Here is a 72,089-nt window from a genome sequence, read left to right on the forward strand (position 1 = left end):
ATGTTCTTGCTGCTTTGAGATGAATCCCTTCTATTTTCTTCTCAGTCAATTCTCTTCCTGATAGTCACACTTCTAGGATTTACTCAGGTTCCTTTTAATTAGCTGTGTTATGAGGACAGATAACTAAAAGGGAGCAAGCCATGCCAGAACTGAGCTGTCAATAAAGAAGCAGATCCAGATGAAGGTCAGACACACAGGAGCTGGAAAAGTATTGACAGAGGTGAGAGGTAGCACTGGTTTCCCAGCCTCTAAAGTACCTTTTCCACTAAACTGGTTTAGATCTCCTCTTTTATATTCCATGTATTTTGAGGAAGATTCCTGTTTTCCTTTTTTTTTTTTTTTTTTTTTTTTTTCCTGAAGTCAAACAAACTCTTCATACACTTAGAAATAACCCTAGGGATCAGAGTTACCAAAAAAAAAAAAAAAAAAAGAAAAAAAAAAAAAAGATTGAAACAAGATTGGTCATCCAGGGAACTGTGAAACTAGTCATGTGATTTCAACGCACAATAAATCCTGGTCTAAGCCTCCTGATATAAACTTGAGCTGAAACTTTTTAGTATCTAACTGGGGGGAAAAAAAATCTTATGTTGAGCTTTAGCAGTGAATAGGGGCTCAGAGACTAAGTTTTGCAAAACTGAGTAGTGGTTCTGTGAGTCTTTTCTTCTTAGGAACACTGTGATCATAATTTTAGGAATGTCAGGTATTCTGGAGATTCACAAACAAATCTGATTATCAAAAGGTAGGCATAAAGCTTGTAAGTTTTTACAAATTAGTGGTTTTTTTTTTTTTTTCAGGTAGCCAAATCAAATCATTAAAAGATGGTCATTTCAAAATTGAGGAGAAAAAAAGTTACCGTTTTCATTTTTAGTCCCCTCTTTTTGATACTAAAGAATGAAATCTTTAATTTCAGCACTGTTAAAATGATTCATTTACATTTGCTCATTCCTAAGCCTTTTAGGCAGGAAACATTGATTTTTATTGTACTTGTTAACTCATAATAATGAAAGTGAAGATACACAATTACATTAGGATAACAACTGCAAATAGCTGGTTTATATTAACATTAATATATTCTAGTACTAGAATGAATATTGCATGGAAGGCAGTGAGGATGTTATTAATCTAATTTAGACAATTAGCTTGTGCCTTAATTTTAAGGCTATATCTATACCATGAGTCCAACTGGCACAAAATAGCTGGCTTCATGTTATTAAACTCAACCTCTGAAATAGAGTGTCCATATCCAAACTGCTTATTGGGAATAGTCCCTGTTCTTGCTTACTCCCAAACCATGCTTGGGAGGTGTCTAGAAGAGCTGACTTGGGCCAAAACCATACCAAGGATCCTGCTAACAATTAGCAATTGGATAATGAAGTTACCATAAAGCCAATCAACATTCCTTGGCCTCATTCAGTTTGTTAGCACAGATGCAGCCAAAGTACCCAGACGTGCAGGAAAACAAAGGGAAGCAAAGAAAAGCAAAGGCCCCTGAAATCAAGAAACTGAGCTGCCTTAAAAATTGAACAAGTAGAAGTTGAATCTTCTAATTTTCTGTCATATTGAACATTCAGTAAAATACAAAGCTTCGTTTAATGGCTGCAGTTTGCTCTTCCTTGATTATGCTGTCTCATTACTTTGCAGATTTGGTTTTGATTTTGGTTTATTGCAGGGGGGATCAGAACAATAAAGAAATAAAAATTCTATACTTTATTCAGAGGGACAAGCCGATTCTTAATTTCAGTCTTAAAACAGAGGAAAATGAATAAATGTTTAGTTTAAAATTTTTAAGGAAACAAATTTAGCAACTTTACTGTTTGTTTTGTTTGGCTTCTAAGACAGCAGTTTTAGAAAGCATTAATTGTTTTCCACAAGGTGGATATGGAGAGGACATGCAGGGTAACCTTGCAGTTGAGACAGCAGCTCTTGGGACTCCCCAGACTTTTGTGTTACAAGGGATACATCACTCAGTAGCAGATCACAGGAGAGCAAAGTCTTTGGTTTAATATGTCAACATCTAACTGCTACTTTTTCCATTAGCCACAGAAATCCCTCAAGTTATCATTCATGTTCCCTATCCAAAGAGTAAAGAGACTTGTGAGTCTTAAGACGTGGAGGTACAGAAGGCAGCAAGAAAAAGCAATCCAAGCTTGTAGGACTTCAGGAACACTGAAGCAATGAGCAAAGTTTGTTGCTCTGTGTTTTAGGGAATTAAGCACTTATTTGAAGTTCACTAATCTTTTTTCTAGCTGAGTGCCTGAGTCAGGTCAAAATAAAGAGGAGATGGTCATGGTATGAGAAGAAAGGCATGAAAAACTCTTACCTCTTTATTTGGAAGGTCTGATTGTCATTTCTGCACCAAAGAGTTTTGAAGTATGTAGAACAGCTTGCAAGAAGGGACATCAAGGCTGAATCTAGAGGTTTGGTGAGATATCCCCATCATATTGTCCTGAGGTCCAGGTCCCTGTTGACATGATGCACACAGGATTATCATGGAAAAAAATATATATTAAAAAAATAAAACATTTTGCAGAGAGGAATATAACCTCAAGATACAAGTAGAGCACATAATTCAACTTGGGTACCAGAATCCTCCTTAGTCTAGTAATACAGACATCACTTGATGGGGTTCCCTTTTCAAGAGAGCCCACTGCAAGACTTGGTCAGGGAGAATAAGGTCGAAATTCCTCCTCTAAGGCAAGTAAAGGGTGAAACGAGTCTTCAGCTCCCACATCAGTACTATGATGGCTGAGCCATAGTAAGTATGAATATAGCCTTAAAATTTAGGCAAAAGTTAATTATCTAAATTAAATTAACTGCACCCTCACAGCATTTCATGCAATATTTATTCTAGCAATAGAATATTTTATTAATTTTAATATAAACATGCCATTTGCAATTGTAATCCTAATGTAATTACAAAAGAAGAGTTGTTGTTGTTGTTGTTGTTGTTGTTGCTTGCACTCTAGCATGAACAAAGTAATTCCTACTGGAGCAGAGTCATATAGGGGGAACACCTCTGCCAGATTTAGACAGTAGCTTGCTTCATGATACCAGAATATGTTCCAAGTACAAAATGTTGATGCTAGGGGTGCAGAAATGCCTGAAAGTCAGAAGACAGTTGGGGAGAAGAAAGGAATAGTATGGCACAGGAGAGCTAAATGTTGGATTTAGTGGCATTAAGATCTCTGAATGCTGTTGTGAATCTAGACTTTTGTTCCGTGTAGTTCATTTTCCATTTATAAAGGACTTTACTTCACAGGCTGTATTAAAGATTGGAGGGCAGGTATGTACTGCAGATAGATAGGATGAGTGACATGTGAATCCAAACTCTTTTTTATTATTATTATTTTACTTAGATAACTTCAAAATTTTATCTCTATTCCTTAAAACACAGCATAGGGGTATCCTTAATGTCGCTGTCTTTCAGTTTGTATCAGTGTGTGCTTACTAGCTATGAATGGATATTTGATACAGCTAGCTCAAAAAAAAGGAGAGTTTTAAGATTTTGAATCCTGCTGTTTAATTTGTATCTATCTGCTACTTCATATCTAAAAACACTCCCATTCTAAAAAAGAAAAAAAAATGCTGAGATGTTATCTTGTTTTAAAAACTTTTCTCTTATCCACCTACTCAGTCCTTTTACTCCTTTTAAGCTGCTCCTCTGTCTAATTTTCCAAATATTTGACAATTTTACGATTGCTTCCAAAAGCAAATAAAAGTCTCCTCTTTCTCCCTCTGATGGAAATATTTACCGAGGGTATCTTCAGTGTCTCCTAGTGGTGAGGACTGGGATTTCCCTAGTTTCCAAACATCCTAAACTCTTTGCTGTTACTCCTTGCAACTCTTCATCATCCCAAAATACCCAGATGCAGAGGGGAAGGCAGAGACCCAGAAGCAAAGACATCAGAAATGCCCTCCCCTACAATGTCTCTATATCTTCAGACATACTAGGAATGATTCAGTAACAAGGTCGTACTGCCAAAAAGGGACCCAAAGCATTTCTTGAGTTTGCCAAACACATTGTTATACTCATGCCCATAAAATAGGAGCAAGACAGAGACAACTAACCAAATGGTGGGTTCCTGATTAGTGTTTTTTTTTGATTGATAGTTCACTACTGCCTCTCTCTAGTGGAGGAGTTTTGCCTTTCTTCCTCTCAGGTAAAAGGAATCACAGAGAAATCCCTTCTAGTCTTCGGAAAGATATTTCCAGGCCTCATTTTCAAAAGCACATAAAGCTGAAGATTGAAATGGTCACATCAGCCCTTTTCAAAGCACGGCTCTTGATGCTTTGGAGCCCTTCTTGGAGAAGACATTTCAGACCAGGTTACTGTCCTGGCCACGTCCTTCCTGGCTGCAGACAGCAGTATCAGGGCAGATGGCAGCCCCAGGGCAGCGTGAGATGACTCCCAGTGCCAAGGGATGACCCTTTTGCCCTGAGCCAACAGCTTTGGCACATGTTACTGCTCTCTCCTGGTTTGTTACCAGAGAGCAGCAAGAGGGTATGGAGAGGGCCTGCAGGAAGATGGATGCTGGGAAAAAAAAATCTGATTATGTCTGCAGATGTAATAGAGAGACTGAATTTATCAGCAAATAAGATGAAAAGTTAGGAGGGTTTTTTCTGCTCTTGTTTTGATCTGTGGTATGTGTTTTCCTTTCCTTTCCTTTCCTTTCCTTTCCTTTCCTTTCCTTTCCTTTCCTTTCCTTTCCTTTCCTTTCCTTTCCTTTCCTTCTCTTTCTCCCTTCCACCCCTCCTCACTTTTTATCTTTCCTTCTCTCTTTCTTTCTTTATCTCTTTCTCTCTTACTCTCCTTTTTGAAGAGATGAGTCCGGGGAATATTCACAAAGAAGAGGGCTGGACTGCATACCGGTTAAATAATTTTTGTAACCCGTGAACAAGCTGGCAGTGAAATTTTAGCTACATTCTTACATATCTGCATTATTACAGTATTTTTTTTTCTCCAGCATGGTAAATTGTGAAGAACTTGAGGTTTTGTTTGTTTGTTTTTAAGACTAAATTAGGAAATACACATGGGAGCATATGGGAAATAAAAGGCAAAGGAGAAAAATGTTAGTTTTCAAGAAAAGGTGCCAAACACATCTGAAAGGAATGAATTTTCACTTTGAAATATCATAAACCTGCCTTTACATAAAAGTCGCCAGCAAGCAGCAGAGGGCGCTGAGCTAAACTGATTTATTTTAAACTCCAGCCAATAACGTATACTTGCTAAGGGGCAGGATACGGAAAAGGATATATTTTATGATAAAGACTCATGCTTGCTTTAAAAGACAGAAAATGACTGAAAGTCCATTAATGAAAAATGATCTTTACTAGGTAAATGACTATTTAAAAGGAGGGGGGGGCAGAAATATCATGCGAAATGAGAGTGGCATACTTATTGAGTTAAAGTCGATTTTTCCTCTGACTTTTCACCAGTGTGGCCGTCATGGTGTTGAAGCTCCTTTCCCTCCTGTGCCGGGGGATAAGCTATTGATAGACAGCTAAGTGACATCATTTGAATATTTGATTTAAGTTCTACATTCTGTTTAAAAGCGGCAGCTAAAAGATATTCTTGCTCAATTCTGTAATTGAACCGCAAACGTTGAGCAGCTTAATGAGAAGCTGCAGCTCTCTGCGTCTGTACAAATCATTTCTAAGAATGGAAAACGCTTCGCTGCTTGTATCCACCCAAGTCGTGGCCGGGAAATGTGCAGAAATCCCGGGGACCGAGCAGCTTTCGGCGGGAGCTGCTGCATTTCGCGAAGCCCCATCAGAGGGCGCCGCTGCCCCGCTCAAGACCCGCGCGCGGCCGCTGCCCCGCGGTGCCCGGCGGCAGCGGGGCGACTGCCCGGGACCCCGCGGCCGCAAACGGGGCGGAGGGGCTGGGGGGGGACATCCTGATAGAGCAACAATGCTATACAGAAAAACATCTTTAATAAAATAAAATAAAATAAAATAAAATAAAATAAAATAAAATAAAATAAAATAAAATAAAATAAAATAAATCCTGTGAAATGGCAACCGTAGTGCTGAGTTGCAACGTCTCTGCTCACTGCAAAGATCCGGGCTGTGCACTGCAAAAGACCGTCATTTCATTCCCCAAACCTACCGAGAAAAGTCTTTTTCCCCTCCGCTTTCAGTCTGAAGGTGTACAGCTTCTAAGGGTCAATTTTGAAGACGTGTCCAGCATTTTGAACTCAAGAGAGGAGGAGGGACATAAAAAAGAGAGAGAGAGAGAGAGAAGAACCTTTGTTTAATTTAATTTTTAAAAAAGCTAATTTGAGAAATGCACCTCATATTTTGCAAGTGCGACTGATTCTAACAGTTATGGGGCTAGAAAATAAGAATTTACAGCCTATATCGTTTTGCGAGCAGGAAAACAGTGGTCGTCAGATCTACTTTAGCATTTTATTTTTCTCCCCTCCTCCCCTCTCCCCCTACGCGTAGAGCACATCTAATTCAGGGTGCCACGCAATGGTAAAGCATTAGCTGTCAGGAAGCGCATTCACTCTGCCCTGTGCCAGCCTCGCAGAACATGACTCAAAGACTTTAACAAAAGTGATGGCAAAGTGGCCCTTTATGAGTCTGGTATTTTTCTAAGAGGGCCATTCAGATCTGCAGGCGCATGGGAGCGCGTGTGGTGTGTCTGCATGGCTATCTCCGTACATCCACATGCAAACTGCATACATCCGTTTTCCTTTTCAGCATTTTTTACACTATTGCTTCGGCTGAAAAGGTCTGACCAACCCACTCAAAGATGTGCTCTTTTCTCCTCCTCCTCTGTGCAGCGGTGGCTGCAAAGACAGGCTCTGCTGAGAGAGGAAAAAAAAATCAACTCGTATCTGCTTTAATAACTTCCAACAAAACCGTTGCCCGGCTCCTCTTGTAATAACTAGCTATTGTTTGTCTCATTCCTTTTGCGGGTTGAGTTTTTTAGAAGAGATAAGCGCTTTGAAACGGAGGGAAGGGGGAGTGTCTGCAGAGGCTGCAAGAAAGAAGGGTGAATTTGTAGTTTCTAATCTAATTAGGGGACAAAGCAAATAAGAAGGAAAAGTCCATCCTTCCCACCAGCCAACCGAACAGCACCAGAAGTGTCTTCTTATGAAGTTTTCCTCGTTTTAGAGATTATATATATATATATATATATGTGTGTGTGTATGTATACACACATACATATGTATATAAAAGCATCTTTACCTGTAGGACCTTTGAAAGTACAAAGGACATTATGCACTTTCCCATAGGGTCTCATGCAGAATAGCAAAGATTTGTAGGAACCTTATAGACAGAGCTTGAAATTTCCAGAGATAAGACCCTGAATTTAGAAACACCTTCTTTCCCTCTGTCTTTCTGTATCTCTTCTCTCTCTCTCTTTTTTTTTTTTCTTTTTTTTTCTTTTTTTTTTTTTTTTCCCTCCTGGTGCACCAGCCCACTGCAAAGCTCAGTTGTTTCCTTTCAGAGGCAGAGATGGGCTCTGCTCGCCTTCAGAATAGGTCGCCTCTTTGCCGTACAACGTGTTAAAAACGGACAATGCAAACGAAGGTTTGCCTCGGGGAGGGGTGAAGAAAAATAAAGGTTGAAAATGGTCCTACTCCTCCTCTCCCCTTCAAGGGCTAAGCGGGAAAGGCACAAATCCAATTCTATTTTTAATCATTTTAAGAAAGTAGCTAATCGCTTTTCAAATGTGTCCGGAGGAGAGTTTGCTACAGTCTTCTTTTTCTTTTCTTTTTCCATAGAAAGTGTTCCCAAGTTATAAAATATACACTCTAAGTCCAAAGTATAAAGCTTTCATATGAAAATCATTAATTTTAGATTTACTCCTTTTAGATTCTCTTTAATGTTCTTGATGAGACGTTGTTTTGATGTTTTTACTGCATGTGAGAAGATAATTTCTGGACATGTAAATAAAAGCATAATGTATGGGGCAAAAACCCCATAATATCTCATTGTAAATGACGAATCGCTTAGTATAGAGTCAATCTACTCTTTATTTTAATATAAAAAGGATTCAAAAAATCCAATAATCTATCCTGTCTTTCTTTCTTTCTTTCTTTCTTTCTGTCTATCTATCAAAACAGTAGATATATAGACTATATAACATGTATGTACGATCACCACGTATATGTGTGTAGATATATAACAATATACACATATGTGCATTTATATAAACTGCTATAAAAATTGAACAGGTTTGTAAGTATATATGCATATGTAATTATACTATATATGTGCCTATATATGCATGAAGATATATACCTTTTACTTGCATATATGTATCAATTTAAATGTGTCTGTTTTTAGGAAAAGTTCTATAGAGATACATATGTGTACATGTGTCTGTATATGTACATGTGTGGGTGTGCAACTGTGCATATATGTGTGTCTTTATAAGCCTGCCTATAAGTCTAAGTCTATATATGTGTGTGTATGTATATATGTAGTCATATATATGTCTGTAGATATATGTAAGTATGTAACAGATAATGTTTTTTACTATCTGATTGAGGTTTACTTCTGCAGCCTATTGTTTCAGACAACAGATATAAGTTGCGATGGAAGAGGAACGTCGGATTTGGTGTCTGTCCCCCATTTCCAATTATAGATGGATCATTACAGACAGAGAAGTACTGAGAATCCAGACATCTGCTCTTCACATGAATGCACTCACCTCCTAGAGAACAGCCTGCCATCATGCTCTGGAAACTGGTTGAAAATGTCAAGTATGAAGATATCTATGAGGTGAGTATATAATATGCATATGAGTAAGAGAGTATATGTATATTTAAATATACTTCTAGATGTATATAGGCATGACTATGTAATATATATCTTTATCTACTTATACATATAGACAGCTATATAAACGCACACACCAACACACACAAATACATAGATAGGAAACCAAGTGTAAATGCTTAAATGCTTATTTATTTGCATATTTGTATTCAGCATGCCAAATCCTAAACTTTTTTTTTCGTGGAAAAGCTGTTTGATGCGATTTAAAACATCAAAGAAAAGATCTGGGGGTTGGAATGAGGCAACTTAAAGGCAAGAGTTCGATTGTTTAGACCTCGAATTAAATATAATTCGATTAAATATGGACAAATGTCGAGAAAAAAAGCTGAAAATAGAAGAGAAACACAATCTGATATTCATAGACCGGATACATTTCTTTTTTTCTTCCCTCCTTTTTTTTTTTTTTTTTTTTTTTTCCTTTTATTTCCAGTTCTAATCTATGCTCATCCTGAGCCTGGATTTTTTTGTCTTCTTCTCGCTTTCACAATCGGATACATTTTTACGGTTTACTGTACCTATATAACAACAGATACGATATGCAAGTATATATATATTAATCAAAGGGTAAATACATTCTTGCACGTATATGAGCACACGCACCCGGATTCATATACTCAAAGCGCAGCTTTGCATAGTCCGTCGACGAGAAAAGTTGCGTGCTTTATTCAGATCTCTGCTATTTTCGAACAGACCGAGAAAAAAAAATAATAATACAGCTAAAGCACTGCGAAAGGTGTCCTAATTTTGCACGATGTCATGAACGGCATCTTTTCAAAATGGGCTCGGCGAACGCAAGCCGCGCAATTTAAACGCGTTTTGCTCCGAATCGGGGGCAGACGCGTAAGGAAAGGTGTCGGGATGGTGGATTTTCCATTTATTTTTCATTTATATTTCTTTTCGGGGCACACGCGAGCGGCGGGAGCGGGGGTGCCTGTGGCGGGGGCGCGGCGGGGGGCGGCTGCCGGAGGGCAGGGCGGGCCGCGCTGGCGCTGCCACTCCGGGGGCACCGGGACGGGCAGCGCCGTCGGGGCCCCCGCGGTCCCTTGCGCGCCGCCCCGGCAACGCGTTTAGGGCGTAAAACGGCAAACTGCGGGGCAAAGCAACGACAGGACTGGAAGGAAGGGAGTGTATAGAGGGGTGTGTGGGGGGGGGGGAGCACCGCACAGAAGCACCGACGACCCGAAGGCACGGTGAGGGGCGCCGGGAGGGCGACCGAGCGCTGCTGCCGCCCAGGGCGGCGTGCGCGGCGGGTCGCCCTCTTCCGCACGGCTCGGCTCTCCGGAGCTCCCGCCGGGCTGATTATCGACGGGAGGCTGGAAAGAGCCAGCAGATGCGGCGTGAGGAGCAGGCACAGCCCGGCCGCCCCCCCTACCCCGGCCCACTCGTCCCTCCCCGCCGCCCGCCCGGCTTTGTCCCGCGGCCGCGGCGGCGGGCGCCGGACGCTGCCTCCGCGGCCGCGGAGCTCGGAGACCCCCCCCTCTTCTTCCCTTTTTTTCTTTTATTCCCCCCCCCCTCCTTTTTTTAGAGGATATTTTTAATCTTGTTTGGCTGCTGTGCGCTTGGTGAACACTCGCGTTTTTAAATTGCCGTGGGAGAGAGGCAGACTGGGGGAGCGGCTGGATGGGCTGCGGGCACGGTATGCCCTACCTTGGTGGAGCTTGTAATGTACAGAAGTTTTTTTTATGCAGTTTATTTTTATTTTATTTTATTTTATTAAGCAGCTAAAGTCTTCTAGGTTTATCTCGGGGGAAAAAAATGTTTCTCTCTCTTCCTCTTTCCGATTTACAATTAACAATACGGTGTGTGGGGGGAGGTCTTAGCCACTTTAACTGACTGCTCTTAAAACAAAAGTGTGTGTGTGTGTGTGTGTGTGTGTGTGTGTGTAGCGCGGGGGGGGGGGGGGGGGCTGCTTTGGGAAGTGTGAGTCTATTTAGGAAGGAACGTAAGTTGAACTTTAACAGAAATGGCAGACAGTCCAGTTGAACGGGTTCCTGCAACATCAAAAAGGTTTTATATCGCCCCTGGCTTTGCCTCAAAACTATAAATTTACTATCCTTTAAAATTCACTGCATGCATTTTACATTTGGGTGAAAATTAGGATATGTGTGTATACATTGTTTTTTAATTTTTATTTATTTTCATATCGGGTAGAAGGAACAGGATTCGGAATTAAATAGAGTCCAATTTAACCTCGATCCAAGTATTTATTTTGCCATTGCGAATAAGCACGATCTGTAGCATTCAGCAAAAGAGCTTAATCTCCGCTGTAAATAGTTATATTATAATGGTAGCAAATTTCTTCTTCTTCCTTCTTTTTTAAAAAAGAAAGGATTAGAAAAGCCTATTTTTTCTCATTATTTGTTCTAAGAAAAAAAAAAGTGGAAGAACAAAAGCACCAAAGGCAATCAATTTCTCGTATTTGGAATGTATAATTAAATGTAAAAGAAAGAAATACGTTTTCCTTCTTCTTCTTCTTCTTCTTAGCCTCCAGCATTACTCCATTTCACTTCCTTGCTCCCGACCAGCAGTGTCTAGTTTACACATCTTCCTCCGCTTGAGTTAATTGAAGTTATGCCTCTTCCTTGCTAAACTTTCCCCCCCCTCCCCAAACTCTGCCTCTGCCAGCCCCCCTCGTCTGATTACATCTAGTAATTCTCCACTGAATGAACGTCATTTACAATAGTAGGGGAGCTCTCGAGCTGGCTGCCAGCTTCACGCTCCATTTGGTCCTGCATTCTCCCTTTAAAGTAGTCGTGTAATATTAATAGTCATGAATATCAATTATTATGAGGCGGTGTAGAGAAGGAAAGGGAGAAAGGGGTATCGGAGCAGTCTGAGCCTAGCCTTGGGTTGAAGAGGATTGTATCTGGGAGCTCAAAGGAAAAAAAAAAAGGAAAAAAAAAAAAAAGAAAAAAAATCAGAGAGGGAGGGGTAAATCATATATGTAGATATAGCTTTCCAGGCTCGGTTTTGGGGGCACTGGTCTTTCTTTTTTCTTTTTTTTTTTTCTTTTTTTTCTTTTTTTTTTTGATGGATAGACTTCGAAATATCTCAAGCTGTTCTCCTGTGTCCAACACGTCCCTTTGCAGATCTCCTTGATATTTTTCCCTCCAATTATTAGCATTATCGCCACTATTTTATTTTTAGCTATTACAAGACTTTTTTTATTTCCAGATGTTAGTCCACACCTATTCCGCCATGGTGAGTTTGGATCCATGTTGTACTAGAATTGCATGTTCTCTCTCTCTCTCGATCTGTTGTGTCTCTCTCCCTCTCTCTCTCTTTTTAAACGCCTTTGGCTTGGTAATTTAGCACAATAATTGGAGGAGGCTTGCAGCTGCTTCTCCCTTTTTGCATTGTGTGTTCTCGATTTGAGCTAGGGGAGTTTTGGGGGGGGGAGAGCAGGAAAAAAACTTTTTTTTTTTTTTTTTTTTTTTTTTTTTTTTTTTTTTTTTAACCATGTGTGCCATTGCTTGTGGGGATTTGAACTACACTTTGTGGAATAGATATTTTCTTGTTTACTTTAGCCTCGCAGCTTCAGCTCGATGGAGTTGGACAAAACTCCTCTCTCACCTTTTCACACACACTTTTCCCCCCCCCCCGCACCCCTGCACATCCCCCAAAGAGTTTTCATTACAATGACCCCCCCCCCCTCACGCTCCCACCCAAGCTCCGGAATATAATATTGGAAAAGGAGACAAAAGACATTGGAAGTTGCTGCAGAAAACAGCGGCTGGATTTGTTCAATACCGATATTTATTTGGGTTTTGTTTGAGGGGTTTTTTTTTGGTTTTGGTGTTTTTTTTTTTTTTTTGTTTTTTGTTTTTTGTTTTTTTTCCTCCTAGGGGTATACTCTCCTTATACAAAGAGCACTCATGTTTTGATTTTTTTTTTTTAAGTCCTTTCCAGGACTGCTTCTTTCCTCGGAGTCCTCCGAGAAGTGCAACTTTCCTTCTGGTCTTTTTTTCCACGTGAAGATGGGTTGGTGATTTTGCGTTTCAGGATTTCAGTAGAGAAATAAACAGATGTTTGGAAACTTTAGGCAGGACAAGCAATGCGTTGTTTAGAAGACTGGGTTCTTTGGGGGGGTCATTTTTATCTTAAAAAAATTGGATTTATTTTGGGGGTTGGTGGAGGGGGAATCGTATTACTGAACTGAATTCACACATCTTACCTGCATATGAAACACCAGTCCTACATTTTTAATTATGACATTTAGCTTTCCCCCCATACCCCATTCCTGCTAGTTATTGGGAATAACCACGTTTTTCACCCACGATCTGGGTGAGAAATACTGGAATATTTCTAATTTGCGGCGGGGGAGGGGGGATACATTTGAACACTGATTTCCTTTTTTATTATTATTATTTTTATTTAGTTTTTAAGTTTTATTTTGGAGTGGGCGACTTGCTGCTGGGTGTGGGGGTTTTTTGTTTTGTTTTGTTTTAAAGGTCGTCCTTTTTTTTTTTTTTTTTTTTTTTTTTTTTTTTAATTTAATTTACTTTTAGGACCGGCATGATGGAGTGCCCAGCCACAGTTCCCGGCTGTCCCAGCTGGGATCCGTCTCGCAGGGACCCTATTCCAGCGCTCCTCCGCTGTCTCACACCCCGTCCTCGGATTTCCAGCCGCCTTACTTCCCACCCCCTTACCAGCCTCTTCCTTACCACCAAAGCCAGGACCCTTACTCCCATGTCAATGACCCTTACTCCCTAAACCCCCTGCACCAGCCCCAGCAGCACCCCTGGGGACAGAGGCAGAGGCAAGAGGTGGGATCGGAGACCGGGTCGCTGCTGCCACAGCCTCGGGCCGCCCTGCCGCAGCTCTCGGGACTGGACCCCAGGCGGGACTATCACTCGGTCAGGAGGCCAGACGTCCTCCTGCACTCAGCTCACCATGGCCTGGACTCCGGCATGGGCGACAGCCTTTCCCTGCACGGCATCGGACACCCGGGCATGGAGGAGGTCCAGGTAAGGCACCGCTCTCCTTTCTCCTCCCTGGGCAAGGCACAAGCCTCCCCCAGCCTGCGGCCTCGCTCAGAAGTCATCTAGGGGGGCTTCTAGCAATTGTATGCTGCCTCGCCATCCTTCTCTCGCGTGGAGATTATAATTTTAATACTCCCCCCTTTTTTTTTTCTTTTTTTTAAAGGAGAATGTCATCACGCACAGGCTCTCTTTGGTAAACCCTCCCCTAAATGGAGAGCTAGCAGAACCCAGTAGGAAGACAGGCAGGCAGACACACTGCTCGAAATATTCCACGTGTTTCGAGAGCTGGCAGAGTTCAAGCCGGCCTTTCAAATTCCAGGTATTTCCCAGGAAATAGCAGCTCTCGCTAACCAATTTCCTGCAGCTTAGGGATTTTGATGAAACTGTCAAGCTACTCTATTTTTCATCCGAGAGGGAGGGGGGAATAATAATAATAACGATAATAATTAAAATAATAACAATAATAATAATAAATTAGCAACAATAATAATGATAACAGTAATAATAGTAATAGCAAAACTTCGCCGCTAGGAATTAGGCAGCCCTCCCTTTTTACAGTTCTCAGGGGTAGCACTGATTTTAAATTTGATCTATTAGCTCCTCTGGGTAACAAAGGACTTTCACGGGGCTCACTGTACAGCATTTCCCAGCTTGCTCCCATCCCATGTGAAACTCATCATCACGTGTTATTTCCTTAAAACAGAAAGGCCCTTAGCAGCTTTGGTGCTGGTCCTTCCACCCTTCGGTGCCTTGGTTTCCACCTTGCTGGAGGTGGGTAAGACCGGCCAGTTGGGGACCCCGACCTGGAGACAGGAGCCTTCCGGGGCAGATCTTGCATTAGGCTTTAGAAGTCGGGATTTGGGTCCGTTTTTATTCCTTTTTTTCCGAATATATATATATATGCTATGAAGTTATATGTGTATATATGCATATTTATATGTATGTACATATATGTGTGTGTGTGTATATATATTCAGAGTTGGAATAAATAAAGATCTGGATTACTGGATAATATATGGAAGTCACTCTGCAGGAAGGGGGGAAAGGAAAGAGAAAAGAGGAGGCTGAGAAGGGAAAAAAAATAGCCGTGAAATGGGATCCTACTAAACATCATAATAAAAGAATCAGTGGAAGAGAAGCAGAGGGACGATGTTGCACTGACTTGCGGGTTCTTTTAGCGTTTCATAGGAAAATCTCAGAGCTTTGCTGATGATGAGGACTGGCGTGAGTGCTTTAGAGATCGGAAGTTTTTTGTTTGTTTGTTTGTTTGTTTTTTGGATTTTTTTTTCTTTTTTCCCCGCACAGATTTCCTTCTGCCTCAGCTCAGTGGCCATGGGGTCGCTGGTTTCACAGAGCTGATTTGTGAGACCTGGGGTTAGTCCCCGGCTCCCCCAAGCGCAGCCCGCGGGGGCCGCCCGAGCCCCGCGGCCGCCCCGGCGGCGCCGTCGGGGGCCTCGGCCGCCCGCCCGGGCCGGGCTGAGCAGGCAGCGCCGGGCCCTGCCAGACCAGCCCGAGCCCCGGTTTGTAAAAGTTTGGTCTCAGGACGGGGGAGGAGGGAAAGAGAGCGGGTGACCCAAGGAGAAACAGGTGAAGGGAGAGATGTCCAACCGCAGGGTAGCACATATAGAGATTTCCCTCTCTCTTCTAGCCCAAAACTCACTCCTCTCGCTGACCCCCCCCCCCCATTAGTGACAGATTAAGTTGGGCGGTTTCCACCCTGATTTTCAATATGGATTTATTGTAGGCGCACTACTCCAAAGAGCGTATATACCTGTTATCCGTAAACACCAGAGAGAAATTCCAGGAATGGTCCCAGATGGCTTTTTTTTTTTTTTTTTTTTTTTTTTTTTTTTTGGTAGTCTTCTAAAAAGTTGAACCGACGTCTAGGTAGATAGATACAGAGGTATATCTCTTCTTTAGCTTAGGCGTCTCTGGTTAAACAGACGCCAACAGAATGGGCTGAGCTGACAAGGGAGAAAGAGGGAGAGGGAAGGAAAAAAAAAAAAAAAAAGAAAGAGTGCGTGACAGAAAGAAGCAGTGGTTATTATATAAACACCAAATCCAGGCCATGTGTAACCCATTGTCCAGGGATATAATTAAGTGATTGTAATACGATAGCGCTCTGTTATTGTAAACAGAACGGATTGTATTGTCCTTGCTGCCCCTTTCGAGAGGAATTTTCAATCTGCAATTTGCAACCGTACAGACAGGGAACGGGGAAGAAAAGACCTCCTTATTGAAAACCAATTTGCATCATCTAATAGAGACTCTGAAGAACACCACTGCAACCAAGATTTTTTTTTTCTTACTGACCAGGCAAAGTGTGATTTTGTGGGTCTTATTAAGACAAAGCTATGATAAAGAAAAATCTGCAGGGGAAGATCCAGGTGCTTTAGAGTCTTTGCAAAGAGACGGGGGAAAAAAGAGAGAATAGAGTTTTTTCCCCCTTCTCAGATATTTTTCTAGCTGTTGAATGAGGTGTGTATGATATATAGGTAGCTCTCTACTACTTGATTGCTGGAGGAGAGGAGGGAGGGGAATCTTCCTCCCTAGATTTTCTAAGTATATCTAGAAACTCATCACCTTTCCCCTCCCCGCACACACACCTCCACTCCTCCTCTCGCCCCCCCACACGGCAGTCACCGCCTCTGCGTGCTAGGTAGCGAGCTGGAAAGTTAAGCTGCACCAAAACACCCAAGTCTCTTCGAAAGTAACCCCTGGTATCACTTTTAACTAAAGAAGTCTAGTAATTAAAAGTCTGAGTTGTTTTTCCACGTTTCCGCATGCAGTCCTAATTAAATCTTTACGATCCTCTCTGTGACTATTAACTGCCAGCATGCTGAGCGAATATCCTGTACAAAAACCCAGCAGGAGGGCGTAATTAGATAGAAAATCAGACAGGAGTCTTCTCATTAACTACAACAACTAACCCACGTTGCTGCCGGAGCGAGCGGAGGGCACGCACATAAAGCGTGTGCAGCACCGTGCGCCAGGGAGATGAGGGTGCAGAAGGGAGAGGGAAGATGGCGTTTCAGATTTACCTCCAGTTCTGGGCCACCGAGTGGCGAGCAGGCTGCAGGATTTGCTCACCACCCCTCTTTGGTGGCTGCTATACGGGAAGGAGGGAAGCCTCCGTAATTTTATTTTGTGCCCTTTAGGTGTGTAGCCTGTTGGTTATGGGAGAGAGGCGCAGGCATGCACAGACCACGACATGAGGAGACACTCCGTGTGTGTGTGTGTATGAGTGTGCTCAAGGAAAATGAAACGAGAGGAAAGATCTCAGAAAAACATTGGTCCATCTTTTCTTTTTCTTTTTTTTTTTTTTTTTTTTTTTTTTTTTTTCGCCTTTTGGAGACGTAATTTTATCCTAACTCATATTCCATCTTGAACGTCTCTGCTGAGCGTAGGAAGAACGGGAGATAAGAGCTGGATCAGGATAAACTCAGCCACTGAGTGTAGCAAAGATAAAATAATAGGGAGGAAAAGCATTGCTTTGCTGTAAAGAGTTTTTCTTTATCAGGGAAAAGGTAGAAAACTCTCTGGATGGGTAATAACCAGGAAAAAACAAAACTTCAGCTAATGATCAAAACAGAGAAAAAATATCTACCCTCAGATCCTCATTCTAGCTGGAATCCAGAAACTATCCTAAAACGGAACCTGTCGTAATTCTGCTATGAAATGTTCCTACAGCACCTCTGCTTTTTAGGAGAGGTCTGTGCTGACCGCAGATTTAGCGGCAAATTTTTGCAAATTCGTAGTCATTATATATATATATATATATATATATATATATATATATATATATAGCAACTTCATGAAGAGAAACGAAACATTTGCTCTGTCCTCCACGTCCGTCTTTGTTCTCCTCCTTCCTAAAGAAGTTAATGCCATAATAACAGGTGTGCGCCTCGCCGGGCTGGAAATAAAATAAGAATAATAAAAAGGTTGAAAGGGAAAGCAGGAGAGTTTTTCTAGGCAGTCAATTTAATAGTTTAGACTTTTGATAATGTGCAATCCCTTTCCCCCTCCCACACACGCAAACTCCCGCCCCCACAAATTCAGGACATTTAAGCAACCTTGGGAGCTGTAAATCTCTTTCTGCTTGTACCCTATACGATGTGGGCGTTGCGCTGCACTTCGAATTGCTCAGGCTTTAATTAAAAGTCCATAATGTAAACTATTATATATAAAAAGTAAATGGCCCTTGAATTATTAAGATGTGGCAGGGTTAAGCAAACAAACAAAACAAAACAAAAAAAAAAAAAAAAAGCGGGGAGGGGTGGGGGAGGAAAGGGTGGGAAAAGGGAAGGGAGAATTTAAGTTGTCCTTAATCGTGTTCATTTATGTCATGCAATAGATCTTACAGATGTTGTCAAATTGCTAGGTTTTCAAAGAAAGAAATATAAAGCTTTATCGAATGCAAAGAAGTCTATGCAACATCTATGTTTTATAAGATAACAAAACCAGTATTGCACCCCATATGCTTCACACCTCCCTTTTTTATTAGAAAACTATATAATTTGTAAGAGTTTCATTTCCTTGTCGATTTGGGGGAATAATAATAATAATAAATCCCTCCTCCCCTAGTGAATTAATATAAATGGAAATAACAGAAACTCCGCTTGGAATGACATGATTTATGTACGCAATTCTTTAATATCCAGTCAATTTGAATAGTGATGTTTTTATATCCACAGTCAGTTGAAGATGCCAATAACAGCGGTATGAACTTATTGGACCAGTCTGTCATTAAAAAAGGTATGGATTATTCCAACAAGCTAGACAAACTTTTACTGTGTAGCAATATCTTCATGATATATTTTTACTTTGGGGCAATTATTTTATCCGGGAAGCAGACATGCATGGCAGCAAGATGAATAGCTGATTGAGTCGGTAGATAGAGTGAAGGGAAGAGGAAAAACATATGAAAGGAGAAGTGTTTATTTATTTTTTATTTATTTTTTCCTGTCTTGCACTCGGATTAATCACACGTAATTGTAAATATTTCTTTGCACTATTGCAATAGCTGTTCGAGTGGGAAAACACTCTCCCCTCTGTGGATTTGCCCCCTCCCCCCATGCCCAAACTCGGTTTTCACGGCCCCCTTCCTTCCCGCCTGCTTTTAACGGGGGAAGGGGACTGATCCTCTTTGGGGTTTTAATGCATTTCCCAAGCGATTCATCCATGCGGGGGAGAGAAACGCATGCTGGTGGAAAAGTAGCCTCGGCTCCTTCCCCCCTTCCTCCAAGAATCCCCCCTTTCCACATACCCCCTCCTTTTTATTTTTTATCTTTCTACATATGCGTGCATGATTTAGTGCAACTGCAGCCTCACCCCATACTGTTAAAGGGAATGTGATATTAACAAATGTTTGCAGTCTCTTGTACAGCTGTAAGCAAAATAATTAACTAATTAAACTAATTAAATGTAATTACAATAACTCATTTTGGGCGTATTGCAGCTGCTTAATTTTTTTACATTTCTCTGACAGTCACTTGAAGATGCTTGGCGATTAGTGTTGTGTTATGCTGATAGACATTAAACAGATCACACGCTGCAAATGTAGGGAAAGCTATCTTTAATTATCTAAGGAGTTTCTATTTCTAGATTCAATTTTAAGTACCAGAGATGAGAGTTAGGAATGCTGTCCCTTATGTTTACTATCAACAGCACTTATCGCCAGAGCCTTATTATTTGTCAAATGCAGAACTATTAAACTACGAATAGTTTAATAGAGATGATCTTCTGGAAGACAAAGAAAAATAGCAGTGAGGGTGTTTATTTAAAATGTATTGAAGACAACATGAGGTCCTTCCGTTTATTTATTGTTTCTATTTAAATCCTCATGCTCAGTCACACACACACACATAAACACACAATAAAGTTCTGTTCATTTGGGGAAGGATAGATGAAAACTCGAAGATCATTTGACAGCATCGTTTATGACCACCGGTTGAAAAGACCAAAGATTTTTCGAGAGAAAAAAAAAAAAAAGAATATTTAAAAAGTTGTCTCAATGCAATTTTTTTTGAATTAGTTTTTAATGGAATTAGTTCAATTTGCCTGTGATAGGTAGGTCTTGTGCTTAGGCTCTGTAACACGACGGCTTCTGGTTGTATTCCCCCCCCCTTTTTTTTTTCTCTCCCTCCCACCTCCTTCTCCGCCCTCTCCCTCCCCCGTTTCCCCCCTCCCCCTTGATCTCTCATACACGATATTTCCTCTTGGGTGTATTTGATTAATTGGTGGTTGATTTGTGGTAGAGAGACTTCTTTTTAACGCTGGTCCATGTTCGCATTATCGTTTTGCAATTTATTATTCGCAGGACGCTCTTCTGCATTGTATGTCAAAAATTCAGTCAAAAATAGCCTCTTTTCTCTCTCTCTGCCTGTGTCTTTTCCTCCTTCAAAACCCGAGGATAGCAGAGACGTATAATGTGCATGCTGGCTGGTACAGTTAGCTAGCGGTTAAATTCGCAAAATTAAAATTTGAATTATAATATTTTTAGGGAAGCTATTAGGTGTAGATTGAGATGTGCTCACCGTGCCCGGGCATCGGAATCGCTGTGGTTAGAGCAGCTGCCACACACGGAGACCCAGGACCACAGAGGTGGGATTACGTGGGGGGATTTGCAGCTATCGGAAGAGTTTTAGCAATGATGAATAGGATACCTATACACTTGGAAAAATAAAAAGGTACTGGTGTTCGCTTGTAGCTGTTTTAAAATCACTGTAGCGGTTATTTTCTTCCTTAGATGTAATGCTGAGCTCTAAAGAACTTTTCAACACAAAGGCACATTGTGAGCTCGGTTTTTGAACAGCGAGTTTCTTGGGTGGAAACGAAGAGAAACGTGCAATAAGTAGTACGGCATATTTATAGCAGACAATAATTAATCAGAACGAGAGAAGCAGGAACATAGAAAGGGTTTAGCAGAACTTTCTCTTTGTTTTCTACACTTTCCAACTGTCAGGATGTACTTGGAAGTAAGGATAAGTTATTCAAACTCTGTAAGTCACTATTGCAGGCAAATGACACAGATAAATAGTCAGATAGGTATTGACTGATTTTTGTGCAATGCGATACCTTCCGTGACAAATACTTCTAGACAAAGGTTGAAGGGGATCTATTTCAGCAAAACCTAGTTTAGTGTTTCAAATGCTGTAATAAAAATGCAGTGGAAAAAAAAATATGATAGAGACCTAAAGCATAAACTTAATTATGTCATCTAGCCTATAAATGTTACTTTTTTAATGATCTTTGAGGCCTGCAGAGGGAATTATCTATCTATCTATCCATCCATCCATCCATCCATCCATCTATCTATCTACGTAGAAATGCTCCAAAAATATTAAGGGGATTACGTAGGATTCATATATAGCTATCAGTTTATCTTGCGCATCGATCCCATACAATAGATTATAGACACACAGTGTCCTGTTATGTTTGCTATCTGAGCTTACTTGACATTTCTGAAGTAATTTAGTTAAGAGGAAATGAGTTGTTCCCAGTAGAGAGAGCAAACGAGTGGAGTGAAGGTAGCCAGCGTGATAAATGGCTCTTTCATTTGGAGATCTCCAGAGCTCGTTTAAGGCTAATTTTCTGTATTAGCCCCCTTTGAGCTATTAATGCAATAGGCAGGGACCGTGGCCCCTCGTCTCTTAGCTGCCCCATTAGAGCTAGCATTAAGCTACGAAGCCTGAACTCTACTGTGGTGCTGGCGGTGGCGGTGAAATAATGAAAGGTGCTTTTAAAATCCTCCTAATCTAAACTGGCAGAGGGTGGTTAATACGATTTGAAGGGGGCTGGTCAATGAACAATCAATAAGCTAATAATGAGAAAGATGCGGTACATTAGCAGTCTAAAAATCCAACGAGACATTAAAAAATCATCGTTAACTCCTAGTCCCATTAAGATTTGGGTGGTGGAAGTGGGAGGGAGGGAGCCAGATAAATCATCGTGATGATAATAATCATCAAGAGCATTAATACAAGATTTAACTCGGCCTTAAGAGCTTACTGGCTACATGTTTTGAGGCCTTTCCTTGATTTCTACCGAAATGAAGGGAGGGTTTTTCGTATGTCCAGAATAAAAGATCGGGTCCCCTTGTCAACTGTTCATCTGAAATTTGTTTGGCACGGTGTATGGCGAAATAAGTTGTCGTCTTTCAAAATCCTGCGTGGCCCGAGTCCAAAGTTAATTTTTTGTGACTCTGGGGCACAGTCAGTGACCTTAAAATTATCCTGATGTATTTATTTACTTTCAGCTCTTTCTGTAGCTTGTCGGTACGCTCACATCCGATTTAGCACGAAAGGCCATTTTAACCCCAGCAACTTAATTCATTCTTTCCTCGCTCACGCACGCGTTATTATCAGCGTTATTTTAAAAGAATCATGTGAAAAGAGAGTCTTAACATTTGCCTTTTAAAGGGACTCTTAATCGTGCAGCATGAGATTCCTTCCCACCCCCTTCCTGAAGTATCCAGCAATAAATGATTAACCGAAAACCACCCTGGCCACAAGCTTTCAGGTGATAAACCTGGGAATCAAACGTTACTTCAGCGACTGTGCTTCGCTGTCGCCGTGTTGGGTACCTTTTCCTGGAAAACTGTCGGAACGTTATTATCACTTTTAATTTAATGCCAAACAATTTCGCGGGAATACGTTTTACTTTGAAATTTCCTCCTGGCTTTCTGGGCAAAGGGGCCGTGGAGGAGGAGGGGGAGGGAGGAAGAGGAGGAGGAGGAGGTGAGCGGCGGAAGAGGGAAGGCAGCGAAAATAGTCACTTTCTGTGCGTGTTCATTAAGAAGAAAATAAGAACTGAGTCTTTTAGCGGGAATGGGTGCTACGTTGTCCCCAGACTCCTAGACTTGCCTACGGTGCCAGACCAAATCAGCAGTAACTACAAAGCCTTGCTGTTATGAGGGACAAAGACTTTTAGGATCATTTCAGGCCCAATAGGTAGAAGCCAAGATATGAAGACAGTAATCTGATGACTCATTAGTAATAAGTCTCTCCATGATGTTTTATAATGAGAAACATTTCTTTTGATTGGTGAATTAATTGATTGATTGACTGATCGACTATCACGTAATTCCCCGGATTTACTGCAACAAAGTCCGTAACTTAGAGAATCATTATTCATTTTTTTTTTTCTGGACATAATGTTTCGTTCTGCTTGTTTATTTTTTTGTATTCTTGATATGTCCTTTTTATTTCCATTTCTTCTCGTGTATGAGCATTAGGGAGCATTTTCATGCGTTTGTGGCTAGCAGCCCGGCAGAGAACCCCACCAATACCAAAAAAAAAAAAAAAAAAAAAAAAATCACAACCTAAGACTTAATGTATGCACAGAAAATTGTAAACATGTAAAGAACTGAAAGCTTCACGCTGAGTTTCGCCATGCTCCATTTCCCCACCATTTCCTGCTGTCGTTTTAAAGCGATCTCACTCATCTAGAGATCCCGTTTGCAGGAACAGTATGCTTATAATTACTAACAAATCAAGCGGCTACTGTTGCTCTCCCAGTTTATTGATAAGCTGAAGAGAAATGGAAGGGGGAGAAATGACAAAGAGATTGAAAGTAACAGGGAGGAAAGGAGAGAGAGAGAGAGAGAGAGAGAGAGAAATGGAGAGAGGGTGAGAGTGAAAGGGAAAGGAGAAAGAGAGAAAGCGGGAGAGGAGGAAAGATTTTGGAAGGGGCGATGGTGAGCGCCCACATGCACCCGCCGAAAGGAGTTTGGGAGTGGAAGAAAAGCAGTTCTTTCTGGGGACAACAAGAACTACATTAATGGGATGAAGTTAAAGCAAAGGTAGTGGGGACGCCGTGTATACACGTGTGTGCTCCTCTCTGTCATTACAGCAGTTAAGGCAATCCCTAACCAACCTGGAAAGTTGACAGCGACTAAAAATACCCTGCGCGATACAGTTTATCACAGTTTACGTGCACCCAGGGATCTGGCACAGGCAGCTGCACACATGGACGTGGGTATTTGTTCAGCCAGCAAAACCTCCACGTTGCGTTATCTCTGGTACTGGCTGGTCTCTATCTGAAATGCTATAGCCATGATAAACATATAGATATGATAAAGATAGAGATAATTCATTCCATGGCAAACACATTTTTTTAAGGAAGTATTAGGTAATTTACAGAAGATATAGAGGATAGATAGAATACATCTCTCTGAAGCTATGAAATTGCAATAGTTATGCTTACACCACCTAGTAAGACTCTCAAATGGGTTTAGAGTTATTAAACTCCAACTGATCGGTATGTTCATTTAGCCATTTTTGGTGAGCCAGTGGTAAGAACAATAGCTGAAGAGTGCTCAGCATAGCAGGGAAGTGGGCCAGCCTGCTTACTAACAACATTTTGCATGGAAAAAATATCGAACACGCGAAAATCCATATTTCAAAGGTTAACTAATGTAATAAGTGCTCCAAAAAGGCCAAAGCGAGTGGGGTGAGATATATTTAAGCATTACACGGGGACCTCTCTCTCTCTTTAGTGAGTTTAGACTAAGATCAGATGTTTTTGGAATTGCTGCCTCTTGTTTAATTTCTCAGTTCACTGGACAGTGACCTGATAATCTGGGCACTAAATATAGCCCCTGTAAAGGTGTACTCGAACCAGTGAGCTTGTGTATTTGTCAGAAGAAAAATGCCAGCCATGAAGATATCTCCGTTGTGGCAATTTTTTAATGTAACTTTTTACCATTTTTTTCTTGATTTTGCACACGCATATATAGATAAATATGTATCTGATGGTGGTGGTGGTGGGGAGATAGATCTTTTTGTAAAGGCCAGTGCTATCTCTGATACCCCAAAGGAGTCTTTTCCCATTGCATACATGGCAAAATACCTACTAATAGCAAGAAAAGCAGGAGCGGGCCTCTAACTCTTTTATAACTGTTTCTGTGCCGATTTCAAACCATTTGAAACCGCCTTTATGAGCTGTATAAAATGCCTAGCTAAAAAATAATAGAGAAATAGGAATCCATTTCACTTTCCAATTCCCTGAAGTAAAGCCACTCAAAATAATTTGTTTATACTGGAGACTATATACAAGGGATACGAAGCAATACGTATATCTGAAATCTACTTGCCTTTTGGTTTTTCGCTGTTATAGAGCTTTTATTGTGGGGGTCTGGTCTGGCAGTAGGAAATGATCTGTAATAAAAACAGTGAAACACGGTTGTGTCTATTCCATACACTGAAGTTATAAAATTGGCAATTGCCCAGTAGTTAGCACTTGGTAATATATTAGGATACCCGATCTTATTGTTTAGCAGCTCCAGACGACTTAAATATTCCCTCAACCCTAATGGTATGATTCTCCAGATACGTTGCAAATAAACAGGGCTTTTATTACTTAACTGACATGTATTATAACTACCTAAATAGCTGGCATATGTGCATAATAGAACCCTATTATTTGCTGAATTGGTTTTGCAATTGATTGAGTGGAAATGGGGAGATTGTGAAGCAGTATCTACTCTACGAGGGTGTGTAATCAATTAGTCTTCTCCTCTAAAACATGCCCGCTAGACTGCCACTAGACTACCACCAGCGAATCTGCAATTTAGGAGTACACTTTCTATAAGGAAATGCACGTTGTAGCGATTCCAAAAGGAAGCAGCAGTAGCAGCTGTCAGCTCTTATTAACTCCTGCATAAAACATACCTTAAGTACGGTTTGTTATCAATTACTCGCAGAAATGAAACAACTGGGAAAATGCAGCGAGGCTCTCTATAAATTAAAGTGATTGGATGATTGATTAGAGCACCTGCTGTAAATCATAACAGTTACACACAATTATGAGAGAGCTATTTAGGTTCATTTGTAAACAAAATTCATGTCAAGAGGGGATTGCTCTCATTTTTACTTTAGCCATTTTTGTTTATTTCTAAGTGTGTCTGTTTGCTGTTATAGGAATTAGTTCATTATAATCCCCATGGTTTCTCTTAAAATAATCTTACTAGTTCCTCGGATAAATTAAATATTTTGTTTTATCGTGGGCAGAATAAAATGCTTTTATTTTTGTTTTTACTTCCTCTAAATATGTGTTACAGTAATTAGATCAACTTTATTCAGGGACATGAGAGTTCCCACTACTTTATGAATAGTACAATATGATCAAGATGGTGAATGTTATGGTTATACCAGACTTTCTTCTTTTTTTTTTTCTTTTTTCTTTTTTTTCCTGGTGATCATTTTTTCTAAACTAAAAGGCTCATTTTGTTTCATAAACCAGACTTTATAAAACCAAAAGCAATAACAGAGCTGTCTTCTAGTTGTTGTATCCTCCAGCCTCGGTATTTATTTAGGACAGAACCTCTCTTAGTGTAGTGCAATTATTCCTATTTTAGCAACAGAAGTAGAATAAAAATGACTAAAAGCAACAAATTTCCCCTTTTCCCTCCATCAATGTGCTAGGCGCTGTCCATTGTACAGAAAAGCCTCAGAGGGCTCTAGACGAGCCTCGATCCGAAACATGAAGTTGGTGCTTACAAGGTGTATTGTATCTCCTCATGATGAAACTAGGCATACGAGCCCGACCCTGTTGGCCATCCCTTGTTCTTGGGGCACTTTCTGAGAGGCTTGGTGGAGTAGGACCCCTTTAGGTTGCTGGAGGTAGCAGGAGATTTGGAATCCCCTTTCCTTTCACGGTGCGTGTCGGAGGCAGTGTGGTTAGCTGTACTCCATCGTGGCGTGATGGTTCATCTCTCCTCTCCTCCCCCTTTTCTCTCTCCAGTTCCGGTTCCTCCAAAATCTGTTACTTCTTTGATGATGAATAAAGATGGCTTCCTGGGTGGAATTTCAGTCAATACCGGTGAGGTGTTTTGTTCCGTACCTGGCCGCTTGTCTTTGCTCAGTTCAACCTCAAAGTACAAAGTCACTGTGGGAGAAGTTCAAAGACGCCTTTCTCCTCCCGAGTGTCTCAACGCGTCGCTCCTCGGAGGAGTGCTCCGAAGGTAAGAGGCTGAGGCCAGCGGGTGTGTGGGCATCCTTGTCTCTGCCATAAATGCTTGGCCATCAGGAAAGTGGATCTCAGAGATGCCTTGATCTTATCTCGGCGGGATGTGTACGTTTGTGTAACGCCCAGGCAAAAAAAAATATATTTATTGAGGCATTGAGGGGAATGTGTGGAGGATAGAGGAAAATGCGGCCATGAACATTTTTTGTTAAAACAGCTCAGAATTGAAGATGTTTTTCGCCCCTGTACATGCACACAGAAACTTTTTGTCTTCTCTCTTTCTCTTCATTCTTCTGTCTTAGCGAACAGAAGATAAGATAAAATGCCACATTGGGCATGTGGAAGTTAGATGTTGCATGATGGACATGATCTGTGTCAGGGATAAGACAGTGTATTTCCCAGATAACAGGAATCTGTGGGGCGTTTCTACATGTCAATAACTACGAGGCAATTAAAAGGGTGCCACGTGGGACATCACTGAAGTTGACAAGGAATTAACAGGAGAATTGTAAGGTAGATAAGTACCTGGTTAACAAAAAGTCATCAACAAATTGCTTTGAAAGTCACCAACTTCATCTAGAGGAAGGTTGCTGGTGGAATTAATCAAGACTGGTCTTGAGGCCTATGATGTTTCACATTTGTGCAAATCACCCACTAATGTGCTGGTGAACTGTGCGGAAGACCTCAAATTAATTGACGTTGTCTGAAGAAAAAGGAATGATGTGGCAGCCTGGTTGTCATTACTTCACATCAAGTGAGAAGCCATACATTTGGATACGAGTAACAAGGATTTGAGCTCCGAGGTCATTGCCTGGAAAAACTAAACAGGGAGACAGCCCTTTCCGTCTCTGACAGTGACTGCAGGATCGTGAATTGTTAGCGTGATTTGTTCATGAGAAGGGTGAGAGAAGGAAAGAAGTTATGATGTGGTATAAGGTAACAGTTCACTAGCCAGCGGAAGACTGAGAGGGGATAAGACTTCATTTTCTATAAGGGAGGCGGATGGCAGGCTGGAAGGCAAAGGATAACACCCGGACAGGAACAAATGCATATAAATTGGCCATGAATAAATCTCAGGTGGCATTTGAAAGCTGTTAATCTTGGAGCAGTAGAGATCTTGCCAGGTACTCTATAGTAGCAATCGAGCCACATCTTTTCTAAGTCGTTTTTAAACGAACGTTGGCTTTCCAGCAAAGAAGTTTGTTATCACATCAGGGGATCCGGTTCCGTGTCTGGAGCGGGGAGAAAGTCCTGCTTCGTGCACAGTCACTTATCCTAAAATGCAGATGAGACGCAAGGTCTCCTTACATAGATGCACTTCCACGTGAATTCTGTAATAGCGGTGATCCGTGCCAGTGGAAGAAGCAGGGATTTTTATTTACAGATGCCTACCGGTCTGCTCATTTTGTATAACTGCAGATGGAGCAGAGAGAACATCTGAGAGATATACTGTAGAAAATACAATTATCGAGGTAAAAAAATATCATTATTGAACTTCAGCGGATTTCTGGACATGGCCCAAGACATAATTATTGGCTGCTGCTGACTTCAGTTCCTATCTCGAGTCTGAGTTTTAGACAGGCTTTTGGCTCAGAGTGAAACAAATATGAAAAGCTTTGCTCTCTTGCAATTCTGCCATCTATTCCTGTTTACTTTGATATAAAATAGTGAGAAGCCAGGCTGACTCCTCTGTCACTTCCTTCCGCTAAGTGTGACCTTTAATTAATTATATATACATACATACATACATATATATATAAATGAACTATGAAAAATGTGGGATGGACCCTGATCCCGATGCCAAAACTCCCATTGGTTTCACAGGTAGCAAAATTTCACCGCTGAGAGTTTACTCTCTGAATACGTATCTATAGATGTCCAAACAATCGTTCCGTGTTTCCCATCTATAGCTCATTCATCCCTCTGTTGTCCTTATCCGTAACCTCCGGCAGATATTCAAATCTCCCTTCAGGCAATCCTTTATATAGCGCACTCTGCTTTTAGGTGTTCCTCCCAGTAGCCCAGTATTGACTTTGTCTGCACACACGCACACACATGCACACACATACACACTTACTCACGAAGCAGTTCCATTAGTTTCATGAATGTTTTTCTCCTTTTCTGTCTATCCACGGACACACACACACACACTGCATTCTGCCTCAGAGTCTTTTAGATTTTGTTTTCTCCTTCTTCTTTCCATTTTGGTCCTTTCCTAGAACAACTGAAGTTCTAATTCTCACGCTTTATCATTCTGCTTATCTCTACACCCCACCCTAATACACGTTGTTGTTATACAATAGGAACCTAGTTGCCGCCTTCAGTATCAGGCTCCTGTACAGTAATTATTGCTGTTTGACATTATTTGATTTCCCTGGATAAAAGGAGGAGAAAGTGGGCTCATCCTCACTCCCACCCCTGGGAGAAATTAAGCAAATCTCAGCAAATTTAAGGAGAAATCAACACGCACAAAGTGCAAACGTCGAGCGAAAACCCTCCTAGGCTACACTGACTGCTCAGACTAAACGTTTCTTCCAGGAACACTGCGGGGTTAATCACAATGTTGATTTCTTTGCAATTCTAGAGCCAAATCGAAAAACGGGGGGAGATCTTTGCGAGAAAGGCTAGAAAAAATCGGTTTGAATTTACCAGCCGGCAGGCGTAAGGCCGCAAATGTCACTTTACTCACCTCCCTGGTGGAAGGTAAGCAGGGGACCGCAGCCCCCTTCACACTCTTGCCTGCTCTGAACTCGTGTCTGACATTTTGCGAAATGCAAAAAGTTTCGGGATCAGGTGGGAAATCGCTGCAGAGGTGAAATTCGGGGCGGGTTCGCATGCCTAAGGCCGACGGACATAAGGATCTCATTCCCCCCCCCACCCCCCCCTCCCCCCCCCCCCAAAAAAAAAAAAAAAAAAAAAAAAAGTTCCTGGCCTGCCGTGGGCGGGTGGGTGGAGAAGGAATTGATTCCTCTTGGTGGCAAGAATGAGGATCTGTGTGTACGTGTGCGTGTGTAGGTGTGCGTGTGTGCAGGGCAGTCCTCACTCCTCATTGCTATGAATTACCAGGCTGTGCCCTCCACCTCCACGTCTGCTCCCTGCTCTCGCTAAATCTCTCCTCCCGAGTTTATTTATGACAGATGCCCGCTACCGTATCGAGGTATATTATTTTTTCCATCGAGGAAAAATAACATAGACGTTATTTTCCCACGTTGTTTCGACGGAGGAAAGAAATCGGAGCATTTTAGCAGCTGCAGAGTGCAGGTTACCTTAGGATGACTAGAGATGAACGAAGAGAGGAGCTATTCCCGAGGAAGGAAAGAGGAAAGGAGAGGCTTAAGTTTTAAATGCTTTCAAGCGAACTAATGCCGTTTTGGTGTTCGGCGCGTTTCTTTGATTTGTTGTTACCGTATTTAAGAATAAAATCGAGAACCACTAATATGTTTAGGATATGTGCCTGTGTTTATCCTAAGAAAAGTTGGATCTTCTCCAAAAAACATAACCAGAATAGTATGGATGTAATTATGAATTACAAGTATCTATATTATACATACACACCGAGAGGCGTAGAAATAATCCAGTTATCTCTGCTGCACATAATCACTCATAAACATTTGCGCTGGATTTTAACTTTTCAGCTCTTTTCCGTTGAGTTATGCGAGTGCTAAGACCTCGTGCAGAGCTGAACCCAGTCCCGAAAGGGCCGATAGGGACCGGCTCCCCCACGACCTGCTGTCGGCATGTGGCTTACACCGAATAGCGGGGTGTACGGGGTATGGGGTGCCGGTACCACCAAGCAAGTCAAGTGTGCAGCATCACCTTCTTCGTGTTACCCTTCTCTGATTTACCTCCAGATCAACAGTTTACTTTAAAAAATCTCCCTCTTCGCGGAGCAAGCCGCACCTGCTCGGGCTTTAGCTTGCTCTCCGCCACCGGGCAGGATTTGGCTTTGCGGTTGTGCTTTTGCCTAGAGCAAAGATGCTGCATCCAGCCCCGGGCGGGATGAAGGGCCTGAGCGCAGCCCAGGAAGGGGCTTCCCTGGCCCGAGCGGCCGCGGAGCCGAGGCCGGTGCCCTCGCCTCGATCATCCCCTTCGGCGATCAGCGAGAAGCCTCGGAAAAGACAGATGACAGTCTTGCCCCAAGTCCCGATCGTTAAAAATAATGCGGTCCTAGAGTTATTAGACATATCTTTTTTGCGTGTTGAAAATCTTTCCCCTGGTCCCTCAGGCGGTGCTTTAAAGGGTTTAATGCTTTATTCTAGAGGGGGTGAGCTATAATCTGGTGGAATCCCCCTAGAGTCTGAAAGCTTTTTGTGTTTTTTTTCTCTCTCTCCTTTTCCTCCTTTCTTCAACTACTGTGTCTTCTTGTGGCAAAAAGTACTCAGTAGGAATTTGATGACACGAATCTCTGGAGGCTAGAAACCTGAAACCAGGCAGGCAGAGGAAATGACAATTAGAATTAGAGTTAGAATAATTATTATTTTTCATAGGAAAAAGGTTGCCATTAGTTGCTATCTTTCCCTTGAAGAAAGAGGTGTTTCTGCTGCATGATGGTCAGACCGGATAGTGGACTGATAGTTTCCAGTGGATGAAACGCAATTATCTGCATAATTTTACAGATGCGGCAATAGTTGTGATAACGATGCAGATGCTCTCTCGCCTATGTGTGCAGAGCGTCTGCATCATTACATTATGTGTGGGTATATCTAGCAGCAGGTGTATAATGTCCCGCAGAAAACAGACATTCATACTAAAAATTATGCGTGTATCTGTAAAATTCTGTATAATGTTCTGGTGTATTGAAATAGGAGGGAATTATCTGCTTTAAAAGAAGTTTGGTCCTCCTGAATTTAGGGACCTAAGTAGTTCTCCTAAGTTCTCACTTTTTTGGGAGGAGAGGGGTCCAGGTTACTTGAAAGTGTGTCTGTGTGCCTGTGTGTACTCTTCCCACTAGTCTGCATAGAATCAGGTTGAAGCAAAAACAAATCTCATCACCTGAAAAGTTGTCCCATGAAGTTACTTCTGCCGACAGATAAGGCTCGTAGAGGGATAACGTGAGACCGGAGCCTGTCTCTAAGGTGCAGGAGATGTTAGTGGGTTCCCAGACACGGCCCAAAAGAGCTGATCTGTGGTTGAGGGTAGAGATGGGCAGCAGAAAGCTGCCGCACCAGCTCTTGGCCGATCAGACTCACCCCAGCAGGGCGGTGATCAGAGGCTGTTAACTTCCCTCTCCTTTTGTCCAGGCGAGGCCGTTCATTTAGCTCGGGATTTTGGGTATATCTGCGAAACGGAGTTCCCAGCCAAGGCTGTTTCTGAGTACCTGAACAGACAGCACACGGACCCCAGCGATCTCCACTCCAGGAAAAACATGCTGCTTGCTACAAAGTGAGTGCGAAGTTGGCCACCTCTGCCCTCCCCTGGGAAAAAGAAAAAAAAAAAAAATCTCTCCCTCATTAAAGCCTTCTTCTGAGCTCGTTTTAAAGGAAGGAGGAGTTTGGAGTCCCCCAATTATAGTGGTACGGGGTGGGGGAGGAAGGGATGCTCTTGTGGTCCCTATATCACACCATGATCCTATATTGCTTCCGTGTCTTTCTGCAACGGGGTTTCTGTGGTGTAGGCGGCTGGCCCCTAGGTCATCTCCAAGCCATTCCCCCCCCCCCCCAAAAAAAAAAAAAAAAAAAAAAAAAAAAAAAAAGAAATCCTGCATGGAAAAGAGACCAAAAATGTGTAATTTGCTTCCACTCCCATGGCTGCAGGGGGACAACACTGTCTATCTGTCCCTCCCTACTGTTCACATGCACCTGCATGGCTGCTACCAAATTGCAATGCCTTCCCGACATGGTTTAATAATAATAATAATAATAAATTCATAGTTTGAATCGTCATAGTTTTACCAAATTTGCAGCCGCTGTTAGGAAGCAGGTGGGGAGATGGGAACTGTGAATCTGCCATTAGGTTTGGGTTTCCCCCAGATATCCATTTCTTTCCCTTGGGACTTTCTCCGTGGCTTTTCTATACCGTTTAATTTACACCCTGCTTTGCCTTCTGGGCCGGCTAGCTGGGTTTTTTATAGCTCATTCGGGTCTTCGGTGGTGGGTGCCACTTGTCTCCACACACTTCTGTCTCTCCAGAGGCGGGAGAGAAAGAAAAAAAAAAAAAAAAAAAAAAGAGAGAGAGAGAGAACCTAACCCAAACAGCTCTCATTTATTTCATGCTCTGGGACGTGGCTTGCTCTGATGACAGTGTAATTTAAAGAAATATATGGAGGGTTGAAAAATCATTTGCTCAAATTTGTCCAGATGTTTTTAAGACGTGATTGGAATTTGATTGCCCTTTTCCGCAGGGTCAGAAGATATTAATGTCCCAGAACTTTAATTGCTCGCAGACTCTGCTCTGCTCTTTGAAGATGTAAAATGTTGGACTCATTACTGTTTGTTCTCCAAATTCAAAGTTTCCTCTCTTGCACTTTCTTAATGGATAATACACATAGAAGTAGACCTTTATCTTTCTCCACCCTCTGAAACCTTTAACCCACCGGGAATTTCAGAGATTTTTTCAGAGGATGAGAGCTGTATGCCCTTTTAAAGATTTTTTTTTCTCCCTTCAGCCCTTTTTTCTCTGGTCCCTGGGTAGGCATCTGTTTCAAAGTGATTATTCTTTTGGGAGGACCTCCCTGCCCCCTGGGTTTCCTCTTTGCCTGGGTACCTGCAGACTTGAAGGTCTTCTGGACTAAAGCAAAGTAAAAGAAAGGGAGAAAAAAAATCATTAAAAATAAATAAAAAGAGAAAGACCTGATTCTCCAAGGTGTGGAGAAAACAAACAAGAGCTGAATGTCAGCTCTGATGCTTTGATTTGGGTGCTTCTCCTCAAAACAAAACAGAAAGCCCCAGCTTTGGTCCTCCTGTAAGGAAACATGTGGCCAGAGTCCTGACGTTCTTCCAAGGAATGCCCAGCCTGAGCCATCTCAGAGGGGTTTTGCTCCTTCCCTATGCTACCCCACAGTCCTCCACACATGGGGCTGCAGGCCCAAGTAGGTCCCCTCTAGCTGATGCTTTCCTTTGGGAACAGCACAGACGGGTCCACCTTGGGGCCTGACTCAGGCCTCTGGACAGACAGAAAGACCACAGACTCATATGACATTTCTCTGCCTTTCTGCTGCCTGGTTATTTCTAGAGGCACCCAGCAGGCCTGATTTTTAGTGGTTCTTCACTAAAGGGTTCCATCTCCAGCCTGGTGCTCTTCTGACAACTCCATTACAGCAAGCTCGCTCCCTGCTGCTGAAGAGCCTGGCCCTGGGCAGAGGGCTGCTGGTCTCCACTGGCCTTCTGGTGTGGAAACAGCAGCTGGGTCCCCCACACCACTGGGGGAAGGAAAGTGGCAAAAAGGTCCCAGCCTGGGGCCTAATCCTGCCCCTTTCTTCAACCTCAATTTTCTCAGAAACCAGTGCCAGTGTGCGATGAGTCTAACCACCACTTTTCTCTCTCTTTTTCTATCTTGTCTCTTCATCTTTCCCTCTTCTATGCAGGCAACTTTGCAAAGAATTTACAGATCTCTTGGCCCAGGACAGGACGCCCATCGGAAACAGCCGGCCCACCCCTATTTTGGAACCGGGCATTCAGAGCTGCTTGACTCACTTCAGCCTCATCACTCACGGCTTTGGGGCCCCCGCTATCTGCGCTGCCCTCACGGCCCTTCAAAACTACCTAACTGAAGCTCTCAAAGGCATGGACAAGATGTTCTTGAACAACAACACTGCTAACAGGCACACATCTGGCGAAGGACCAGGTAGTAAAACTGGAGACAAGGAAGAGAAACACAGAAAATGAAAAAAAAAAAAAAAAAAGGAAAGAAAAAAAGAGAAAAAATAAATAAAAGGAAAAGAGAGAGAGAGAGATATAATCTTTAAAAAAAACCCGTCTTAATTTTAGCTTTAAAAATATTGGATTGGGCTTTGGAAGAATTTTATTAGGTAGGACAAAATAATAATAATAATAAAAATAATAATAATTAAAGAAAGACAATAATTTAAGATCAGAGGAGCACAATGGCGCAAGACCAGTGGTTCAGAGTCTCTTGCCAGGAACATGTGAAGACAACCACCAGGATTTTTTTTCCCACTTCTGTTCTTTCACATTTTTTAAATAATGATTTGGGGCGGGGGGGAATATAATAATAATTAATAATAATAATAAAAGAAAGAAATGAATAACTTATTGGAAGAAATTGGAGAAACATTTTTGGTGTCAGTGCTTTGATTTCTTGAGATGCACGGTCTGTCTTACTGTGATTTTTCTTTTCTTTTCTTTTTTTTTTCTTGTGAACGATGTCCCGTCTCCACACTAGATAAAAGTATCTTCCAGAGCGCTCCTTTCTGAGCGACCCCATCGTCTCATTCCCAGGCTTTTCCCATCTCATCTCACCACCCTGGTTCTGTCTAGACTAGGAAAGGAGGTGACGCGAGTGGGTGCGCACAGACCCAGACCTTTTACGAGGACGGCAAAACCAGTCGGCTCTATCTGCATTCGTGACAGCGACTTCAGTTAATTGCATTAGACTGGATGTTTCGAGTCATGCTAGCTCAATCGAATTAGCTAACCTTATTTTTTAAGTACCCTTTTTTTCCTGGTCTAGACAGCCTCTCTGTTTAGCTTACCAGTGTTTACAGGTGTGTATGTGCGCGTGTGTGCGTATGTGTGTGCACATGCGTACGCACGCACATAACTTGGCAGAGACATGTATGTGTACTGTGTATGTTTGTGTATATATATATATATGTATGTATGTATACATACATATGTATTCAATATGTGTGTACAGCCACACATATTCATGCATGCAAACATACCTTTTTAATTTAGTACTTGCCTTTGACGGTAAAATGCCTTGTCTATCGGGGTTGCAAAATTCGAGAGTCAGGTCTCGTAAAATGGTAGTGCTAGCTGATTTCTTAATTTTCTGAGATCTCCTCTTTTTCTCTAGGGAGTTTTATATTCCTAACTATGCCAATGTTACAATCCTTAACTTCCTTTAGTGGTGTGTGTGTAAGAGATATCTTTCCCCATTTTTAAAGAATTGTTAACAGCAACAAAAAAAAAAAAAAAAAATGAGTGATATGAGTATGTAATTCTTTCTCAGGAGTATGCACTATTTTATTTTCTTCTGTTTCCTAAAGCTTTGCCCGCTTGGCTTATGAGCTTCTTCAAAGAGGACTAGAGATCCCTACACAATATATCAGGTACAGAGAAAAAAAATCCACAATTCTGATATTCTGATACTTTTTTCTTTTTTTTTCTTTTTTTTTTCCTTTTTCAAATCAAAGCCAGTTGTTTCAGAATCCTGTAGGTGCACTTCTTTAAAGAAGCTCAAAGGGAATAATTTGAATGAGATTAAAAATAGAAGTTGAAATCGAGGTGTAACATTGCAAAGGAAATACGAGTTGTTTGTGCTGACTGTTGCCGCTCTTGCTTGGCACTGGAGTTTCGCCCGCAGAGAGGAAAGGGCTGCCATGTGAGCCGGCTCCTCGTGACGGGAGCAGGGAGGGTTTGCCAGGGAAGAGCCTGATTTCTGGTCTCAGGCTGAGAAAATCGGTTTTGAGTAGAAAGCTTTTAAAAACGTCTTGTGACTCTTGCTTTAGAACAAGTTGGGGTGGTAAAGGGGGGAAAAATTCTTAATTCCAATGTTTTTCTCTGTGGTTTGGTGTGTGACAGGATGTCTTATGTATACAATTTTGGGAGGTGGAGGGGAAGTCTGATTTCTTTCTTTCTGCTTTCTTTTTCACATACTTGTCTTTGTCTTATGTGGTAAAATAATGCTAAAGTGTAAGGATATGATTTTCTATTTGGATTCTACCATACTGGATAATTGCATATGTTTTGCAGTGGGATAGGTTTTGTGCATTAACACATCTTTTTGCTTATGTCAGAACAGTTATTGAGTGTGGGTAAAATCCTGACTCTCCTGGAGTCCCTGGCAAAATTCATGTTGGGTCAGGCCTCTCCCTCATGATCCCTTCTAAAGCCACAGCTCCAATCTGGGCAGGCACACCTGAAATCTAACTGAGGGAGAGAGAAAAGATAGACATGCCTTTGCTTTGCCTTAGTTTCTAAAACTAAAAAAAAAAAGTCTTAAAAAAAAAGGGGGATAGTGGGAAAGAACTAACTAAGGGATGTATCTTTTCAACAGCTTTTTCTTAAACAAGCAACTAAGTCTCTTGGATTCCCACCCCAAAATGTCCTTTGCTGCTTGAGAAAGGTCTATAACTGAGGCTAGCTCTATTTTTAAATCCCCAAGGTTTATCTTCATGCTGCAAGCAAAGGTCTCAACTCTTGTCCCATACCTGTGACCTGGACATATGTGTAGCAATAGAAACACAGAAATCCTGCTGTTTGCTTATAGGGAGAACTGGCCTCTCTGAAGTTGGCCTTCATTCATGTGTCCTTCTAGGGCAGAGCATCCTCATGTGAGAGAAGGGGGAAACTGAGGCATGTGGACTTCTCCATGGGCTTGCAGGCAGGAATTGAGAGAGCTTTTGATCTTGGCAGGCCCTGAGCAAGTAGGAGTGGGTTTTCACATCTTGCAGATGCAGACCCCTACACATGTCCCCGGGGGTGGCATGGATCCCTGTGGGACATAGACCTTAAGGATCCCTCACCCTGGGGCCATGGCCCTCAGATTGAGTGGTAGACCCCAGGCAACCCAGACCCTCTGAAGCCCACCTCTTTGTCAACCAAGCTCCTGATTTTGTCAGGCTCGTGAAGGATGGCCCTGGCTCTAGTGCAAAGTGAGCCCCAACCATGCGATATGAGGGAAAGGGAAAGGGTGTGCATGTGTAGACATGAGGAGGAATAAATGGGTATAAATCCCCATGACACCACATGAAAGGCATGTCTCCTTCCTCTGTCACGCGAGAAAATTCTGGTTTTTGAAGCCAAGCGCTGTGTTGCACACAGCTCTGCCTGCCCTCTGCAAAGCAGTCTTTGTGAGGAACCCAGAGGCCTAGCAAACCCTCCAAAATCTACAGCATCCCACCTCCCCTAAGCGGGTTCCTGGGCTCTGGGGAGACCCCAAGTTAGTGCTCAGTCTTCCAGCTCCCCAGCAGTGCATACAGGGACAGGGGGACTCACTTCTTGCATTGAGGAGCTTGCTATTGAAGGATTTGGGGAGATGTTGGGGATGCTCCTTTCTTTCAAAAGCAGATGAAGATAATATAGTATTTTACACTGTCACTGTGAGCTAATGGGAAAGGGAGACTGCTTGCAATTTCTTGAAGGAAGAGCTGCATGCACATGTGTACATGCACATGCATAAGTGAGGGCCTGCTGCTGCTGCTGAAATCTCCCTTAGGTGTACGTTGGGTCACTTGGAGCAGGATCCAAACCCTGGTAAGATCAAGAGGAGAGTTTCAGTTGACTTCTGGCAGCTTTGGAAGTGCCTCTCATGCCTCCCACCTGGAAGATAGACTGCAAACACCAGGCCATGTTTTGCACAGGCAAAACAAAAGTGTGCAAAATTCTCGATGTTTGCTGCAGATTCCCCTCACCTGCTCCCTGAAGTCCTGAGACAAAGTCCCCAGCGTTTCTATATTAAAATCAAATAGGCAGAAAACATGGCACAGGAATCCATCCAACCTTGTTCTTCCCCATGGTGTAGTGCTGGCTACAGAGAGAAACATCCTTTGCTTGCTCCCAGCTCTCAGTGCTGAGGTCACCACATGAGAGCAAAATGCAGCCTTCTGCTCTCCAAGTCCTGCCACAGCCTGCCCTAACTGAGCGGTGTTTCCCTGCGCTCCCCCAGCTTGACTACTCGTCTTGGCGGGGCACCTCAGACGTGTGTCTGATAATTGAGTTATTAAAAGATTCGGTTTCCTCGGGATCATAAATCAATAAACAGGAGGATTAACACGGCAGCTCTGCTCTTTAACTCGAGTGAAAAGTTTGAGGAGAGACCGTGAAAAGTTTGTTTTCAAACCAAACAGGTGGGTTACTGAAAATTTTATTTCATTCTTCACCTCACTTTTTTTTTTCTCCTTTTGAATACAATTCTCTATTTTCCATTGGAAAGATCTTTGTTTTTGTGTGCTCCCTGACTTTCTTTCTGGTTGTTATTCACACAAAGTGTGAAGGAAACGAGAAGCCAATTTTATGGGAATCCCTTTAAAGCTGGCTTAGTTCTTTAAAACCGGGTCATGTCTTGTCCCACCTAATAGAAATTCTCTGTGAGAAGCTCTGTTAAAGTCTCCTAGCATCGCAACCTCCATGGCCAGAGACCAGCTAGGCAATGGAGAGGACCTTCCTGCTCGCATGGGAGAAATCCCAGTCTGGTATCTAGAACAACCCCCCCCCCCCCCACACCCAAAATAATCCCCGAATTTTTGCTTTTGGGGGTGAGTGGTTGGGGGGCGATGGTGGTTTTAAGACCTTTAGCTGTGCCCAAGAGCTTATTACCTTCTCCTGCTAATCTCTCTCTGATCGGTTTAACATACAATCCTCTGTTTTAGTACGTTTTCTCAGAGAATTTGGTGCTCGTTCCAGCTGCCGGGGGCAGGGAGCAGCTCTCTGCCTCCCTCTTCTCCAGCCAAGCGTCCCTTCCCCTCGGATTTCCTTGTGTGAAAGACACCTTAGGCTTTTTACAAATAATATATTTTCTTATACAACAACAACAACAACAGTAAAAGATCCCCAAACACACTGACAAGCGTCTGAGCATTTCGAGAGAGACTAAGCCTTGTGTGCCAGTGATTAGGAAAGGAAAAAAAAAAAAAAAAAAAAAAAAAAAAGTAAAACTATGAAAACGCAAATGAGAAACTGGAAAGATGGGGGAAAAAAGACACTGTTTTCTTTCCTGTTACCCAAATGATTCTTTTCACCTCCTCTTCTTGAAAAAAAAAAAAAATCTGACCATGCAGTGAGAAATATCAGTTTATTGACTCTTCTTGAGAAGAAATGCGGAGAGGCATTCAGTATTGAGTTTGTATATATTTATTTATGCTTAATTTAACGGGAATGTGTAAATATGACGAGCAAGTAGTTTTGGGGTTATTTATCTGTGAATCTATACCTCTGTGAATGGGTGGGGGAATTTAAAAACAAAAAGAGAAAAAAAAAGAAAAAAAGAACAAAAAGAAAAAAAAACAAAACCAACAAAAAAACCGCTTGACTAGATAGTATCCTATCTGAATCTTTTCTGTTCTTTATAGACAAGCTGTTATGGTAATGGGTAGAAATTGGTTTCTTGTCCAGTGATGACCTGATTTACATAAATAATAAGAATAAAAAAAAAAGATTGTTGTGTTTTGTTGTATTTTCCTCTTCAGTTTTCTTTCTTTCTTTCTTTCTTTTCTTTTCTTTCTTTTTCTTTCTTTTCTTTTTTTTTTTTTTTTTTTTTGAATGTTGGTGCTGCTTTGGTTCTGCAGATGGATTTACTTAAAACGCCAAGAAGTCTTTATTTTCCCAAACAAGGCTTTGGGGAAATTCAGGACATGTCTCTACACGAGAGAAAAAAAAAAAAAGACAATAAATATTGCTTCTCAGAGATGTTGGTATTTTATTTCTGCCTGACTCAAAAGTGTCCATATTTTTACCACTCTTACCTCTTCATTCTAAGCAGACCTATAATAAACCTCATGTCATGTTAATATGATCTTTCGTTTCATTTTGCCTTTACTAGCTAAATTCGGAGTAAATCTTCTTTCCTTCTTCCAAGTATTAGCCAGTAAAACAAAATGTTCTGCATTATTACAAGGCTTCGATAACAGGAACCGTTTTGTCTGCAATCCCCGTTGCTCTATTACTGTACTTTTTTACCTCTGTATATGTGTATGTGTGTGTGTATGTATGTATATTTATTCTATAATATACAGCTCGGGCGTGATGTTCATATGCAGGATTATTTTCTACTTTTAGGTCTACCATTGCAGCACCAGTAATTAGCAAAGGGAAATATTAACCAACCCCCCCCCCCGAAAAAAAAGAAAAAAGGAAAAAGAAAAAGAAAGAAAGTCATTCCCTAATCTGCTTTATTTGGGTTTCTAATCGACATGTAGTGGAGACTACATGAGCAGCTCGGAGTAGATCCTGATCTCCAGGGCTAAGCCGGAGCCACCCTGCGACTGGGAAATGGGATCGAGGGGACAGATTACGTCTTCTTCTTTTTTCTTTCTTTCTTTCTTTCTTTTTTTCTTTTTCTTTTTTTTTTTTGTTTCCTTCTTTTTTTTTCCTTCTTTTTTCTTTCAGCTCTGTCATTTTTGTCTCAGTCAATCAGAGCTGGAAAGGACCGACAATTTAACCCTCCACCCTGAAAAGAAACGCGCACGTGTGGAGCCCTGGGGGTGGGAGCGGTTTTCAAGCGTGGCATTTACTGTGGGGGACTATTTTAGTTAAACGCCGGTTCTGAAGAGTTTGATGGGTTTGTTGGTTTTCAGAAGGGAGCGGTAGAGGGAGAAATGCAGGAGCCGCGAAAGACAGCGGATCTGGTTTTGCAGTTTAATGTTTTTCTCTTGGTGGCGGTCGGGAGCTGGGGTGGGGGGGGAGAGTAAAAAAAAAAAAAGATAATAATAATTCCGTTCCCACCTCTAGCTCCCAAACTACCTCCCTTCTCCCTCTCCTTCCAGCTTGGACTGCAGGAGCAGACTCAGCTGATGGCCCAAGGTGTCCAAAATAAATCATAATAAAAACAAACAAACAAACAAAAAAGCATTGCAAACAACCGGCCCCAAAGTCTGTTTTCTGGAGAAGCTTTCGAGGCTCGGCTGCCTCGGCTCCAGCCGGGCTGGGGCTCAGCCGTGACCTACTTTCTCTGCTTCGCGGTGCGATGGCGAAAGCGCCGGGAGCGAGTTTGCGGGGCCGGGGATGGAGGTCGCGGGCGGCGGCGGGGAAGGGCTGGGGCGGCAGCGCCCGAGATGCGAGCGGGGGTCGGGGAGGGTGTCGGGGGGAGGGAGGGAGCCGCAAGCCTGAGAGCCCATAGGAAAAGGGAATCCCCCCCCCCCCCCCGCTTCTTCCTTCCTACAGGGGCTTGGCACGGTGAGGAGTGGGGACCCGACACCCCCCCCCCCCAGCCCCTCTGCAGGACTGGCCCAGCTGCAGGTGTGGGGTGAAGGATGCCCTTGGGCAGCGAGCGCTGGGGAGACCAGCGACACCGGAGTCGATTTCCAAAGCAAGGAGGCATGCCTGCCTTTCTTGTCTGTCTGTCTGTCTGTCTTTCTCTATGTCTTTCTTTCTTTCTCTCTTTCTTTCTGTCTTTTTCTCTCTTTCTTTCTCTCTCTCTCTCTCTCCCCCTCCCTTTCTCTCTCTCTCTCTCTTTCTTGTTGTTTTGATTGCACTGATGATATTATTTTTAGTGGAGCATATGTTTTGCATGAAACGTTTCAAAACAGCTCGCGAAGTTCCCAGCAGAGTTTGGGAGGGCCGTGGCGGGGAGCGGGGAGGGGAGGGAATCAGGAAGTTCCTCTGTTGTCCAAGGACTGTGCAACAGTTATGTAAAAAGGGGCTGGAAAAAAAACAATAAAGGAACGGGGAAAGCGCTTTTACAGCTCAGCAGAAACACTCGCTTGTGCAAACCGAGAGCTTCCTTTAAAATGGGATCAGATGAGACGGGGACGGGCTCAATCCATAGCAGCGAAGTTTCCCAGGCTCCCAGAGACGCTCTGGAGTTTGCACATCGAGGCACACACACACACACACACACACACATATAAAATATATAAAACAAAAAAGATATTTTAAAATATAAATACTCCTCCTTAGCCCTGGAGGGGTTGCTGTCTTGACCTTCAGGGGCCGGGGCACAGCTAGGTACTGTTCTTCGTCCCCCCACAGCTCACCGGCATGGCTCAGACACAAGCGGATCAGGATATTTAGTGATAGAGGGAGGAAAAAAAAAGAAAGAAAGAAGTATTCCTAATGATCTCCTCAGCTCCACCGAATTTTCCCAAAGTCCTCAACAAATCAAGATCAAGTTTTCTTTCTTTCTTTTTCTTTCTTTCTTTCTTCGTATCTATCTATCTATCTATCGATATTTCTTTCTATCTTTTCTATCTTTCCATCTATCTTTCTACACTTTCTCGTCTCAGAGTTTCTCCCTCAGCTAAGGTTAAAAATAAATGAATAGTAGCAGCAACCTATCTCATCAAAACTTTCCCCTCCCCACTGGTCTGATGTTATAATCTGCTTTCTCAGTCATGACCGGCGGGGACCTTCTTTCTGTTTCTCCTGCCTTGCCCCAGTCTCTTTTAAACTCGAGGTAGTTCTAGTTTCCATTACAAAACTTCACCTTGATTTATATAGCCATAAACATCATTTTTGTCTTCCATCCCTTTGGGGTAAACTCCTTTCTTTTCTTTCTTCCCTCTCCTTTTCCCTCCCCACCTGCGTGGTATGGCCCACATTTATACGAGACCTCATAAATAACATCTGGTGTCCCTATGATGGGACTAGTCAAATGTCTTAAATAATCCCCAGTACCAATTTATTCACTGAATTCCTTTGTTTTCGCTGTCTCTCATAAACAGACATCCACATGCATTTTTTTCTGCGCTGTAGCTGGACGTGTGTGTGTGTATGTGCACAGCTGTACCCAGGACATTGCGTTACATCGTGTGTCAAAGGAACGCGCCTCTCTGCTGCGCGCCTTGCGGAGTCGCTCCCATTCACACCCCACTGCTGAGCTTTACGACTTAGAGAGAAAAGACGGAATAAAAATAAAAATGAAAATTAAAAAAGACAAAAAAAAGTCATTTTTTGCCTTCAGAATTAAATTCTTGGAATAAATTTCAGCCAGGGACCTCCTCGCTGGACGCTCCCCAGAGCGGGACTGTGATTTCTTCACATCCGGGCGTGAGACGAAACCTGCCCCGGGCCCCCGGGGGCCTTGCGGGAGTAACCGCCTCTTCCAGCCGGCCTGGGTCGGATCCGAAATATCCCCCGTGAATATCCCCCCCCCAAAAAAAAAAAAAAATGGGTCTGCATTTCCATAGATAGATAAATAAATAAATAAATACATAATAAAAAATTGGGAACATTGGGATTCACCGCTTTGCAAGGCACGGAAAGCAAAGGCGAGCGCCGCGCTGAGCTCTGCCCCGGCTGAACGAGGCTGTGTGTGCAGGGCGACTTGCGCCGGTTTTCCAGCGTAGGGAGGTGCTGCGCCTGTAATTATCGGCAATATTAAATAAACAACGGCCGCCGTCTTCAGATAACCCTCGCACGCGAGGACGGCTGCTCTCCTCAGGTCGAAAAGAGCACTTCATTTAAAGCAGAACCGCTTTGTTGTTTGCCGGTGATAAATTAGTGCGTGTTGAGACTTCCAAAGAGCATCGGATACAGCTGAAATTGCGTTCATAGTTTTGCTGGCAAACACAGACTTGCTTTAAAACACCCTGCCGAAAAGAAAGTGCGGGGGGGGGGCACATATTTCTCTTCCTGGTAAAAATAAATAAATAAATAAATGAATGAATAGGTTAAAGTACCAAGGGGTGTCTTTTGCCTCGTGAAACCGGCACGAAGAGCAGTTTGTCTCGCTCCGGAGCATCACCTGCCAGTCCTCGCTCCTGCAAAGCTCCCGTCGACTCGGGTGAAACGTGCAGCTGGCTGCAATGCGAGCTCTGCAGGAGCGGTGCTTCCCCAAAGCCGGGAGCAGCAATCAGGACGAGAGCGAGCCCCGATCTCCTTTACACTCTAGTGCTCCTATCTTTGCGTCCAGAGTGGATCCTAGTTTGGCTGGGGAAAATGGAGCCTGTTTCCAGTCCTGTACAGTAAATCACAGCACAAAAACTGGCAACGATGGGAAAAGGGCTGGGGTGGGGGGTGGGGCTGCTGAAAGGACTGCACATCGGGGATAAAAAACATTTTAGGGTAGTTTTTTTTTTAATAGAAATAGACTGACCTTTCCAGTCGGTTTAAAACAGGAATAATGCGAACAATAAGAAGTAAGGTGTTTTACAACGAAAAGTTACGGCTTTTATTATTAATATTTGATGGGTGATTTATTATTATTATTATTATTATTTATTTTTAACGAGTAAAGCAAATACCGGTTTGGAAACTGCTCGGTAGAGCCGGCCCTTCATCTGTTCCCTATCTCAGTCGCTCCGCTTACATGAAGATGAGGAAAGAAGACTGGGAAGGCGCGGGAGGGAGCCGGGATCGCCTGGAGCCCTCGAGGGCTGCCGGCCCCGGACCCCGCGGCTGCGGCCGGGGGTGGGGGGGTGGTGGTGCAGCAGGGACCTCCTTCTTCCTCACGCTTCAAAGATCTCTTTAAACTTTAACTTAGGAGTGACAGGAAACCAGCGAAAGTAACTCAGCCCCGACCTGCAAACTCGTTTTTTAGAAATTATTTTTGATTGTTTTTATTTATTTATTCATTCATTTATTGCCTCTCTCCTAACACACGCTCCAGCCCTGACTTGGGAAGTTGAGGCTTGTTTATAAAGTTTGGAAAGAAGATCTATCACCACACACACACACACACAAAAGAGAGAGAGAGAGAGAGAGAAAGGAAAAAAAAGAAAGAAAGAAAAAAGAAAAAGAGGAAGATATATATGATTACATAGAGCTTCGCTTCTGGATAAAAAGTGGTAATTAGCGCTGAGCGAAGCAATCGGGAAAAACATTCCCCCAGCCCCCAAACCTCACATTGGGCTGGGACGTTGTGTAATTCTGGAGGATGAGTGTGAAAATCGGGAAGGGCTTTAACGCCTTCCTTTTCTCTCTCTCTTCTTTTTTTTTTTTTTATTATTATTATTTTTATTTTTATTTCCCTCTTTGGCTCTGTGTGTGTGTACTCGTGTTACTGACCTGCGGGGAATATTTTGCAGCTACTTATCTCCCTCAGCGTAGAAAACGAAGACATACAGGAGTGTTTTCTCCTTTCTGTCTTACTTTCTCCCTGTTTATACCTCTTGCAGCTGCCCCATCCCGTGCGGGCAGTTATTTCCCAGCCTCTTTTCTTCGCCCCAGCCCCTTCGGCTCTGCAAACCTGCCGCCCTCCAGCCGGGTCGGCAGAGCCCCGGCTCTTGCCCCTGCAAGACCCCCGGCTCCTTCTGCCCTCCTCAAGCTGATAACGAGACGGCCCCGGCCCCTTCCCTTCCCCAGCCCCCCTCCCCTGCATCCCCTCGCCCCCTTCCCAACATCCTGCCAAGCGAGAGGCTGTAAAATAGTTATCCAGCCCAACACACAGGCAAGTGCCGTTTGAGAGTAATTTCTGCCCCGGGCGTTTGGCCGGGGGCAAAGCAAGCGTGCTCTCTAACTGATCAACCTGGATATTTCATTATTCATTAATTTACTGTTTAACCAAATCCCACTCATTATCAGAGGCAACGCTTGGCAGAGCCCAGCGAACAGTAGCAGTTGGTGTCAGGCGTGGAGAATTGGCCCATTTGATCCTGGGCTGTTTTATTATTCAACACCACTGACTGAGAAAAAGGCCCATGAATAATAAAGAGCCAAAGCGTGTTTGAACTGAGAAGCATGACACAGTCTTACAAAACAGCAGTTAGGAAATTAAAGGCGAGGTGGCCCAGGCTTTGCATTTTTTATTCTCACTGTGGGCACAGACATTGGGATCCCAGATTTTTGTTGCTCCTGTGTTTATTGTTGTTGTTATTACTGTTTTCCCATAAGCCCTTTTAACAGTGCAAAATCAAAATCTCCACTGGGTTCTTTCTGTTGTAAAGTTTCTGCTCAATCCTGATTGTCATTTTGGGTTTAAGAATGGCACAGATTAACGGTGCTTGCTTTTTCTTCCTTCCTTTCATTGCAGGAAATGGTCCCACTACAAACATCGGGTCCAGAGCATTTTGGGTGTAATTCCACAATAACACTCACCAGAGAAGGCTAATGGAGCACCAGGCATCTGAGGTGCCTCGGGAACTCTGCCTGAGATCCTGAAGGACCCTTAGGGCTGCGACTAGTCCATCAGGATCAAGTCTCCAGTAAAATATCACTTCGAAGGCATTTTATTTTTTCATATTATGACAATGCTTACATCTCTGGGCATCTGACTGATCACCGCCTGAAAAGGAGAAGAATACCGTGTTCTACATAGTGACACCCCCCCTCAAAAAAAAAAAAAAAAAAAAAAAAATCTGTCAGCAGAAAATGATGCAACATTGTTATTATCATGCTTTTCAGAACTGAGTTCTTCCCTTTCTGGCCCCAATCCTCCACTTTGTATGTCAGCAACTCACTTGTATTACCTCAGTTACATCAAGATCAGATTGCATTTCCCCCAATGCTTCTATATTCTGTTTGTCCAACCTTCCAGGGCTGTCATATGGAGCAGTGATGTTTAGCATGTCTTAAAAAGATTTTTTTTTATATATTTTTTCTCCTTTCAGGTAGCCAAAATACGAAAAAAAGAATAAGGAACAAACTGTCAATAGTAGCTTTAAGAAATGTTAATCAAAAGGAACAAATTAACTTCCGCCCAAAGAAGGGAACCTGAAGTATTTGGAGAAGCCTAACTCTAATCTAACTCTCTTCAAACAGGAGAGTATTGCAGATCTTTCAATCAAAATATTCTTTCTGTGTTGCCTTTTGATATTTGCTGATTTTGACAACTGCATTTGCCTCTTGCTTTTCTGTCCCCTTCCGTAGACTTCTGCAAGGAGCATGCTAGGAGCAGTTGAAGCATTTTAGTCCTCTGCACATGCAGTGTTTGGCACAACATGCTGTCGCAGTTGCAGAATGGGGGAGCGACCTCCATAACGCTGAGGCAGGGCTCCACCTTTGCCATTTGTATCTATTCAGGCTTAGACACTGCTTAAGATGCCTGGATGGCAAAGCGAGATTGTTCCTCCTGTTTGTGCCCCTTCCTATCATCACCCCCATCTTCTCCTCTGCCTCCCTGAGATACACAGAATGGGGATTTCTGAGGTGTGGAAGCCGTGTGGGGAATGATAATTATGAAACCAAGTGTAACTTATCTGCACATATTAGTTCTGGTCAGGATCAACAAAGACCTCCTAAATGATTTAGAGTTACTTGATTTGGATCAATTGTTTATCTAATAAAAAAGTGGCCAATTCAACCCTACACCACATGTCTTCTTGTATTTGTGGCCTGGCACCCTGCAAAGGCATTTTTGAACAGCACATGTGTATTCTATTGTGGCAGCAGGCACTTATCCACAGACTCTGTCTCATCCTGTAGGGTGTTTTTTATTTTATTTTTTTTTCTTTTTCCCGTTATTACTTTTAGAACACCTGGTGTAGAATTCATTAGTATTTTAAGAAGTCTTGATTAAAAACAAACAAACAAACAAACCCCTCCCCCCCAAAAAAAAGTTTGAATCTCTATCAGGAATATCCACTGGAAATTTGGCTTCTTAACCAGAGCTTTGTCTTATCTTTCTAAACCAAAGCCTTCTCTAGAAATCAATTCAGATTACCAGACCTTTCACTTAAGTCTAGTTCAAACAGACTATGGGTTTAAATATTGACAACAAATAATAGGGAATTTGTGTACATGTGTGTACATTGGTTGGTTGGGATGATGTGTGTTCTGTTTACGTATCTAAGTAGATCTTTAGGTACTTTTTTTCTCTCTCTCTCTCCTTTTTTTTTGATCTTTCATTAATATTCATCAATATGGTTAAAGTTCCTAGGATTGAGTGCTATATGATAAAAGCAATTCTCCCAGCTCCCCTGGCTTCCTAGAATTTGTGTGGGTTTGACATCCCTCTGAAATGGGTCTTTGCATGGTGAGGAAGAACACAACTAAGGGACAGGGCTGTGATCACTAGATCAACTTTATTACTAACTCTGGGAGAAGAGGGATTTCATCTGAATCTTTCCACTAGCAAACTAAGAAAGATGATTTTCTGTCTTAAAAAAAATAAAACAAAAGCTACTCTGCTGTCAGCATGGAAGAAGAAACATGGTGTCCCCATGCATGCATGAATGTGACGAGCAGCCATGCATCCCAGTGAAGGCTGTTGAACATAAGTGGATGCGAATGCCAGCAAAGGACCATAAGTGCAGAACTGCAGGTTTAATCACATGTGATTGTAATTGAGTGTGGGGGAGACGGGCAGCACTGGTGCTATAACTGAACGGGGAGTGTGAGGGTGTGATTGTAATTAAGTGTGGGTGTAGCAATCCGAGCATGATCGAATGTGAGTGTCAGGGGTTGGGTATATAACCAAATGTGAAAGTGTCTGAGCGAGTACGTGTTAACAGAGGGAAGAAGGCATGATTGAAACTGAAGGTGAGTGTGTCTGAGTGTGTGTGCGATGGAGCTGGTGTGTGGTGGGAGGACCATAAGGAACCTGGGATGCAACAGCCGGACTGCAAGAGATGGGCTGCAGATGGATGATGCAGGAACGAGGGGTGTAAGAGGCAAGGGTGGATGGTGCAATCAAAATGTGGTCTGAAGAAGTAGCTTCCTCTGGGGTACTCAAAGTCACAAGCAGTCTCATTGACTTTAATGTAGCTAAACATGCATGAATAAGTGCTCAGTACCAGGAACAAAGACTACAAAATTAGTTAATGCAATTATCAGTAGTGAATGGTACTGGCTAAGTCTACAAAACATTGACTTCTTGCTCAAATAAAATGCTGGACATATTTTTGCTCTGTTTATGCTGCCAGTATATTAATTTTCTATGAATAGTTTAGCCTGTAAATTTACTGCAGGAAAGTTAGTACAAACAAGAATTTCAAAAGACTATTAGAAGATATATGTGGCAGGGGTATTTTCAAATACTTTTTTTCACATGTAACATATGTTTCTGAGAACTATGTTAATCCAATCAAGGCAAGGAGCTAACACTTCATAAACTATGTGTCTAATCAAAACTAACTAGCCCAGCTTGATTTTCAAATATCAAAGATATACAATGAACAGCTCATAGACTTGAAACCAAGACTGCCTCAAACAAATTATTTGGAATGTGATTTTGAATAATGAATAAATCGTAACCTTGAAGATCGAGTGTGAATCCAAAAAGAAGCTGAATTCATCTAATCCTCCTTTGCTCCAAGTTACTCAGCTCTAGTTGTTTGTGTGCCAGAATGATTGAAAATGATGCTACCAGTAATGTTCTCCTTGCCATTTGCCAGTATATGCAAGTTTCCTATTATTTTTACCTTCCTTTTTACTACTTCTCATTGACACAGAAACATGCTTCTTTTAACATGATTTAGGGCTTCTTGACACTTTAGAATTTACCAGAATAGCTATTCCAAAATTCTGGAATAAAATTGGCTACATGACTTTAATTAAATAACTGCTTGGGAACCATTATCCAGAAATAGTAAATTTCCAGGAGTAGAAAACCATTAAAGAAACAATGTGGTCCAGTGAGTAGAGACATGGCAAAGGAGTGAGGAAATATGCAGTCTTCTCAACTCAGCCACTAGCCTGAAGCAGCTGCTTTATCCTTCATTTCTTATATACATAAATGGGGATAAACAACCATATTCTGGTTAGAATATATATATATTATATATATATATATATATATATATATGTATATATATAGGCTATAATATAGCCTACTCTATTACTTTTGGTTTGGTCTGGATGCTTGTATCTTAAAATCTTTTCTTCAGGTGATTTGAAGAACTAAGCCCTGGCAAAGCCAAAAGTAAGGCTGTTAGGAAAAGGCACGGTGAGAAACGCAATGATTTTGAAGAGTGACCAGTTTCTGAAACAAGCATGTTTTGTCATCAGTTTGCAAATACCAGCCACAGTGAAAATATAATTGTACCACCAACAAGCATTCACCATTACCTACAGAATGTCTGAGTACATCAGCAAGAAGTATGGAGATGCTGGCCACAAAGACCCACCCACATTCATTCCACCTATCTCTAATTGACTGAGCTGCACAGTTCAGGAGCGTAACCACTCTTGGCTCTCTGCAGTCATTAGAGTTGGTGACTCAGAACTTAGGTCTACATGAATTGTTCATGGAAGGTGCTCTTCAGTGACCTTGGAAGAATTACGAACACCTCAGTGACATAGCTAATGCTGTGTAAGAAGAGCTGGATTAAGCTCCAGTTGTGTCTATAGTTTTCTGAGGGCTTAGCAGGTATTTGCAGGACTGTCTTCATAACACCTGAATCCTTCACAAACTTTTATGGATTTTGAGCTAACACATAAAAGAACTTTCAGAGAATTCTTAATATAGTTCTCCAAGGAAAATCATGTTCTCTCTCTCTCTTTTTTTTTCTTTTTTTTCTTTTCATGCCTGTTTTCACAGTGGTTTAAATAGAGCAAGAACAATTGGGAATCTTTCTTCTTTAAAGTAACCCGGTGACTTACAGGCCTTTTTTGCGAGAAAAGGGCCTAAAGTCTTTCAAGAGGAACAGGACATTGATCTTAAATCTCCTTCTTCCTGGAGAAGAGCAGCTCTTTCTTCAACTATACTTTTGAATGAAAATGGTCACAAACTGGAAGTGATGCCACTGTTAACCACCTGCCCTGCTCCAAGCACACTTTCTTTTCAGTCGTAGAGATGAGCTCTCAAATCATGCTGCCAGCCTTCTCTCTGGTGAGGGTCTGGTGTGGTAAAAGTGTCTGAGCACGCTGATTCTACTCTGATCTGTAGGTGTTAAATCATTGAGTATCAAACCCTTGGTGTCTGATTCAGCACCCATCTGTCACTGCTAAAGCTTTCAGTGATATCAGTGGTCTAAGACTGAGGCCTTCAAGTGTAAATTTTAAGGAATGAATCACTGCACACTTCTATAAAGGTTCCTGCTGGAAATGACTTGATTAAAAATAACACACTTAGGAGAGGTGTTTCAGTTCCAGCCAGACCTCATTAACAGAATCACTCTTGATGTTCTCCTTGGCAAGCCTGGTGTTAGGTCTGCTTCAAACTTGTTTATGAGGTTGTTTGAGGTTTGTGCAGCACACAAGATCTACAGTTGGAAAAGTGTCACTGCATGAGGCTGTAATCCTTGCTGTGGTCAACGTGTTGAGAGTTTTATATTTCCTGACCGCAGGATCTTTCCATAAAGTGAAGGGGGGAGGGATATTATTGTGATTAACCAGCTGGTTTATTAAAATTTCTGGAAGTCACGGTGAAGCTTTAATGAGATTGTTGTGTCCATAAACTGAGAAATTTCTTCTGTTCTTTCGTACTATGGAGAAAACAGAGGAACTGACCAGGCCTTTCTAAGATCATGTAAAAGGTTATTAGAAACCATCTCTCTGGGTGAGAATTGTGGTAGTGAGACAGGAAGAGGCTTTCCCTATGCACTCAACAGCTGAAAGTTTGTAAGGTATTTCTTCTCCCATGGTCCCTGGTGGTATAAACTGCAGCAGAGGCTTTTGGCAGCTACAGTAGAAACAGTGACAGGATTCCCTCCTTCCCTCAGTTCTCTCTGGTTAACCTGAAGCCTGAAACATGAGCAAGTTTTCCACAGGCTGGTCATGACCCGTAATTTGAAACTGTCTGCTACATTTATAGACTCTGCTTTGGCAGAGCCCTTAAGCACCTACGCAAGAGTAAGCGTGCGACTTCAGCCTAACTGCTCAGAGTTCTACCACCAAGTTCACAGCTAGAGCCATGCCAGCCTCCTTTCTCAGAAGAGCTGTGGAGCAGCAGTTTTCACAAGATAACAACAGTATGTAGCATTTATAAAGAACAGCATGTACTTGGCTTGCTTTACAACATTAACTAACTCATTACTCTGCTAGGTAGCAGTGCAATATGGTGTTCTGCATACCACATTGATGCAGCGTACAAAGAGCAAGTTAAGTGTGGACTGGATCTAGGGAAAACAGTACCTGCATGGGCTATAAGAATTCCTTGTCTTTATATCTTGATTCTTCCAGTCCTTCTTCTACTAACTTAAAATGAAATATGTGAAAAAAATTACAGGCTGTCCTAATAATATCCTATTTTTCTTTCTATTTGTAAATTCTGCTTGCTTATTTCCTCATTTCCATGTTTTTTCCTTTCTTCCTTTCCCTTCAATTTTATTTTTTATTCACTTTCAGTCTACATAAAAAAATGGCAAGGTGGCACCAAGCCAACTGTCATTTTGCTTGGAGATGTGGAAGAGGCATTGAGAAAGCTTCCTATGAAAGAAGGAAAGTGTACCAGGTTGTGTTCAATCTGGTGATCCTCTCTGGACATCAGAAAAACAATAAAAAAATCAAATGATATTTCAAACAGAAGGAATTACAGGTCTGTCCTCTGCAAAAGACAGCTTGGAGACATCAGGGCACACTTACTTGGCACCAGGCCTAAATGGCACAATCTAGTCATATCTATATCCATATGGGGAAGATTCTTCTTCATTTGGGTGACTTTAATGCAAAAGAAGAGAATGTCACGCCTTCCGGTGTCAGGCTCACGGTAGGCAATACCTCCAATATCCACCTGATTTTAGCCCCTAGAGTGAGTAATCATATTCTTCTGAACAGTACAGGAGGGAGCGTGGTGAGCATCCTCAGTATGCTCTGTTCATCCTAAGGTGCTACAGATCTTAGGAACCACGCAAATGTTTTTAAAGAACTGACTAAAATTTCTAAAAGAAACTAGTGTGTGGTCTGTTTTACAGTGAGTGCAATAAAAATTACTGGACCTCATTTATCCTTAAGAAATGCAGGGCCAGAGGTGAATCCTGATTTTTTGTAGTTACTGTAACAACTGTTTGCATTATTTTCCCCCCTTCTAAGCATCAGCTCAACAATTTCCGTTTATTTGTAATATAAATGAAGGAGAACGGATGTTGTTAAAAGAATAAGCCATTTAAATTCAGACATTATAAAAACACAATGTTGGCTATTAAAACACTTAGAAATGTAGCTATGAAGTCTGATTTAACTTTCATTTTGATTAGCAGCAAAATTCTTACTGATTTCAGTGTGTCTGATCTTACTTCCTGGTGGATCTGACTCACCCCTCTCGTTTTGGGTGGGTCAAAATCTGTGCATAATATGATCTCTTCCAAGGATATGATTTTAATATTCTCATGTGTAAATAACTTTCCTTGTAGAATACACATGAAGAAAGAAAAAAAAATAATGGAAATAACCACAGAGTGCTAGTAACTTAGTAGATAGAAAGCTCATCACTGTAAGTAGGGTTGCAATCTCCCACAGGTGGGCTTTCCCTAGTTGTGGAAGATTTGTGAGTAAAGAGTCTTCTGTGCTCCCTGCTTGGGAGTATTTATAATTATCAGATTTGTACTGCATGTGATATTCAAAGCCCTCAACCTATTGCACATTGCAGGGATGACACCTACTTAGTAATCAATTCTGTAATATCCAGAAGACTACATTTTATCCAACCATATTCAGAGATCCAGTTATTTTCAAGCACTTGAGTTGAGACATAACTGGTACTTCTTTCACATTAGGGATCTTGCACACTAATAGATTTTTGTCTGCATATATCTGTATTTCTTGTTCAAGTTGTCCTTCAAATGACCTGAAGATCACATTTGTTCATCCTTCTGACACTGAGGCTTCATGCAAAGCTGGAGTTTATGTACTTGCACATACCTGGTGTATGAATGCCTAAGTGGTCTACAAGCAGTCTGCGCTGGAGTCATTCACATGGCACAGAGACTAGGAAAAACCCCATGCTTGCAGTGGCTTTGCTTGTACCAGGCTGTATATATAGCCAAAATGCTTTGAGAGATGTCTTCCTTATCCTTGAATCTGAGAAGCAGTGAATGTACCTTTTATGTCAGGTGAGATGATCCTTTACGCTTTTATTCACCTGAAAGGCCAGTAATCATGCCTTCAAAAGCAACATCATCCTCACGTTCTCATATCCAAGCACAGTGTCTGCTATAAAAGTAAGAGGGAAAAAATGTATTCAACTTGCAAAAAATAGCAGAGAGGTTATTTGGAGAAATATCACAGGCATGTCTGGTTCATAGATGGTAAATGTAAGGTGAAGGTGGATGAGTTCTTCAGTTTAGCCTCCTGATCAATCCTCTCCTTATCATGACCTTATGTGCTCATCTGTAAAAGATTTGTGCTAACCGTGGCTGTGTTTTTTTTCAATTCTATAAACCTAAATAGTATGTGTGCAGACCAATAAGTAGAGTAGAAATCTTCAACAAGAAAATGACACGAAGTAGCAATGAGCTTAAAACACATAGTTTCATCCAAATGTGAATGGAGAGTCTGAGACAGATTAAAGGAAAGTTTTCTGACAGGAGCTGCTGATAGCCCAAGAGGGTGGCCCAAGAGTGAGGTGAAGAGGTCTTCTTCACCTCACTGCATTCTGGATCCACACAACATTCAGGGTGACTGTTATCAGTGATGCTGTGTTTTAGGCGATGTTTAAGGAGAAGTTCTTATCCTCCACAGCCATCAGACTTCTAGGGAAAGATACACATGCAGACATTAATCTTCTAGATTCCACCAAAGATAATTATATTATCCCTAAATTCTCAATACATTTTTCCTGGGTGAATGAAATTCATAATCCAGATAGCCCATATTATTGTGCATGTCTGCGTTGTTCTATTAAATCATTGTGACAGCAATGGTTGTTTCGTGAAAGACAGCACCTTCAAGAGGAAAAGATTTTTTTATTTATATGCAGAGGGTATGAGTACCTCTGAGTCAAAGGAATCATTGGTCACTCCATGGGACTGCCAGTTTTAGTTCTGAACCGTGTATTATACATATTAAAGCTCATCAATGTCATCCCTTCCTCAATGTCTGACAAGACAAAATTATTCTGCAGGTTTCTCTATTTGCTAATTGGCAGTAGCTCTGTAATTACGAGATAACTGCTCCAAATGAAATATTTGGGACTGGGTTTGAAATATTATCTCTTCCTGCCTGCCTGGGGGATTTATGTAGATAGAGAAAAAATTGTACCTGAGTCAAAAAATTCTGTGGTCTTATCCACCTCTTCCAGGACTTTATGAGCAGGAAGGAAGGTTAGGGCAGTTTTTCATTTCCCATGTAAATGTCAGAGCTTGGAACAATAATGGGGTCTGGAATTGCTCTTCATAAAAAGTATGTGGAAATTATCAGTAGAATGGAAGTGAAATGCAGCAGGTGAGATAGGAGATATAAAAATAATTTTCCTGTTACAAAGTAGTCTTCTTCCTTTAAATGGCATGAGGGGCTAGTCTGTTTAGCATCCAAGCAAGGTAGTTATCTGGTAATTTATTTTCCTGCAAATAAATCCATCCGATATTATTAGGGTATACGCAGACTATACAAATACAAATACACACACACATATATATAATACGTGTATATATTCAGCTATTCTGCCAAAAGCCACTGACTGTAGGTCAGAACCACAAGCTGTAGATTAGGACATTTATAAAACTCAATAGAAAAAAGGCTATTTTTAAGAGTGAAATTTAAAAGCCTCAGCGGGTTAAGCTTGGAAGAAAAGATGGGACTAGTTCAAGGGTTAACATGACTCAAGTATCCCAGGACAAGCTAACTACAGCACCTGGGAGACTGTGGTTTTAAAATAACCCTTGAGAATATAAAATTAATAATTTGGTAAGGCTTTAAAGTTCCATAAGTTTCCTATGGTCAATAGTTAACAAGAAAAGTATACCATGCCTAGAATTCAAATTCAGAACCTGGAAGATGTTTTCAGATTTCTAGGTTTTCTGTGCATAAGAAAACAAATGCCACAAATTACATGTATGTTGCAGTAGAAACACTGGCACAATTAGTTCATATACATATATATATTCAATATACATACAGATATGTATGTGCTTATATGCTTAGAGTGGGAAAGGGGACAGTGACAATGAATTATTTTTGGAGAAAAATAGATATACTAGCAAATCAGAACTTGCTTCTGGGAAGCATAAATATGAAAAAAATCAGTAGTTGTTGCTGCAACGACACTCATGAGATTTCCAAAGAGATACTGAATATCTGGGGGGTAGATTAGTCTCATGTAATGTTAAATGTCTAGACGGTAGGTACCTAATCTAAGTTAGTTGTCTAAGCTGTTGATCATCTCTCAATAGTCAATGGGAGCAGACAGGATCCTCCAGAGAACTGTTCGTTTCTCTTATAGTGGGATGGGTGAAGCCCTTTCCAGAGATTTACCGCTTTCTTCACTGACTATGAGAGGAATTGACTAAACAGTGTAGACAGATGTCTAACTTTCTGATGGCTAAAGTTAGGTGAGGTGAATTCTCTCTTCCTGGGCTTCCACATTAATGTCTCCAATCCAAACAAATTGCTTTAGCACTTGAGATACATTGGGTTAGATCACTAATCTAAATATTATAATCAAACCCAAAGGCTTTGAACTACCCAAGCTTTTCTATGCCCCAACTCTTTTGGCATTCATTATATTGCTACAATATTCTCCTAGGTTGCATCCAAATCCTACATCTAGATTAGAAAGAAAAAAAAATGATATAAACCAGAAGTATCTGAACCAAAATCAGCAAGGCAGCAGTGGAATAAAATCAATGCAAGCAAGGTCAGAATCAGTCAAAAAAAAAATCTATTTTTTTAGGCTCCACTAAGACTTTATGATAATTTCCATGCAAATCATCCAGAATACTTTGGTTCTATTAGGCTTTCTCTAAAGCTGCAACATTCTGCAGTCTATTTCTCCCAGGCCCTTGAATTTTCTGGCAGTGCACACATGCTCGCTGTTAATAAAAGCAAATGGCTACAGGCAATTCTGAGTCTTAAATTTAATAAAGGGTAAGAGTTAAAGTAGACAGTGACTTTGCACCAGTGCAGAGGGCTTCACAATGGACATGCCAATGGTGAACTGCAGCTGAGCAGTCCCTTCTCACGGGGTAAATACGTGCGTTACCTGACCATTGCTGGAGCTCCGCACACCACACGAGCATCTCTCTCTCCTCTTCCTTTCCTCATCATCTCCCTTTTTGCACCTGAAATGAAATCTCAGACTGTTTCTTTTTCTTCTTCTCCTTTTTTTAACTCTCTCGCTGCTGATGGAAAGGAACTTCCAAAGCAACCAGGGTCTCAAGAGCACTATGCTAGGGATAAATAGCACAAAGCCTAGTCACTTCATAGCAAATAACACTCAGTAGGAAGCAGTAAAACTAAAGTGGTAAATATGCCAGTAATTCTAATCAATATACCCCCTTTGCATGTCAGGCTACAAATACAGACCAAAGTTGGTTAAAATGCATGTCCTGGGACATTTTAACATCTGGAACGTTTTATGTATTCATGAAGATTGTGAGTCAGATTCAAAAAGCTGTTTAAACAAGTGTGTTGATACACATAAGGTTTACTGTATATATAGAAAAAAAGCATCATTGTTAACAAGCTTTTTTGTATCCCTGCCAACCTCCTGCCAACTGGGAATAGAGTGTAGGTTGTTGGCACACATTCCTAAAGCTCTCATTAGAATGGAAACTTCTCAGCACTGGTTCAAAGGTTAGCTAGGTGTTTGATTTAAGCCAAACAACTTTGCAAAAAAGGATCTATTTTTTCACCAAGATGAGTGTTTATGTTGGTAATTCTCACATTTGGTTTTCTTTGTTACTGGAGATGTTTATTTGGGCTTGAAACAAGTGATCTGGTCAACTTGGTACTAAAAATACTGATTTAATTTAGGCAAAATCTGCACTCTAGTAGTAGTTGAATGCTTATGAAGGGATTAAGCTCTCTGCAAGTTGAATTTAGTTGTCTACAGATTAGATGCCAAGTCCCAGTTAGTCAGCTACCAACCTATTTTAGGACTGAATGAATCACCTTCTGGAGGTTCCTATCTCTCTTGCACTGAACCTGTATGCTGAATCCAGATGACTGGTTTGGACCTAACTCAGAAGTAAGTGTAGTGAGTGCTCCTGTTGCATGCTTTAGCAACGTGAGCTTAACAACAGATCTATGTGCTTCAAAGCATACATGCCACCAACTTATTGAGACTTCTCCAATTATTCAGAGCAATGAAATTCTAGTTTATTTCCTAATTCTCTTTGGCTTCAATAAATGGCAGTGAAGTAACTACTTATTTTAAAAACATGTGCTTGGTGGAGTGTGAACTTGCTCTTCATTTCACAACCCCCCCTCTTCAGCAGCCACAGTGACGTGTATCCTCAGATAGCCACAGGTGACTTACTGGTCAAGTGGCTTGGGATGAAAAATAGTCGCCTGACCCCTGTGGTGACCTATGTAAGTGTCTTTTGGGGGTAAAGCAGGAGGCAAAGAGACTTTAGTTTTTCCATCCACTTGTTCTCTAACTGTAAGGGACTCTGCCTCAGTGAACCCATCAAGTAGCTTTCTGTCCAAGAGAATGAGTTTGAGGTGTAATTTATTAATTAATAATTGTAAAGTTCTTCTTTTTTAATTACAGGCAAAATTGATAATGTTCAGGTATATGGCAACAATAAAGATAGTACAGATACAAAAATAAAAAAATATTTTGTGAATATACTTACAAGAGCCTCATTTAATATCCATATGGCTTGACTGTCTTTTAAAGCTTTTCAGTCAAAAAGTTACATTCTGTTAGTTCCTTGCAGACCCATAAAACTCTACTCAAATTTAATACATTCATTTTTGAGATTATGTCAAATTTTTTAAGTACTGTTTTTAATTGACAGGAATCTTGTTGTAAATATTCTGCCTGAAGACTCTTGAATCCAACTCTCTTATTGGAATTAAAAGTGTTATTGCTTCAGTGCTTTTTAAGATGAAATTCCAGCATCTAAAAGTTAGATGTCTAAGTCTAAGGCAGTCATTCTGGATTCCCCTTGTAGTTAATGGAAAAGACAGGTGATTCTTGAGACCGATACTTCTAAAATAAGTGTTCAGTATGACATATGATGTACTCTCTAGAAGAGCCTATTTTTTCTCCCTTAATGAGGAAACTTGCAGTTATCACTCTAAGTGGTCACTATAACTCTAGGCAGGTTAGTATGACTATCTGTCTAGGATTTAAATGCTTACATTCAACTTAGATGAATCTCACATACATATAGTTTCCATTTTCCAAATGAGGCAATACAACAAATCTCTTCATTTGGCCATGTTTCATTTATGACACATAAGCTAAACAGTCTTTAATGTATTTTTCTCACAACTGGATGATGTTGACAACAGTAAGGCGCTTAAATTACATGGAAATTAGAGTGTATTAAGGATGCAGGTCCTACCTCTTATTTAGGATCACAAAGAAAGGCTGTGATACAGCAGAGATCTTGGTGCTCTCTCAACTCCACATGCACTATAACCACTAACCCCACTCTCCCTGCTCCTTGCTGTCTGACGAGCTTTTCTAAGCTGCTGAGATCCAGTTAAATCATGTTGAAGCCTAGTGAAGCAGCAAAGTGCTGTTGTCAAGAATTGCACAAAGGTGGGATTTTTCAAAGGAATGTAAAAGACCATTGCCTTTCCTGGAGAATGAAGCCTCTTGCTCTCTTGAGGCACTTGGAAAATCCTTTTTTGATACCTTAGCATTGGTGTAGGCCCTGTTTTTTTTTTAAAAAAGGAACCAAAGAAAAGATTGTGATTTTCAAAGAAATGCTGAGCATCAGTTCTTTACACCTGAAGTCACCTTCTGTTGAAAGGGTGAAATCAAGGTATATTATGGGCTTGAGTTAGTGATCCACATATAGATCATGGAGCCTTTGAGATGCTGTAAGGTATCAAGGACAATAGGAAGGGCTTCTTCACGTATGTCAACAGCAAGAGGAGGACTAGGGAAAATGTGGGCCCGCTACTGAATGGGGCGGGAGCCCTGGTGACAGGGATACAGGGAAGGCAGAATTACTGAATGTCTTTGCTTCAATCTTCACTGCTAAGGGCAGCCCCCAGGAATCCTGGAGCCTGGAAGTGAGTGAGAAAGTTTGGAGAAGGGAAGACTTTCCTTTGGTTGAGGAGGGAAGGATTAGAGACCTTCTGGGCAGGCTAGACATCCACAAATCCATGGGCCTGGATAGGATGCACCCAAAGGTACTGAGGAAGTGGGTGGATGTTGTTGCCAGGCCACTCTCCATCATCTTGGAAAGGCCCTGGAGAACAGGAGAGGTGCCTGGGGACTGGAAGAAAGCCAATGTCACTGCAGTCTTCAAGAAGGGCAAGAAGGAGGACCCAGGCAGGCAGCTACAGGCCGGTCAGCCTCACCTCCATCCCTGGAAAGGGGATGGAACAGCTCATTCTAGATGTCATCTCCAGACATATGGAGGAAAAGAAGGTGATCAGGAGTAGCCAGCATGGATTCACCATGGGGAAATCCTGCTTAACCAACCTAATAACCTTCTGTGGTGGAGTGACTGGCTGGGTAGATGAGGGGAGAGCAGTGGACGTTGTGTACCTTGACTTCTGCAAGGCTTTTGACACTGTCTCCCATTACATCCTCCTAGAGAAGCTCAGGAAGTGTGGGTTAGACGAGTGGACAGTGAGGTGGCTTGAGAACTGGCTGAAAGGCAGAGCTCAGAGGGCCATCATCAGTGGCGTGGAGGCCAGTTGGAGGCCTGTGGCTAGTGAGTTCCCCAGGGCTCAGGACTGGGTCCCATCCCGTTCAACTTCTGCACCTAGGTACTAACTCTAGGTACCAGTACAAGCTGGGGGCTGACCTTCTGGAGAGCAGCTCTGCAGAGAAGTGGGAGCTTCTGGGAGTGCTGGTGGATGACAGGACAGATTGACCATGAGCCAACAATGTGCCCTTGTGGCCAAGAAGGCCAATGGTCTGCTGGGATGTACTGGGAAGAGTGTTGCCAGCAGGTCGAGGGAGCTGATCCTGTTGCTTTCCTCAGCCCTGGGGAGGCCTTATCTCAAGTACTGTGTCCTGTTCTGGGCTCCCCAGGACAAGAGAGACATGGAGCTACTGGAGAGAGTCCAGCGTAGGGTTACAAAGATGATCCGAGGGCTGGAGCACCTGCCCTGTGAGGAACGGCTGCAAGAGCTGGGCCTGTTCAGCCTGGGGAAGAGCAGACTGAGGGGGGATCTGATCAATGTGTACAAGTACCTGAAGGGAGGGTGTCAAGGGGACGGGGACAAACTGTTTTCAGTTGTCCCATGTGACAGGACAAGAGGCAATGGGCAGAAATTGAACCACAGGAAGTTCTGCCTGAGCGTGAGGGGGAATTTCTTCACTGTGGTAGTGACAGAGCACGGGAGCAGGTTGCCCAGAGAGGTTGTGGAGTCTCCTTGTCTGGAGATCTTCAAGGCCCTCCTGGATGCAGCCCTGTCTAACATGCTGTAGGTGACCCTGCTGAGCAGGGAGGTTGGACTAGATGATCTCCAGAGGTCCCTTCCAACCTTGTTGATTTTGTGATTCTGTGATCTCAACGGATTTTGAGGTTGTTGGATACAACATGGGGCATATTGCAAATGGAGCCCTTTTGAAGTAGAAGCTGTAAATACCTGTTTGTTGAAGTCTTGGACCTGAATTGTGCAAAAATGGCCTGATATTTCTGAGAGAAGATCATCTCTCCAGAGATTTCTTCAACATCTGCTTCTTATCCTATCACAAATGCTGCCTGTCTTTGGGACGCTTTGGCATTTCCACTTCCAGACCAAACTTGCAACCAGCGGTAAAACAAACATTAGAGAAACTTGATGAAGTCTGGTTTGAGTTTAGATGTAAAAACGGTTGAAGCTCATCTGCTTTCTATCTTCTCTGAATTGCTGGCTAGTCCTTCCAAGTCAAGATGTTCAAGAGAAGATTATGTATGTTTTAAAGGAGATAGTGTAGGGGACTAGAAAAAGAGGCCAGGTTAAAGAAACAAGGAGATCATTCTCCCTGAGCCTCCTCTGTAAATCTCTCATTATCAAAATAATGCCTCATTTGTGGTCTTGGATGTCTCTGCCTTGAATGAGTCATATTTCTTTTGATACAGATGATTCATATCACTTCTTGTACAGCCCAGGCTTGATTTGCAGAAAAGCTGAGCAGCAGAAAAACTAGCTGTAGCAAACAGGGTCTGCACATGCTCCGAGTTTCTGATAATCAGTCTTTATTTAATTAAGCTTCATATCTTTCTTGTGAGGTAATTATTATTATTATACAAGTTGTAGTACCATATTAGAAAAAAAGAAAGAAAAAAACAGAGATGTTAAGTGATTGAGGAAAGTGATGGGAGGTGTTACTATAAAGGTCTGGATTCAGAAGTGTCTGGCTTAATATTCCTTAAATACATATAATGCTCTTTCTAATGCAACTCAAACTAGATACATATTCAACACAGCCAACAAGTGTCTTTATTTAGCTCTTGTTGCACGCTGCGTTCTGAGTCAAGGACCACAGAATACCGTGTCCCGGCTTTAGCAATGGAAAGGTTTGTATGTGCTCTTTTCAGGAGATAGCGATCAGGAAGTAGAAATATGTGCTTTTTCTGAGGTTTTTGGAACTACAGACAATGAGTTATGCATACATTTTTTTCAACCTCTGTTTCCCCTGCTATCAAACTGTTTTCATGGCAGTGATTTCTTAAGCTGTGTCCTTCAAGGGATAAATATTTTCTTCCTCTGCCAGCAAACAGGACTGTCCTGCATTTATACTGGGGAGCAAGGGATGTTTTTCAATTTAGACCTCACTGTTTCTGCTCTCTTGCTCCACAGAGCTAAGGTTGCTGCACAAGAGAAGCTCTCAATGTTACAGTCTAAGTAGACTCAGCCTCCAAGGGATACTTCAAGCAAAATAAAATGTGAATGAATCCCAGATGAGGGAACGTATAGTTAAGTAGCAATTGGGAGTGGTTTCCTAATGTGATCCCCTTTGCTGAAGAAGAATCACAAGGCAACACAATCTTCATAGCTGATCCTAACAGTTAAAAATAGGTGTGCTCTCTTGATCTTTTTGTGTTTCACTATGGACCTAACAACAGACTTTGAAACCAGTTTTACCTCAAAAAAAAAAAAAAAAAAGGAAAAAAAAAAAAAGAAAAGAAAAAGTAAAAGAAAAAGAAAAAAAAAGAAAAAAAAAGAAAAAAAAGACTAATCATACGTCTCCTTACAAAAAATAGTCCAGATTATGTGCAGCCATAAAATACCTATATTTGTCATCATTAGAGAATTATTTATTTTTGTTTTGTTCTCAAAGTGTTTTTTATGTCATTGAAACAAAGACAAAGTAGATTGAGCAGCCTAACAGCACTTAATTTATTAATGGTGTTTCCAATGTACCAGCAGATATGACCTAGTAATAGAGTTCATCCTATCTACTCTAGATTAATTATGAGGACATCTTCATAGATAAAAGCAGAAAATATGTTAGTTTTAAATAACAGCAAGATACTTAAGTCATGACATGTCGTAACATCAGAGAAAGAGAAAATTACCCATTAAATAGCATGCTGCTATTCAGACACCCAAACCACCTTCATCTGCAGTAATTTTCCTGAAGGAATATAGAAAGGATATCTAATCTTCTAGTGTCTGCATTTCCATGTATGTATAAAGTGGCAACTGTAAAACAGTGAAGAGGTAATACTAAAATCAGACACCATTGCTATCAAATACAACAAAATTTCCCAAGTAAATCAAAACAAATTCACTGAAACAACAGCAATAAACCCCAAACTCACCATCTCACACTTAAGCTTCTGTCCTGAAATACAACATTTAATAAGATGCACTGTTAAGTTTTCTATTGCTGTTGACTTTAGGTGAAAGACACTTAAATGCAATGATATTAGGCAGCTAGATAAAGCTAGAAAAGCTTGTAATTACTGTATAGTAATTACATATATAACATGTATAGTATATGATACTAGGAGGCTGTGTGTGATTTCTAGATCGTATACATTTGTCCATATCCAAATTCATTATCCATAAAGCTATGACCAGCTGCTGGCTGGATCGTGTGGACTAAGTTGGTGCCCTCAATCCCGTTGCTTGCTTACCAATAGGCACATCATAAATGCAGTCATTGGACTCCTTCATTAGTGGAGTATAGTATCACTCTGATCCAAATGGAATGGATGTAAAGCCTTTTTTTTCCTTCTAGCTATGGTTCTTTGAGGCATCAAGGAACTAGAAAACTAGAAATTTGAAGAACCATTGTATCTTCTTGCATGGATAAGAGAGAGGTTCATTTTCCAGGTCAGTATCCTTTTGCAAACATGGAATTCTTTTTTTTTTTTATTATTTTTTTTAAGAAAGATCAAAACCAAAAGAAAACAGGCAAAACCAACTTCTGACAGTCTTTAAGCAAAAGCTCGTCTTCTTAGCAAGCAAAATGAGCCCTAATATCAAGCTATAAGTTAACTATCTAGAGAGATACAACTGTAATTAATTCAATTATAATGATGCAGTCAATACATTGACACTTTCTGGTTTGACAGGGATGATTGCTGATCACCACTTATCTCTCAGCTTTCCCAATAGCCAGTGTCTCTCACGAAAAGTCTCCTTTGATTCTTTCCCATTTGGTGTTTTAGCTTGTTTGACTTATTAGCTCTAATTTTGTCAAGCTGGAATGTTACAGACCAGGCTGCTAGGATACTGCAAGATTCATCGGTTTTGGATATTGTACCACAGTAAAACAGCTGGAGGGGAGGGGAAAACCGGTATGGTGAGTAATGGCAAACGCATCCATCACAACAAAGAAACTTCTATCAGCCCCACTGGCGAAACAGTGAGTTACTGAACTATCAAGGATATCAGGCTGAGGATTTTGAATGATAGCTAAATATACTTTTCCCTTAGAGGAGTGATCTTGCTTGGGACTGATTATATTTGTTGCTATCAATGATGACAATGAACAGCTGTGCTCGGTGGTAGCTGCTTGTAATTTCTTTGCCAAACATATCCACTCACAGGACGAATGGATACGTTTTGAAATTACTGACAAAAAAAAAAAGACAAAAAAAAAAAAAAAAAAAAAGAAAAAAACAAGATGTACAGATGTGTGCTACTGTACAGCCATCTCTAAAAGAAACACTTTTTTTTTTGACAAGCCTAGTTGCACAACTGAGTCTATTTATACTATTTCCTATATTTTGTTACAAAGCTTTTTAGCAGTGAGGTACAGTATTGCCAGGGGGTAGAAGAGATACCGCACAGAATTTCTTCCCAGTGCAAACTGAAGCTATGAGTTCTGTCAGCTCATAGTTTGTCACAAAATATGCCTTTCTTCAAAAATACACCCATGCATGGACAAAAAGTACCAGGAAAGAAACTGTGATGCGATTGAAGTTAATGGCAAAAATCTCTTTGACATCAAAAGGACAAAGATTTGATCGGTTAAAAGAGCTTTGATGTGCTGTCCAATTTTAGTGTGCATTTGCCAAACACTTTTTTTTTTGGTAGCGAACAAGGTTGCATAACCAAAAGTCTTTGTATGGGGTATCTGAAAAAGTTAGTTTGCTGAGAGTTCAGTCTAGATTTGAAAGTTTGAGCCGGCTTTGGTTCACAACTATTTATCTGGGGTTAATCATTTTATCATTATCATTACACTGTTTGCTAGATCTGGGGAAAGCTATGTGTTAATGATTGTGTTAGTCACATAACTTTTAGATGTGAATATGCAAAGTTGGACTGGAAAATTATAAGGACTTCTTACCCTAAAAATTTAAAATTGTGGTTCAAAGTTGTCCTACATTTTTTTCCCCTCTCCTTAGTTCTTCACTGAGGAATATAAAGATGATGGAAACACAATGAAAATAGCACTAAATGTATCTCAGTACTTGGAAGAAACATTTAAGGAAGATGTGTACTGAGAAGTGTACACAGAGACTATTCCATGTTTGAACCCTGGTCTCAGGGGGGTACTTAAAACATACTGTCTAAAATGGAGATGTAATTATGAGAAATAAACTAATAAAGGATAAGTGCATAAAACCACAAAACAGCAAAGAGACAGTCCAAATAAACCAGGGAATGAGGTCACTTAATGCATCAAGGCTGGAATCAGACATAGGCACGGTGCAGACTAGCAGGATTTGATGTTACTTTGTGAGGAGCAGTTGACTTTTTGGTAGCATCACTTAGGACCTTGAAACACTTTCTCTCCCGGCCTTTGAGGTGAGAAGACCAGTCTCCATTGATAAGTCTTGTTTGACGGGACTGGGTTGGTATTTAACATATGAGATCAACAGTATCTTGTGGGTTCTCCATGGCCACACATGAAATGTTTCTGTGTCCAGCTTCCACGTCTCAGTAACATTTAGCCATCTGCTTCTGCGAGGAAGGATGGCAGGAGCAGGAGCAAGTTGATGCACGGTTTATTCCTACTTAGTCATGCACCTTCGGTTCTGGACTTTGCTCCTTGTGTAGCCCAGCCTAAATCCCTCAGTGTAGGAAACCTCTACAATTTTGAAGATCACAGTCTATAGGAGGAATGGGAATATGTTTAGATATTGGTTTCTGTGGGAATAAACAAGGAGAGAGAGAGAGACAGATGAACGTATTCCGATGGCATGCTATAGGTCTCTAACCTGACTACAGTAACATTTAAACTTAAGATAGCGATGGGTTAATCCAGGCTGCTAGTAACTCTGAAGGGTCAGCCCCTGCTCACCATTAGTGAAAGGAGAGAAATATTTACAACGTTAAATTGCTTACTCCAGTAGGGCCTTCGTTTCAAGTTTACTCTTACCAACCGCATCAGGAGCTGGGGTCTGATGACACCAGCAAGCACGTGGTCTGAAACCAGTCTATTCTGTCTTGAACTCTCTTACTATAGTGTTAGCAATGCCTGACAGGCACCTTTATGGTGTGGGCTCTAAGCTTCCCTTTCTTGAGGCGGCAGAGGCAGTTGTGAACTCGGGACGTCTAGTGTGGGATTCACTTCTTAATGAAGATGCCTAAATTTAGATGTTTACAGCGGGACATGCATGCTCCAGATACAGTCAGTGAGGGTTTGATTCAGTCACCTGGGTCCATAGTGCTGTTCAGGTGTAATATAGTAAGTGGGGCTTGGAGAGCAATCCATCTCCTCCTAACATAGGCACCTATGCTACATCTATTTTAGGAAATAAAACAATGCCAGGACCCAGGGCTTTAGCAGGGTTTTGGCTGACGCCAGCTGATATTCCAGGGAAAAGCAGCATTTTTAGTTTATTGATTCATACTCACAGATCTTCGAATAAGTGTTCATTTGTTAAAGGCTGTGATCTCATGATTGCTTTTAGCTGATCATGCTGCTGCTCCTAAAAGCATCGTAATAAGATGACTTTCCCATCACCCCCCCCCCACACATACATATCCTTATCCTCTCCTTCATGCTGGCATCAGGCTTTCTACTTATTTATTTATTGCACTGAGCAGAGTCAGCTAAATGATCCATCTGAAAATTAATTCTCTTCTCTTTCTCCTTAGCAAGATCAGTTTTGGGATCCAGCTCACCATGAGGTTGCACGATCACGAATAATAACAGAAAAGGAAGGGGCAGAAGACTGCGGCTTAAGTGGGGCCACCAATTTTGGTGACAGTATGTCCTTGACTGGCTTAAAACAGGGGTGAGACCGCAGGGTGAGTGTGTAAGATGCTTACTGTGGTGGAATCCAGCTGGGCTCTCTGAGTACTTTAATTGCACTATTATTATTATTGTTATTATTAGGGAATTACTGAGGGAAGATAAGAAAAAGAAGGAAACAAAATCTAAAATAACTCCTTCAAAGCCAGACTGGATTTCCTAGGCAATAGTAAGGAAAATAACAGAATTATAATCATATAATTCAAGCTCTGTTAATGGAAATAGCCTCTTATTGTAATTATCTCAGCAATATATTCTTTTTTTTTCTATTTACCCATTACCTTTAAAAGTTAAACAGCATCAGTAATAAATAGAAAAAAAAGGAATATTTTCTAGCTACTATCTGTAATTGAGTAGAAGTGCAAATGAGCAGAGCTCGCTTAGGATTTTGGAGCTGAGATGTGGTCAAATTTCAGATTACAAGTCTGAATCTGAACATCACTGATAGCTCTAGCATAGAATTTGATTATTCTTGGTTTTAGAACTTTTATTTCAGACTCTGTGCAGAGGTAATTGAAAATGTCAACTCTGAAATTCTTCCCCAGCAAAAAAAAAATGTTTATACATTATTTATAGAATATTAATATTAAAATCATTAAAATATTAAATATTATATTAAATAATGTTTATACATTTATACAGTGCTTATAGTCTGTATTTGAGGTTATCAATTTACTATGCAGTTTATTTTTCTGGAAAAGAAAAAAAATAAATTTCAATCTCCCTTCTGCGTGCTGATCTCAAGCCAGTGGGATATTCTGAACTTGCCTGTTTGTAAGCAGGGTCCTGTTCCAGTCCATTCATTTCACTGGAGCTGCTCCTGATTTACATTGGCAGCAAAGTTTTTCCACATCACTAAGAGATATAATTCTGTTTAAGACAGATTTATTTCACTGGAAATGGAAATAAATTCCTCCTATGAACTCTATATTAAAAAAAAAAAAAAAAAAAAGGCAAATTTGTCTCCTTTCCTTTCTCTCCCCTGCCCCCTCTCCTTTTTGTAATGCTGAAGGTAATGAAGCAAAATCATCGCTACAGATCTAAACATGACAATTCGGCAAATTTTATTTCCTTAGTTCAGCTGAATTTGTTATTCTCACACAGTTCTCTAATTGCCTCTTTTTTTTTTTTTTTTTTTTTTTTTTTCCCCAGCTATCAAGTTCACACAAGTAGAAGAAAGACTGCTTCAGATCTGAACTTGATGCTGGAGGTTGTTGGAAGGATTATGTAATAGAACTCAAAAAAGCTTTACAAACGATTCAAATAGCAGAAAATTTCCAGTACAGTGCAGGAACATAAAAGTGAAACCAAATAGACCCAAACCAATCTGCAATTACTGATAAAATTGTGCACTCGTAGTAAAAGTGAAAGAAAAGCAGGAACAGTGGAGAGTTTTCTTTCTTTTTTTTTTTTTCTTTTTCCTTTTCCTTTTTCCTCTTCCTTTTTCCTTCTTTTTCCTTTTCTTTCAGTTAGGTAAATGCATCTTGATTCTTTGAACAACTGAGTACGTGTCCTCTTCTCCTGCCTTATTGCTTTCCTCTGTATTGATAGTACCAGTAAAAGGTAAAATAACATTAGCGCCAAGTGTAAATTAAATGATGGATGTTACAGTTCCTTTTTTTTCCCTGAATCTAACTCTTTAAACCTTAGTTTAGAAGCTTAAATGTGGAATGAGGGACTATGTCCTGTTTCTCCCTGCTGGGTTCATTTAGGATAAAACCCAGGCTGTCCTGCATTTTAGTTGGAGACTTGCGCACAGTGGGGGTGATTGGACTTTCTCTGCCCAAGGCACAACATATGCTACTTCCCATCACTTTAATAGGCATTAGTTCCGCAGACAGCACTGGTCAAATGTACATTATTCACAATCACTTTAATGCAAATATGCAAGGATGAGAGAGAAAATATGTCACAAAGAAAGAATCAGCCATTTCCGTTCTTTTTTGATTTTCTTCTTTTATCACAGTTCCCCTTTTCCTTTCTTCACATCTATCAACCTATGTGTGTACATATCTGTGCAACTGCTGCATTTTCAAGAGGTTTTAGCTTATTTTTTTTATAGATGGTTTCAGTACTGTTAGTTAAAAGTGCTTAGATATAAAATACAAATTTTACACTATTTAAAAAGATTCTGTCTGTTGTGATTCTTCGCTTTCACAAGAACAATAGTTTATTTTTCACTGGCAGCCTCTTCTTTTTCAGGAGGTCCGTTCAAATTATTGTTTTATTATTTGTTCTGCTGGAGCCCTTTGTGCACCCTCAGAATGGCCTATGCCCATAACAAATAGACTGCTAACCTAAATTAACAGCTTTCTAATTAAAATATTGTGGTTAGATACCCATTCATCTATTTTTGTATAAATAAAAAATAGTTTCATAATTTTTCCATGTGCACTGTGGTCCCTTCACCTTTTTTTTTTAGCTGTGTATATTACATATAGGACTCTCCACACTGCCACTATCATATAAATCCAGTTAAGGCAATGTGTTATAAATGAGATTAAAAAGGATTGTTAGTATCTACCTGCCTTTCTGTCTGCCCATCTATCTATCTTTCCTTGGGATAGGTCCTGAGCAGACACAGAACAAATGACATGTATTCTGTGAAGACTTTGTCACAAGATAGGCAATCCTACAAAGAAAATAAATACAATTTAGCAGCTTATTAAGAATATAATGCTTGTATGTTGCAATATCTAGGCATTTTACTAGTTTTCACACTCTTTTTTTTCACATTTCCCTGCCTACACATCATTCCTACCCTGTTCCTCCATTTGTGCAGGTGTCAAAGTTGCTCTGAGTTATCCTTATTGCTTGCAGTCGCTTTCTTCTAGCTAGCTTCCCCAGCAAACTCAGTGGCTGTTTTGGCTGAGTATTGAGTGTGAATCCAAGCTTATCAGCCATTTAATAAACTGAAAGGATGCTGTTCTGTGGCAGCCAAAATCAATCTAACCTTTGGCAGCCTCAGTGCTCCTTAAGAGACAGGAATTGTTCCTATCTCCCTCATCAAGGCTGGCGACAAAACCTTGGCCAAGTCCCAGGTGGAGTGTGAAGTGATGTTCATGAACTGTATCAGCACAATCAGGGGTTGCCTTCCCAAGGAGATTAAATACCCCACCGGAAGGTGCTTTAAAAAAGAGACAGAAGCACAAGATCTAGTGATGTGCTGGCTGAGTAAACTCAAACTTCATATTTGAGCTGAGCCCACCTGAGTCATTGGAATGACTTGCAGGGGAAGTGGTGGATACTGCAAATCTTATTTCAGCTCTTTCTTTTCCTTATGGAGATGCTTAAGTTCTACCACAGCTTCTTGGGGCCACCACAGGAGATATTTTGGAGATTTTGATCGGAAATCAAGTATGCTCAATAATGTAGAAGACTGTGGCATTAGAAGGACAGAACTATGTGTTCCTCATAAGAATTAAATTAGACAAAATAATTGAATAAGATGCTCTCCTATGAAACTGAAAAATATATTTTTTAAATAGATAGATTTCCATGAGATATATTCACTCAGATAGAATGGTGTTTGCCGAAGAAAAAAGTATTTCCTCTCTTTGCTCACACACACCTGCACGCACACGCAGTGTATCACTTTGCTAGTTTCATTAGTGTCAAGTGATTAGGCATAAGTTGCAAAATATAACATTGTATCAAATTTGCTTTTTAATCAATGACAGCACAAGGTCATACCAATGACTTCTAATTAATGCTCAATTTTGTCCTTTTAAGTATAGAAGGAAACACAAAAGAACAGATGTGTGTCCCTATGCTGAAACTCTGAAATGGCTCTGAAATGCATATATAGCATTCCTTTAAAAAGCAGTACTCAGTGCTATGTTAGGGATTAAATGATAACTATATGATAGATCAAACTTGGTTATTTTTGATTATTCCATGCTACTTTGTCAGTAAGATCACTAGAGCTAATCCAGATTTACACCACTAGAAAGGGAAAAACAATTTTGCTTCTTTTCTTATATCATCATCGCATACAGTTACACAGATCATAATCAGGACTGGCCCAAA

The 72,089-nt window shown here is 41.4% G+C and overlaps 1 protein-coding gene across 2 annotated transcripts; it reads left to right on the forward strand.

Annotated features, from left to right (window-relative positions):
• Positions 1 to 8,658: 8,658 nt before the first annotated feature.
• On the forward strand, positions 8,659 to 34,570 carry TFAP2B (transcription factor AP-2 beta). Of its 2 annotated transcripts, XM_062571212.1 has the most exons (8): positions 8,659 to 8,739; positions 11,971 to 11,997; positions 13,305 to 13,763; positions 18,476 to 18,536; positions 26,526 to 26,745; positions 29,332 to 29,450; positions 31,988 to 32,129; positions 34,270 to 34,570. In XM_062571212.1, the coding sequence occupies exons 1-8, from the start codon at positions 8,659 to 8,661 to the stop codon at positions 34,568 to 34,570; spliced, it is 1,410 nt and encodes a 469-aa protein (XP_062427196.1). The 2 variants fall into 2 exon arrangements, with proteins under 2 accessions (XP_062427196.1, XP_062427197.1); XM_062571213.1 differs by lacking the exon at positions 11,971 to 11,997.
• Positions 34,571 to 72,089: the final 37,519 nt, after the last annotated feature.

This window comes from Rhea pennata, chromosome 3 (assembly GCF_028389875.1).
Source record: "Rhea pennata isolate bPtePen1 chromosome 3, bPtePen1.pri, whole genome shotgun sequence".
Taxonomy (NCBI): Eukaryota; Metazoa; Chordata; class Aves; order Rheiformes; family Rheidae; genus Rhea; species Rhea pennata.

Excerpts from the sequence above, each read along its gene's own strand:
- TFAP2B (XM_062571212.1), top strand. The coding sequence starts at position 8,659 with ATGCACTCACCTCCTAGAGAACAGCCTGCCATCATGCTCTGGAAACTG. Across the intron at positions 8,740-11,970 it reads AGTATGAAGATATCTATGAG|ATGTTAGTCCACACCTATTC; the intron begins GTGAGTATATAA and ends TTTTATTTCCAG. Across the intron at positions 32,130-34,269 it reads AACATGCTGCTTGCTACAAA|GCAACTTTGCAAAGAATTTA; the intron begins GTGAGTGCGAAG and ends TCTTCTATGCAG.